This window comes from Populus nigra, chromosome 3 (assembly GCF_951802175.1).
Source record: "Populus nigra chromosome 3, ddPopNigr1.1, whole genome shotgun sequence".
NCBI lineage: Eukaryota > Viridiplantae > Streptophyta > Magnoliopsida > Malpighiales > Salicaceae > Populus > Populus nigra.
Genome location: NC_084854.1, coordinates 18,693,229 through 18,765,317, shown reverse-complemented (window position 1 = coordinate 18,765,317; position 72,089 = coordinate 18,693,229). Strand labels below are relative to the sequence as shown.

The 72,089-nt window shown below is 29.8% G+C and overlaps 3 protein-coding genes across 5 annotated transcripts in view; all 3 read right to left on the bottom strand.

Annotated features, from left to right (window-relative positions):
* LOC133689132 (regulatory-associated protein of TOR 1) overlaps positions 1-3,795 on the bottom strand; it is a 12,749-nt gene extending 8,954 nt beyond the window's left edge. For both annotated transcript variants that reach the window (XM_062108892.1, XM_062108893.1), the window contains exons 1-5: positions 3,060-3,795; positions 1,296-1,398; positions 542-624; positions 310-468; positions 82-198 (exon numbers count right to left, since the gene is read on the bottom strand). In XM_062108892.1, the coding sequence (XP_061964876.1) occupies positions 82-198; positions 310-468; positions 542-624; positions 1,296-1,398; positions 3,060-3,416 (819 nt within the window). In that variant the 5' untranslated portion in view covers positions 3,417-3,795. The remainder of the gene's footprint in view (positions 1-81; positions 199-309; positions 469-541; positions 625-1,295; positions 1,399-3,059) is intronic.
* A 29,711-nt stretch (positions 3,796-33,506) lies between these two features.
* LOC133688980 (alanine--glyoxylate aminotransferase 2 homolog 3, mitochondrial) lies at positions 33,507-39,514 on the bottom strand. Its single transcript, XM_062108663.1, has 9 exons — positions 39,109-39,514; positions 38,654-38,884; positions 38,380-38,550; positions 37,654-37,797; positions 37,380-37,559; positions 36,854-37,079; positions 36,340-36,453; positions 36,172-36,258; positions 33,507-33,678 (listed from the first exon to the last, which is right to left on the bottom strand). The coding sequence occupies exons 1-9, from the start codon at positions 39,343-39,345 to the stop codon at positions 33,635-33,637; spliced, it is 1,434 nt and encodes a 477-aa protein (XP_061964647.1). The 5' UTR covers positions 39,346-39,514; the 3' UTR covers positions 33,507-33,634.
* A 16,971-nt stretch (positions 39,515-56,485) lies between these two features.
* Positions 56,486-58,111, bottom strand: LOC133689050 (transcription factor SCREAM2-like). Of its 2 annotated transcripts, none has more exons than XM_062108763.1 (4): positions 57,908-58,111; positions 57,584-57,703; positions 57,279-57,452; positions 56,486-56,703 (listed from the first exon to the last, which is right to left on the bottom strand). In XM_062108763.1, the coding sequence occupies exons 1-4, from the start codon at positions 57,974-57,976 to the stop codon at positions 56,629-56,631; spliced, it is 438 nt and encodes a 145-aa protein (XP_061964747.1). In that variant the 5' UTR covers positions 57,977-58,111; the 3' UTR covers positions 56,486-56,628. The 2 variants fall into 2 exon arrangements, with proteins under 2 accessions (XP_061964747.1, XP_061964746.1); XM_062108762.1 differs by having other exon boundaries at positions 57,279-57,455; positions 57,908-58,109.
* Between the last annotated feature and the right edge of the window lie 13,978 nt (positions 58,112-72,089).

The following is a 72,089-nucleotide window of genomic DNA, read 5'->3' as shown; positions in this document are numbered from 1 at the left end:
TCAAATTGTGAGATCAAATTTTATGAAACAGCAGTCAATGGTACATAGAAAGAAACTTATAGTGACACAATTGCTGAATACCTCCAGAAATGCATTGACTACCATCCCAGCAGCAGAGCAATCAAAAACATAGATTGACGGTGTTCTCAGCCAGGAATCAAGATCACTGACTGGCAAGGGAATGTATTGTGTATAACTCTACACCAGTGATGAAGAAAATTTTTAGCATGTTAAATATAAAAATGTCTAGAAAGATTACTGTAGCAGTGAAATAAAACAACTCATCAACTAAAGGAGTAAAAGTAAAACCTTATTGAATAGCCAGATTTCACCGTTAGCAGTTGGCTTTGGAACACCATGTCCATTGTAATGAAACAAAACTCTCTCAGACTTGGCATATTTTCGGCATGTATTACAAAGTTTCTTCACTTCATCAACAGTAGGATCAAGTTGAACCTTGTAGCGAGCCTGTTAATAGATGAACAACGTAAATATAAATGGAACTATAATTCAAAGAAAGAAGTGTCAAGAATTCCCTCACCTTAGGTTGCCACCTTTCATACTGAATGCTTAAGTTTTTTCCAATTGTTTCAAGAGCTTTTTGAGGTGCCATTGAAAGTGGATCTGCCAAGAAAAAAGAAAATTAGAACCTCAAAAGGGAGGATTTAAATTCATGAATAAAAGGAGATTGTTCTTAGCATTTCTTGATTATGTTTCACTTATTTGCCATGGAGATAAAATGATGGGAAAGTAAATTGGATTTAAATTGTGTAGTTGAAAAATTGCAGTAAGCTCCGAGATTCTAGTACATTGCTTCCTTCCATACAACCAACAACGCATTACAACTATATGAATCCAACTGTAGTAGAGACAAGTTAAGCACCACACAACAGTTTCTTAAAAAGCTAACTGGTCAAAAGAGCCCCTGGACTTTGGTTAAACCCAACTTAACCCCTACCTTTTGTTTTTCTGATTTTGGTCCCTCGAACTATTAGGTCAAAGCATTTGGCCACCTTCGTTAAAAACAGATGGCTGTAATTACCGCCTCCATGATCAACTGCTTTGACTTGATAGTTTGAGGGACCAAAATCGAAAAAAGGAAAAGCCAGGGATCAAGTTGGATTTGACAAAAAGTTTGAGGGTCTTTTGACCAATTGGCCTTCTAAAAAAAGGTTTATAAACCACACAATTCTAATATTAAAACAAAAGCTTAAGTGAAAGCAGCATACAGAGCATGAGTAGAGAGAAGGCAAATATTTAAAACTAATAGGAGAGATCAGCAGCTCAAAGTGCACCTGTCCAGCACTCCATTCTGGCACAAGGGGATATCTTTATTACATCCGGAGGATCAACACTGATGTTTAAACACAAAACTAGAGCTACATATCCAGTCTTCATCTGCACAAAAAGTTGGGAGCTAAATCAAACACAAGTACATGTGAAGATATAACTTGTAAGCATCTAGAACAAAAATTTACCGTGGTGGCACAACATGGAGATGATAAGAAATATAGCCAGGTACAAAAAACATGATGTCCTAAATATTACCATCCTAGCCATTATCAATTAAAGAAAAATATTCCATACAAAGAAAAAAACTTCTTTTGTGAACAATGCAAGTGGAGGCAATGGCATCCCACAACATGCAACTGCTAAATGCATGCAGTTTTTCTCCTAGTTAATAACTCGTTCAATATGTTTCTTTCAAGAAGCTATTTTCGGATATGATTTACTCTTTTTGCTACATCATTTTCTTCTAATCCATCCAAGCAATAAAATCAGTACCCAATTCCTAATACACGTGTTTCATTCACAAGATCTAGTGGCATTTGCCAAAATCTATGGCAATCCTATGAAAAGAGGCGGTCAGCCCTGTGGGAGCCCTAAAGCAACAAAACCAATTAGGAAATTCATTGTACACTATCATCCCATCTTACAGCAATGCTAAGCTTAAATTGATGCCTTTGGGGAATTTTCAATGTTTCCCAAAGAAAGGAATAGCACCCCAAAAATTTGGTACTTTTTGAGCTCAAAAGCACCAATTCCAAACACACATTTAATATTATTAGATGTTTGCTAGGCCATAGCAGCAGATAGAGTTAAGAACTAGAGAAGCAAGCTCAAGGCAAAATAAAAATAAAAAGAGAAATCAAAACTGTTCATCAAAAGACTGCTAAGACGAATCAAGGATCTTCAGGAGCTCTGTAGACATCCCAGCAGACAGTCAGCTATGCAGGGCACAACCAACCAACAGTCACATGGTCAATATGATAACCCTCATTGTAGTAGTATTGAAATCTCTTTACTATTTTGAAAGTTAATGAATTTTTCATCTAAAGTAAAATGTCAAGAAGAAGCAAAAAAGATACTGGCATTTCAATTTCCTCAGCTCACTTTGTTTCGGAAATTTCACAAAGCATAGAACACTCATCAAAGGTCAGACGAGCTGTTACTTTTACTGACATTAGGATTTCTAAACCCAAATTTTCCTTGTATAATTGTTAAGCTAATATGATGTCAAGTAATTGATGGCATACACTTTCTACCAATAAAGCAAAACCCTAATTAGTACTTCTCTATCAACTGTAATTCATTTCCAGGGATGCCATGTTAAATGTCACAGGTTTAAAAGACAACCTCTATGAAACATTTACGGAAAATGTCAAGTGCCACAATTTATATTTATTGAATCAAAACCTCTTCAAACCACCCCACCCACCAAGAAACCACAGTTTCCAGTGATCACATAACAGCCAATTGCCAGTGTGATACAACAATTCCTCCGAGTAGCAACACTACTGTAAAACTTCCCCACCCAAACAATAATTTCATCTCACCTCAACAGTTCCATTATCTATTCATCTAACTATTTTCTTAAAAGTGTTTTTCATTTAATAACTACACAACAACCATAAAAGATCAAATTTTCTTCATAATCATAAATCCACCAGAATGAATAGCTGACAAAAAAAACCCTAGAAAAAACTATAACTCATTCACATTCAATCAAACACTAAAACATAAAAAATAACACAAAACATCAAAACTCAGTATCTTACTCGGTCCTTGGGCCGCCATTTCGAAACGAGTCCACTATCAGACGGACCGGTAGGCACAGAAGCTTCAAATGCCTCGTGTCTAAGCTCACACAAAACAACAGTCTGCGGCAAATACGCCGTACTAGTAGTGGTTGTGGCGGTGGTGCTTGCCGTGGCATTGCCTCCGCCGTAATTACTAGTGCTAGCAGTATCAGAATCTCTATCTCTATTATTATTACTATTATTATTGTCATCTCTTCTGGCTACATCAGTAGCATCATCTTCGTGACTTGACGGATAATGATCATAATGGTTCGATACAAAAGCAACTGGAGATTGTGAGGAGAATCTTGACGCCATTAAATCTCCCAATGCCATCCAAATCCCTAAACACGACAATAATATTTACAAGTTTTTTTCTAGAAATGGATATCTGGTTTCGAAACCCTAGCTCCTGGAAGTGATAAAACGGTGTCGTTTTTCGAATCACGAGAGAGGGGGGGTTTATTGTGGTCGTGTGTAAGGGTATCTACAGAGGGAGGGGAGGGGGTTAATCAACGAAACCGCTGAACCAGCGGCGCATGGAGATGCGTAAGAGAGAAGAGAGAGAATCCAGCTCGGTGATGTGGTGGTGGTTGTGGTGGTGGGGGGACAGTGTGGAGGCGCAGCGAGAGAGGGAGAAAGAGAAATAAAGTGGGGAGAGAGAGAGAGAGATGATGAGGGAGAATAGGATTGCTGTTCTTGTCTTTCCCTGTGTCTTTTTTAATTTAAAATTATAATATAATTTTGTTTTTGTTAGGTTATTTTGATTTTGTTTTAATACAGTACACTACAGAGTAATTAATTACAACATCCTTTTGTTGAGGATATTTAATAATAAAATAACGGTTTTAAAATTGTTATAATTACAGCATCTTTTCTTTTCTTTTCTTTTCTAATGACTATAATTGTTCACTTGAGATTATTTAATTACTAACAGACAACGAAAACCATAAATGATATTAAGCATCTCGTGGTATTATACTATTGGTTGATGATTCGGGATTTATTAGAAATATCCAAGTTATATTTTTATACATTTTTTTTATTTTTTAAAAATGATTTCAATATATCAAAGCTGATTCAAGAATTAGTTCTGGAGAGGATTGTGATTTCAGAATAAAAGAGGAATTTAGCAAATAAAAAAATGGAAAGAATCGATTCCAAATTCTTTTCTTTTTTCCCATATTCTCCTCCTTTGGGTTCATAACTGTTATTGATTATTACTCATTATCACTAACGAAATAAACGCTGTGGGTATACAGTTTCACCGTTTATGGCTGGAAAAGTACTTTTCTATCTTTATTATTATTATATTATACTATTCTTTAAAACGTGTGGAAAAATTATTATGATCGTACTATATACATATATATATATATATATATATAGAATGTTTATAACCACACCGCATATATTTAGAAGATTATAAAAGGCATTGTCTTTTTATTTTTATTTCAAAAGATATTAACGCATATTGGGTTAGGTGTGGCTGTCTGATCCAAGTGTTTTATGTCTGGTATGCTGCCAAACCCAAGATACTTTAAATATTTTTTATACTCTTATTATGTTTTTATATTTTTAAAAAAAGATTATTATTCACCCGTTGTAGAACGCGGGCCAATATGCTAATAGTTTCTTATTCCACATTACCTATTGTAGTTTTAGTTGTTTACATTTCATTTATAAAACTTTATTTTTATTGAGTTTAAGCCTCTAGATATTGTTAAATGTTCAATTTGGTCCTTAAAGTTCTTTAAAGAAGTTTGATTTGGTCCCTACAATTTTTAATCTTGAAAGTCCCTATAATTTTAGGTTTTCATGTTTTAATCTTAAAATCTTATTTTCCTAACATTTCAATCCTTGTATGATGTGAAAAGTTCAGCGTGATCCTTGAAGTTTCTGTATAAGTTCAATTTGGTCATAAAGTCTTGATTTTTATATTTTTGGTTTCCATAGTTTTAAGTATCTATGTTTTGGTACTGAAAAATTATTTTTTCTATGTTTATTCCTTGTAAGTTAAGATACGAGAAAGAAAATTATCAAAAAAAAAGGAGGGAAAAACATTTCGGCCGGATACAAAAAACATGTTTTGGTTAAATACAACAATATAAATGAATAAGCAAGTAAGGATTTTGACTAAAAAGTAATATTTTATCATGAATTTAAATTATTAGAATTTTTATGAATATTTATTTTAAATTCCTTAACTTTTTATTAAAAAAATCATGATGTTAATAAAAAGACATCTAAACAAGAAAAAATTGCATAGATAAGAAATGAGGATTTTGACTAGAAAAACTTAATTTTGTTATACATAATTTAAATCTTTTGATTCCTTTTGAATATTTATTTTAATTTTCATAGAATTAAATAAAAAGGGGCTTCGAAAATGATCATGTTACCTTGATTATTTCCTCTATTTCACAATTTATTGCACTTATGTTACTTTTAACTAGCCCACACTTATAGAATATTTGCATTTGCATGTGTATATATTTTTTACTATTTACTAAAAAGATCAACCTTTAAATCTAGTCTTTAATTAGCATTCATAACACTTTTTATGATTTATTGGTTCACTTATTTTTTTTAATTCATTGTATTAAGTGCAAACATCATCCTTTCATTTCTCAATTAATAAATTTTATGATATTAAAAAACGCATCCTTATCACTGATGTTTTCTTCTCTTTATTTGAAATTAACTTCAAATCACGTCTTAATTAACCTTTTTTCTCAGTTGCATCCTAATTAAATTATTGATCAAATTGTTATAATTTGTGAGAGAAAGAACAAATTCAACAAAAGATGACCAAAGTGTAAAACAAAGAGAAACTTCATGGCCAGTTTTCAAATTCATGTGAAAAAAATTCTTTTCGGTTCCCTTATTTTCCTTCATCTACTTGTTCATTCCTTGTAGTTTTTGGAATCGTAATTTTGGTCCAAAATTTCATTTATTTTATTTTTCATTGCCTAAATTTTTTATAATATAGAGAAAGTTATTGAAACAGCAAAGGACAGAGAAAGTTATCAATTGATCATATTCTAGCAACCATAATGGTCAATCTTGGTGTTATGGAATTTCATTTGACGAGAGGATTTCGATGGTGATGGGTTTTTACTATAAACATGATGAAAAAAGTAGATCGTAATTCATTTAGTTATTTTTCAATTAAGTTTTGTTTTTTAAGTGATTTCAGGGTGTGTTTTGGTTGGTAAGTAATTTATGAAGATTTTTATAGTGTTTTTGAGTTGTTTTAAGTTAAAATAACTTGAAAATTAGGTTTTTTGTGTTAAAAAATTTGGACCCCAATATTTCAATCACCAAGGTGACCAGAAAACATTACAATAGACAAGAGGTTGCTTCCCACTATATGCAACCTCTCGCCCTATTCTTAAAAAATAAATAAAAAAGAAGTGGATGATGATGTAAAAATATCATGTATGAGCCTAAGCTTTTAATCAAGGTCAAGTACATTGGTCTAGTCTAGAAGGGCACACCCAAGATGTTTTTTTTTTAATTTAAATTTATTTTTAAAAAAAATAATTAATTTTAAATGTATTAATTTATCAAATTCTAGCCCAGCAAGTCACACCTTTGGATTTTACTAGGCTTTGGTGTTTTTTTTTGTTCTTTTCTTTTTAAATCAATTTTATTCTTAAATCTTTAATTTATTGAGAATTTGGATTTATAATTTTATTTTAATTTCTTTTCTATAAGGTTATCCAAGTCTCATGATCTATGTCACAAGTTTAGTGAATTAACTCAGATCTCTTTTTTTTAATGATTTTTTTTAATCTCATCTTTCAACATTTAGTTGATTGAAAAATAGGCTTCATTGTTAATTCTAATTTGCTTTTTATGAGATTATCTTAGTCTTATGACCTAGGCTGAGGGTTTGGTAAGTTAACCCGGAGATGACTTGAATCATTTTTTTTCCTTTTGTAATTGAGTTTATTTTTAATTTCATCCTGGACATTGAGTTACTTGGGAATTGAGGTTCATAATTTATTTTAATTTGCTTTCTATGAGGTTATCTTAGTTTAATAACGTATGTTTCGAGTTTGGCAGGTTAACCTAGACCGACTTAGGTCTTTTTGTGACTTTTTAATTTTTTTTTTCAATTTCATCATTAAAAATGGGTTTGATTTGAAATTGAGCATTATAATTTATTTCAATTTACTTTTAATGAGGTTATCATGATCTTATAACTCGGGTCATGAATATGATAGGATAGCCCGTGTTGACCCATATTGATTCAATATGTTATTGTCTTAATATTTTTTAAAAAAAGATATTGCCTTTAATTTTTTCTTAAATCAAACTACATTTTTGCCATTTTTCCAGTTTTTGTTTAGATCCACCAAGTCAACTATATCACATCGAGTTAACATCTATATAGTTTAAAAGACAAATTTCTATTAGAAAACATATTAGCAATACCTGGATTGTTATTTATTTAATTTATTTTGCGTTTAAAAAACATTAATTTAACATGCATCGTAACACAAGACAATGGTAGTAATTACTATAACGACAATGTTTATTTAAAGAAAATAACTATTATGGCGATTGAAAAGAAAACATGGCGTAGATGAAAACAACACTAGAAAAACAACAAGCACATGAACACAAAATTACACTGAATAGGGATCATATAAAAACTGTAATTTAAAATTTTACTAATACATATTTTCTCTTTAAGTAGTCTCCCTTTAGGAGGTTTACAACTTCTTAAATAAACTTCTAAACTTACCTAAACCAATAAGGAAACTAAAAAATAAATGAAAAATAATAAAAGTTCTAAACAAACTAGAAAATAACATCCTACATAAATCTAAAAAAATAATATAAGAGTTCTAAACCAAATAGGAAAAAAAATTATAAACTAATTAGGAAAAATGTTGCAAATCCTAAACAATAACTTCTAGCATTATCAGAAAGTCTTATTAATCTTTAACTATGATGGAATTTTAACCCTATAGAAAATAAGGCCTCTAAAACTTCTAGAATTTTATAGTGAAATTGCATCTTAATTTAACAATCGGATAAAAAATTATGTCTATTAACATAAAGCTGCATATTAAAAGAAAAAAAAATCAATGCATTAATCTTCCCATATTGGAAAGAACTCGTCCATAAGTTTAAATTACCTTTACATTGATCCTATGGATATCCAATCAAGACTCTTCAGTCCTTTTATTTTTTCTCTTCAAGTGTATAACAATTGTATACTTCAATTTCAACCTCTTCATGTTAAAACATGTATAGGAAATAATAATTGACAGATTATTTCTCTTTCATTGGCTTCTTAAGTAATAAATTATAAACTTCAAACTTGCTTTAACAATATTTGTTATATCCACATAACCCTTGAACACATATAACTTTATGATAATAGTAAACTTATAATCAAAAGAATCAATATAATTTAAATCAAAAATTTTATTTTGTTGAACATCTTTCATGTTTTCTTTGCACTAACTTATCAATAAGGACAACATCAATGGTATCATCACGACTATTACTGTCATTATTTATGATATCATCACCAAAATAAATCATAAATTGGTGAATAATATCAATTCATATCTATCTTACCATAAACGGGATCACTATAATCTCCACAATACTCATCTCGATTAAAAAGTTGCATCATCTGTTCATATCTTTAAAACGGGTTCTCAGAACTAGCCACGGGTTAGTGATCACTCTTCTCATGATCATTCAATATTCTCTTTCTCATCTTTGTCGATCGATAGGATAATTCTTCAACTTACATCCAGATGTTTATTGTCTCCAATCGATGAGTTAATTTTCTAATTTGTCTTTACATGTATTCTATCACCAGCTCCTGAACGTTTATCTCTTGATGGGGAACTTCCTTATCCCCTCTCATCTAAACACATGCTACTATGCAATTTCTTCTAACTACGATTATTTAGTAGCACACAACAAATAAAATGATTTGGGGTTGCAACACATATCAAACAATAACCTAGGATCGTTAGGCTTTGATACTAATTAACGCAAATAAAACAACACAAGAAAGATAATAAACACAAGAACACAAAATCATACTGAACAAGTATCACATAAAAACTCTAATTCAAAATTTTTTTTTTGGATATTTTTTCTTCGAGTATTCTATCTTTCTAAAAGGTTTACAACTAGTTAAATAAATTAAAAACTTACCTAAATTAGCAAGAAAATCTGAAAATAAAGGAAAAGTAATAAAAATCCTAAAAAACCAGGAAAAATATCCTAAATAAATAAAGAAAAAACAATAAAAGAGTCATAAATCAACTAATAAAAAGAATCATAAACTAACTAGAAAAAATCTTTCAAATCTCAAACAATAACTTCTAAGTATAATTGGAAAAACCTTCTAATCTTACTCTTAGAATCTCCTAACAAAATTTCAGTAGATCCAAACAACAAATAAAAAAATATGTTCGTTAATACAAAACCATATATTAGAAAAAAATATATTGCATGATAACAACATTGTAAAAGAGAAGCCATTGACCAGTCAATGTTGGCATGACAATAGCCAGCTAAGCGATTATACATGCATGCATACAGTAAGGTGTCATTGAAGATACTTTACATTTCAAGTAGCTAGAAATGATGAACACATGGGGAACTGTGCCACCGTTGCTAGCCTGCTAATAGAGTAAATGAGAAATACCAATTTTCAATATTTTGTTCTCAAGAAATTTAAACAAATGAATTTAAAAAGTATAAGCATTGTTATCCTTAATAAACATGTCTTTGATTCAAATTTTTTTTTATTCCTATCGAAGAATTAATACGGATCTTTGATCAGCTTTGATGAATGCCTTTGAATCTTCCATTTCAGAGTGTATGGTATTCACACTTCATATCCCGAGAAAGCAAAACCTTTGTCTTTATGGTGGCTAGAAAAAAGCAGAGATGAATGTTAAAACCGATGCTCCATGAATATAAAATATCATTTCTTATCAGTAATATGTCACCTCTCCTAGTAAATATTCTAGCAATTTAACCCCCAATTCGTTATGGAAAGAATAATATTTTCTAGAAAAAATTGGAAGAAATTAGAAATAAAAATATTCAATTTAAAAAAAAAAATAATTTAATCCGGATTAACCTATTACATATGCGATTCAAGTCATACATGCTATTGAATTTAACAATGTTTTATTTCCAAAATTATTTTTCATTTGATTATACATCAATCAATTGCATGAGGAATTTTTTATATATCGAACAATATATTTTTTTAAAAAAATAATAGGTGTTGCAAGTGGGACTAAAACCTTAGATTTAATTTTTAAAAAAGTTTGAAAACAAAAGTCTAATGAAAAAAAGACCTTTTAAAAGCAAACAAACGATGAAATTTTATGTTTTTTTTAAAAAAAAATTTAAGGGATTAAAAACTTATCAAATTAAAAAAAAAACCACGAGCGTGGGTATACCTATGTGTTTGGCTAAGCTTTTTATTTTGTTAACAACAAAAGGTGGAGGACGCGTCGTTCACCCTTTAATTAAAAAAAATTATAGACAATCCGTTATCTGCGTGTCCATCTTTCAGCGACCAAAGGTCACTAGAAAATTGAGCCATATGTATTTTTTTATTCAAAAATTTATTTTCAACCCATTTTCACCAAAAACATCTAGAAAACATCCTAAACATCATGATAAACCCATACATGGCCTCTAAAAATCCAAAATAAACCCAAAACCAAAAACCTTCCCAAACTCAAATATTGTTTTAGGTAATTTGAAGGTGAAAAAACATTGAAGTGGAACTCTAATCACTAAATGAAACTCGTTGACACCAAGATTAATCATTTTGGTGGCCGAATTCAGTGTCAACAATGATTTTTTCTCTTTACCATTGAATTTCGGTGACTTTCTCTTTTAAATTAATAACTAAAAAAAATAAAACAAATAAAGTTTTGGACTATAATTGACCCTGCTTGAAATTTCAGAAATTAGAGGAAACAAATATTTATAATTCATAATGTAAGAGGACTATAATGAACATTTCATCAAAAATTTTAAAAAGCCAACTATTTTCTTAATTTTTTTATTTTGGTTCCCTGTCTTTTAATTTTACACTTCCATGACAAATGAACTTAAATTTGCCTTCAATTTGGCCCTATAATAGTAACAAAAAAAAATTGGAATGAAAAAAATTTGTGAGGGTAGAGTCTTAGTATAAGGAATAATATTTTCTCCATGTTTTTTATTGTTTTGTTAATGTTAATACTTGATTCTAGCTAGGAAAAAAAGTTATTTCATTTGGTACCAAAAAATTCCTTCATTGCTTAAAGATCTCGTGAAATTTGAATAAATCCTCTTTAGAAAAATTAAAGCAGTACAAGGCTATGCCTTTATAATGTATAGGAAAAAAGAAAAGAAAAGGAAGAAAGATAGGCAAGGAAAAGGAAACAAAGAAGGAGAAGTAAAATGGAAAGGAGAAGCACAAGGAAAACTAATTTCTGCACACGCTAGAAAATCAATACGTTCTCAGACCCCTTTTTTTTTGCTGAAAAGTAGTTTCCTTTTAAAAAATGAATTCCTGAAAAGTGAATTATTTTTCAATATTTGGTAGTGTAATGGAAAATAAGTTGGAAAATATTTTTCAGTGTTTGGTTATGTCATGGAAAATGAGCTGGAAAATAATTTATTAATGTTTTATTTTTTTCAAGTTTATTAAAATAATAAGGAATAAATCTTATAAATTAAAAAGTTGAATGAGAATGAAATAGAAAAAAAATATAATTTCATAAATTATCTCAAATAAAATAAATAATAATCAAAATAATAGAGATCAAATCTAAAAAAAAAAATTGAAAGATGAAGAAATTAAAATAATAATAATAATAATTAACATTTCATAAATTATTTCAAAAAAAAATTAAAAATCAAAAGAATGAGAACCAAATTTGATAGATAAAAAATTTCAATTAAAAAATGATAGGGAAAAGGCAAATAACAATTATAAAAATAAGGACCAAAATTCATATAAAAATTAAATTCTAAAGGATAAAATTGAAAAACAAATATTCAAAACAAAAAATATATATATAGCAATCAAAAGTTTGAGGACCAAATTTGATATAATCAGTAAATAATATGATATTTCTAAATTTTTTACAACTTATGAAAAGTGTTTTCCGTCCAAAATAAAAAGAAAACACTTTCTTGGAAACCAAGCCAAATTTTCCTTTGAATAGAAAGTGTTTTCCGTTGACCAACTTTTCTAATGACAAACAAACACATAAAAGTTTTGAAAGTAGTTTCCCGAAAACTACTTTTCGGGAAACAAACGTAGCTTCAGTATATTTGAGTAATATTCTTTTCGAGTTCACATCGTTTAAAAATCTCTTGAGCATTTGAATAAGAATCAGCGCAATGTCATGGACCGGACGAAACTCTTTTTCAATATGAAAATTAATATTTGAAAGACAGATGTGTTTTTAATGAAACACGAGAAACATAAGAGTTTGATTAAATTTTAATTAATTTCATAATATAATAAAAAATAGATGAAATAACAATAAATAAATTAAAAAAATATTGGCTCGTGCAAAGTTAGATAAACACTCGAAACTCATGGTATAACACATGAGATCGAGATAACCTAATAGAAGAGTGCAATCATCAAAAATCAATTGTAAAAAAGATTTGAAAAAAAAAAGATTTAAGCCAACATGGTCAAATCTTTTGAGCCCATGACCCAAAAGGTTAACAAAATCCCGATCAATAAAATGATGAGGGATGGAATCGAAAAAGAAAGTTCCAATAAAAAAGGAAAAAAAAACAAATAGAAATTAAAAGTATAAAGATCAAATCTGACATTAAAGAAAATGAACTAAAATATTAAGAGATGCGATTGAAAAGATAATTCAATTAAGAGAATAATATATTAAAAAGATAATTTAATTAAGAGAATAATTAAAAAATAACAATCAAAAGAATGAAGATCAAATCTGAAAAGTAAAAAAATCAAAGAAGGATTAAATTGAAAGAAAATTCTAATTCTATGGATAATTTAAAATAAAACAAACAACAACAAAAAAAACCAAATCTGAAAAGAAAAAAAAATCGAAAGGCTGCTTTGAAAATGTGCAAGGGAAGACTCTGAAATCAGGAAAGAGAGAGAAAAAAAAAAAAAAACAGCCACCGGTGCAAAACCCAATATATTTTTGCTACATGCCAGGTTCACTCATAACCAATTTTTTTAGATCAAATAATATTTTATATATGTTGAAATACTAAATTGCCTTTACTAAATTCAATAATTATATATATAAAAAACTAAAATGAAAAGACAAAAACATCTTATAATACCAAAGGTAAATGCATTTTTTATTTATTCAAGAACATTGTGATTATTTCACTATGCAACTAAAATAAAAATAAAAAAAAAAGTTGAAAGTGCCCCTACTTGAAAAAACTATTATACCCCTACCTTTACTTTCAAGGAGAATTGTGTGATATTTATAGGGGTAAAATCATTATTTAACCAATTCGTAGTACCAATAAACATAGAGCAATAGTAAAACATACTACAGTAAAAGAAGAATACCTTTTAGTTTATATTATTTTGAAAATAAAAAAAAAGGTAAAATATTATTTGAGTACATTTATTGTAGTTCGTTTGTTATCGAAATATGCTAAAATGACAAATGAAAATGAAAATATTAATAAAAAATAATGATATTGATTATAAATATTAATTGATTGTCATTATATTACATATGATAAAAATTTCATATATTTACAATAGATTATATAACTAAATAAAAAATGGAGATTGATATAGAACATTAAATAACTCTTAACAACTATCCTAATAGCACTTGTTAGCCAGATCCCTTGAATAAACACCTCTGATATATAAAATTAACATTATTTACTAATTTCTTCAATAATTTCAAGGAGAAACCTATTGATATATATTGATATATTAGCAATTTCTCATCCAATTCTATTGTATAAAAAAATTAATCAATAATATTGAGAAGTATAATTTAACTAGTTAGATTTTAAGTTTGCTTTCCAAAGATCACCAATTCGAGTGTTACAAATCTCAGAGTCATTGAAGGTTTACATGGTCGTTAAATTCAAGATCTCAAGGGATTAGTTGAGGTATATATAAACCGACTCGAAACTCACAGTTAAAAAAAAATCAATCAATTAAAATCTCTAGTTGATTGCATTTCATTAAAATTTACTGTTACGTGTACAACATGTCAGCAATTCCAATATGAATGGATGAATATATATATATATATATATATATATATATATATATATATATATATATATAAAACTATCGTTTATGTGTATGGCATGTGATAGTTTCAATAAGTAACAAAGCTAACGAGTTTCGAATTCAGACACCTAACATCTTTTGTTTGTATTTTATTAATTTAAAATGTTATTTACATCAATTCATGTTGAAATTATCATGTTTTGCGTAAGTGACTGATAATTTTAACGAAAACAATTAACATGAAGATATATTAAAAAAATAGGAACAAATTAAAATATAAGTATTTGATAAATAATGTCAAATATAAATGTATGTTGATAGATTCCCCTTGATTTTTCCCAACTCCTTTTCTATATAAAATGTGAATGTAGCATATTCTTTCCTTAAAAAATAAAAAAAAACTAATGTGGCAATTAATATAGATAAAATGTTTGACTTGGATGTCTTTGGAAGTATGATAGCAGTTGTTTTTTAAAATATTTTTCGTTTGAAATTACATCAAAATAATATTTTTTATTTTTTAAATTTTTTTTTGACATTAGCACATCAAAATTATTTGAAAACACAAAAAAATATTAATTTCAAGCAAGGAAAAAAATAAAATAAATTCAAATTTTTTCAAAAATACTTTTAAAATGCAAAAACAAACAGAGTTTACTAATATATGAGTGTACATGTGAAATGCAGTGATGCAAAGAGAGATGGGGGGACGTTTAGGTTTTTCAATTTGTTTTCGACAGTTTTTTGGAAATGTAGTTGTATTTCTTAAAAGGTTAATTTTTTATGTTTTTAGATTGTTTTGATATATTAATGTCAAAAATAATTTTTAAAAAATAAAAAAAATATTATTTTAATAAATTTTTAAGTAAAAAATACTTTAAATTACAACCATTACTACATTTCTAAATACCCACAACCAAGATATAAAGCTCCTTTTGGCCAAAGTAGATACTGGTCACAACTTCCCCTCCAATGTCATTTTTGTTTGATCAAGCTATCAGTCTCAATTATTTTTTATGAACGGTGAGCACCTCCTAGATATTAGGATAGCGAGCGTTTGGAAATGCGGGTTAACTTGTATTTTTAAAAAATTAAATTTTTTTTAAAATTAATTTTTTTGTATATTTTATATCGTTTGATGTGTTGATCTAAAAAATAATTTTTAAAAATTAAAAAATATTATTTTTATGTATTTTAACATAAAAAATATATTTAAAACTAACCGCAATCACACTTTCAAAGATAAGAGGCCTGTACAACTCCCCATAATGAACATACTAAAAAAATAGATTTTCGATATTATTACTAATACAATAATTAAAAAGAAGATCGAGTGGTTTTCACTGCTATATATTGTTCATGTAGATACAAAATCCTATCAATTTAGTGGGTTTATTTTTACGACTTTCATGGTCATTTACAACAATTTTTGGGGTATTTTTTTAGTCATGAAGTTTATTTGATTTATATTTTGGTTTCTGGCATTATTGTGTACAGGGGGCCAAAATTAAAAAGAGAAAGAATAGAAGAAAAGTTGGCAGCTGTGGTAATGTCGGTCAGATTTCTAAAGAAAAAGGATGTCAAAGAGGTCATCTTGATAAATATATACAGTTGATTAGTGTCCATGATAAATATAGTTGACTGGAGATTCAAAATGAGATCCATTTTTGTTTCAAGACTTTTATTTCATTCTTAAGCCATTTAAAGTTGACTGGAATAGAATTTAGAGTTGAAAACAAATTTATGAATGTCGTAGGAATGAGTTTGAATTCTTTTCTTTATTATTATTAAAATGATGAAAATGGTGTTCTAAAAACCTTTGAGCATTGCCTTTGATTTTCTAGCAATAATTAACTAAAAAACTAAAACATGTGAGGTAAATATTATTGAGCCGATATTGTTCACACACTCACAAAACACTATGGATATATTGTGCTTGTTTTAATAATTTATTTTGGTCATTAAAATTTTATTTTGGACGATTTAATCCTAAATAAAGACCAATTGTTTTTTTTATTATAAATGCAGTAGATAATTGGAGATTATGAACCTTTGTTATTAAGCTTACATGATGTATTTATAACCCTGATAGTATTGAATGAGAGATAAATATCCCTTACCCGATAAGAATATAGTGGGTCCTTGAAAGACTTTTATAGACCTAAAAAGGTGTAAGAAAAATAGAGTTTAAGATGTCAAGTATAACTAAGTATATATACACTAAGTTCTTCCCTAAAATTAGACCTAAAAGAGGTTGGTCACTTCTGTGAACATGCCATGGAAGGATGGTAATTATCTTGAACTTGATTGATTGTCAAGTTCAAACATCTTAGATCTAACATGCGTGTCATACCTATATTATCTTGGGTTTGACATACTATCAAATCTAAACGTATTGGGTTTGCAATTTGTTGATGAGGAGCTACAAGTTGTGGTGGTGGATTTTCTCTCACCTTTTGGTTTGCCAGGACCGTCTGAGTGAAAAATTATATTTGTTTCACCAGTTGTTGAAGAATCATATGTTTGAGAGTTATAATATCTATTGTGGCAGGAAGATCAGTAACTCGTTCCATTCCTAAAGTGTCATGATTATCTACCATCAATAATTGTACATGGGGAAAAATATTTCTATGATTTTTTGTAGAGTTTCCCACAACAGCGCCACTAATGATGTCCTAAAAGTTCAATTAGCCTAGGAATAGGGCTTTCCGGTTAGACAATCGGTTAATCAATTGGTCCTGAAAATCTCCTTCATTCTCCGTAGCCAAGGAAGTCCATAGCTTATATTTGGCTATTGATTGACCAAAGCTGCTCGTGACTAGTACCTGCAAAAAGTCATCTTTAGTGGTGGGGACTTTCTGATATTTAAATAAGTATCTTTTTAGAGAGATAAAATATAAGAATATTCTTGAGAGAGATACTCTGAAAATATAAATGTAGTAAAGCATTGAAGATTATGAACTTTTATTATGAAGCTCTCATGACATATTTATGGCTCATAAAAAGAGGGTCTACAGAGTAATGACCTTGTTAACATTAAATGAAGGATAAATACCTCTTATCTGATAAGAATACGGTAGGTCATTGAAGGACTTTTATACATCTAAAAAGGTATAGAAAAAATAGAGTTTAAGACGTTAAATGTAGTTAAGCCTATATAGACTAAGTTCTTCCCTGAGATTAGACTCAAGAGAGGTCAGTCACTCTCCTGGACATGCCATGGGAGGATGATAATTATCTTGGACTTGGCTAATTGTTAAGTCCAAACATCTTGGGTTGGCATGCATGCCCGACCTATGCTATCTTGGGCTTGGCTAACTGGCAAGTCCAAGCGTATTAGGTCTGGTATGTATGCTAGATCTACGCCACCTTGGACTTGGCTTACTATCAAGTACAAGCGTATTGGGTCTGCCATGCATATTAGACCCACCCCACCTTGGATTTAGCATGTTGTCAAGTCCAAGCGTATTAGACCTAGCATGCGTGTCAAACTCATACATTTACAAACAAATAAATAAAATTGACTCATTAATAAACATATATCCCGACCTTAAGATTAAGTTTATTTAAATAACCAGCAATAAAATAAAAAATAAAAAATAACTATAGGTTTTAAAATAAACCACTTTTTTTTTTATTGTTTTCAATTCATTGCAATTTATTACCATAGTCTTTAGGCTACGTGCCTAACAAAAGATTGGCAATCATGTGAAAGTTTTTTTTTTTCTTCTTGTTTTTTTTTTTAAAAAAGAATGACACAAACCCACTCATATCCTATAACGAGTTGTCTTTCAATTTCCTGAACTCTCTCCTTCTTTAAGTGTATATTAGTTTAATTACCTGTGAGTTTCTATTTCAATAAATCAACATTATTTATCGAATTTTAACTTTGCTTATTAAAAGGATTTTGGTGTATTTCTATCTGCTGTTTTACTTAATTTAGATAGGATGTTCATGACGGTACATAAAAATCAAATTATTTTCACAATAAAATTGAGAACAATACATCTTTGACATAAACAAGATTAATTTTTTCTTCCTTCAAGAAACTATCGAGGCATAATTGTGATGGGCAATCAGTATTTTTCTTATGAATATTTGCCAAAAATCTCTCTAGTTAAAGCTTACTTCTTTATTTATGTATTTCTCTTTATGTATTTATGTGAATAAATATTTTTATTTATTTATAGTTTGTGTTTTTTTTTAATAAAAACCTACCATGCTTTGAAAATCAAGTTTCAATAGAAAAACAAAAAAAATAATATTATTTGATAATTTTTATGCAACTTTATGCCAAAATAAATTAAAGAATAATTAATTTGATAAAATTATATATTTTATTGTCCCTAGATATTCACGAAACTCTATTTTTCTAAAGAGAATTATGCATATAAGAAAAGCTTGTTTTTCTTAATAAAGAAATAAAAAAAATTACGCTTGCATTGAGAAATAAATACCTCAAATAGCATGGAGAAAAAACTTAAATGAGGTTTCATATCTTCAAAGTAGGGAGTTTTATTACAAATTATGGATATTTCATCTACTAATGGTGAAAAAAAAATCAGGAAAATTCCTAAATTATAATCTTGCATTGATTCTTAATATCTTAAAGCACTAGAAGCACTAAAAGAAAACAATGGTCCTTTAAATCATACAATCCTTAAAGAAAAATTAGAAGATCATGACCCTACATCATTAGTTGCATTGTTTTTCATGAAAAAAGATTGTCTTATGTGAAAAACCCTCCTTTGTTTTAGTGCTTCAAGACTTTATTATAGATTTTTATAATAAGCTGGATTTAATATTTCAAATTAAAATAATTCTGTATTACGTCAATTAAATTTTATCAACTAAAATTTGGCCAACAATCACACAAGATTTATTATTCCAAGCATGATCAAAGATTCAGGATTTTAACTAGAATGGATATGCTCAAAAGAAAAAGAAAAAGAAAAAGAAAGCATATGCCATGACATATGTGTCGTGACATCATATTAGGGTCTTAATCAGTGGTGCACACGAAGCCGAAACTCAATGATTAAGCACTTAATTTCAAAACCAAATTCTATATTGACAGCATTTAGCTTGCACAAACCGCCCACGTGTCCATCCCTGTTGATGGTCACATTTCAGATGACCTGCAAAGTTATCCCAAGTTCTACTGAATTGATCACTAGTGATGGTTAGTCCGACAATAACATGTAATAAAACTCTTTATATATATATATATATATATATATATATCTGGAGAAGTGAATCGAAGAGGAGGTTTGAAATTATTAAGCGGGGAAAAGTTTACTTATCATGTCGTGCACAAAATATAGGCTTTGAAAGGACCACATAATTTGGCAAAAAGAAAACGAACACCACTCATTTTCTTGAATAAAAATAATTTGTAGTTAAGTTTTAAGATTTGTTTGTGAGGGTGGTATAAATTATTTTTTAAATATTTTTTAAATGGTAAAATTTTCACTTTCATCTTAAAATAATTTTAAATATAATGCCTGATTTATCAACTCCATCCAAATCCATTCTTGAAAAACTTATCATTTTCAAACCTAAATCAAATTAGAGATGAATAGTAATAGTTGGATCAACCAATATATTAAACTTTGAGTTGACAAAAATAGTCTAAAGGTATTGGTTAATGTTATGTCTTATATGATGAGTTACTAAAGGTGTATTTGACAGTGCGATTAAGACGCTATTTGTCTAAAAAAATTTTAAAATTAATTTTTTAATATTTTTAGATCGTTTTGATACGAATATCAAAAATAAAATTTTAAAAATTAAAATATATTATTTAAATGCATTTCTAAACACAAAACACTTTAGAACACAACCTTTAACACACTCCTAATCAAACCCTAGAAATTCAAATAAGATACAAGGATTGTTTGATGTACTTGTATGCAATAAGGATTTCTTTCAAGAGGAGAGGATAATATGTAAGCCTAACTCATTTATAGCTTATTTTATTTAATTATTCTTTACATCTTATTCTAATTTCTCATTATCCAACCATTAGGATCATAGTTATTAAACCTAGCCTGGCCCAGCGGGTCGACCCGGTGGCTGGACCGGTCCGGGTTTAATAAAAGACCGGTTGTGGCAACAGCCTGGCCAAACCCGGGCGACCCGACGGGTCGACCCGGGACCCGGGCGACCCGGGGCTAACCCGGATGAGACCCGGTTTTTTTTTTTTCAAATGTGGGATTTGAAACCCATTGGTATATATACTCTATGTTCCCAAGAAAAAAGTTTTTTCAATGTGGGATAAAAAAACATTTTGGTTTAAATACTTCAACTTAAAAGGATAACATAATATTTTTTCAATGTGGGATTTGAAGCCCTTTCATATATATACTCCATGTTCCAATGAAAAAATTTATGTTTTTTCGATGTGGGATTTGAAACCCATTAGTATATATACTCTATGTTCCCAAGAAAAAAATCATGTTTTTTCAATGTGGGATAAAAACCTTTTGGTTTAAATACTTTAACTTAAAAGCATAACATAATATCTTTTCAATGTGGGATTTGAAGCCTTTTCATAGATATACTCCATGTTCCCATGAAAAAAGTTATGTTTTTCCGATGTGGGATTTGAAACCCATTAGTAAATATATACTCTATGTTCCCAAGAAAAAAAATCATGTATTTTCAATGTGGGATAAAAAACCTTTTGATTTAAATACTTCAACTTAAAAGGATAACATAATATCTTTTCAATGTGAGATTTGAAGCCCTTTCATATATATACTCTATGTTCCCATGAAAAAAGTTATGTTTTTTCAATGTGAGATAAAAAATATTTTTAGTTTAAATACTTTAATTTAAAAGCTTAACATAATATCTTTTTAATGTGAAATAAAAAACTTTTTAAAATATTCTTTTAAACTTCATAATATATATAATCTATATTTACATGGATTCTTTCATATGAAATATTAAAATTTTAATTTTTTTTAATTTTTCCAGGTTAATCCGGGTTGACCCGAGTTGACCAGAGTTGACCCATAAAACCCGAGATCCGGCCCCTTAACCGGGTCAATCCCCAGACCGGGTTTAATAACTATGATTAAGTGACGTGGAACGACACATATAAACAAAAAATACACGTTTTTTTGGATAAGATAATTGAAGGCGAAACGGTGTCCAAAATGGTCTAGGGAAAGCTGGCAACAGCTTAAAGTTGGTCAACAATTGAAAGCTGTAAACGAAGGTGACCAAAATGCACAATTCTAGAAGCATGAGGTGATTGATGTGTTTTGAATTTCAAGCTACGGACCAAAGTCTTCCATGGATCTGGTTCGTTAGACCGAACCAACCCTCTCATTTTGATTTCTTACACCAGCCAATAATAAACAGTGAAATTCACATCGTCGAATAATTAAAACTACTTTCGTCAACTAGAGTATAACAATATTTGATATTAGATTAACACAAAACTTGATAAATCTGGCTGTTACTTATTGGGGTTCAAGATCTTGCTTGTAACTGCTTCTCTAAATAATTATTACACAATATCGGAAATTCATCTACTTTTACCCCTCTCTCTCCCTCAACGGTAGTTTTAGCTTTTGTAATTTTAATTTTAATTTAAAAATTTATTTTTATTTATTTTTTATCTTCAAATTTAAAAGAAAAGAGAAAAATTTACCGGAAAACAATGAAATTAAAAGAAATAATCACTTAGCCACCTTTCAATAATAAAAATATACAGACAAATATTTTAATATTGAATTGATGTTCAATTTTATAAGTATTTATTTTTATTATCATATAAATAAATAATAAATAAATAAAAATAAAGTTATTAAACCTAGTAGAGTTTGTTGTTACTCAGTTTTGACCCCATAAAAAATCAAAAAGAAAGAAGAAAAAAATAGAAAAATAAATCTAAAATACAATATGTATATAGGAATAAACCCTAGAGATTGTATAAGTTAGTGGTGAATAACCAAAATAACAAGTGAAAAAATTAGAGGATCAAAATATTTAAGATTGACAAAACTAGTAACTCAATTTTGGTTGACAAATGGGCTATTTTTAAGGGAGTTTTTAGAAATGTGGTAATAATTGTTTTTTAAAGTATTTTTTCACGTAGAGATGTTTTAAAATAATATTTTTTTATTTTTAAAAATTAATTTTTACATTAACATATCAAAACGATAAAAAATATCAAAAAAAATATTAATTTAAAATAAAAAAATAAAAATAAAAACAAAAATATTTTCCAAACACAAAAATAAATAGATTTTAAATATCCAATGCACCACCAACTTATCTCAAATATAATATTTTTACTTGGCAGTGGCCAGTGGGTCAGGGTTCACATTACATTGGATTTCCATTAGCCACGGCTAGCCACAATTAGCCAAGCAAAGCGTAGCGTTCGGAATAACAGGGGTTGTGGGCAATTTCAAAATCAGACAAGTGGCTCCAACTTCACTTTCATTGTAGAACTCCCAGCACCCCTTGAGAGCCCTGTCTCCCTTTTCTCCAAAAACAAAAAGACAACCATCCTCGTCTCGCTCCTTTTCAAGCGATTAACATATGCAGAATGGTTGACCCTGAAGTCTCAAATACTACTATAAAGTATCCACAACTTTATCACCTTCTTTTCTCTCCATTGCTTTCTGTGCATTTTACACTATGAAAAGAAAACAAGTGTCACCAAGAACCAAGCACATGTCCAACCAGAGGATCATAATGCGTCCTTACAAGTGTTCTTATCCATCTTTTGAGGGCCCGCATGAATAAATAAAAAGAAATTTTCAAAAAAAAATACAAACAAATTGAAAGAACAAAAAATATATATAAGAGAGAAGCGTACACCAAATTGTCAAAGAGATTTTAGTTACCTCTCACTCCCCTCAAGTAAAGAAGCAAGCCATTTTTTTTTATTAATCTTTTGTCATTATTGTTGATGTAAAACTCCAGAGTTTTTTCCTTTATGTTTGTATAATTTGTCAAATGGTGCCTTGACATGATCGGTCTAGAAAGGAATCAAGTGATGTTGTGAATGGTCTGTAGAGTTATCATACGCTTTAGTTTTGTTTCTAATTTTTTTTTTCTCTTTTGGTCATCGAAGGCCAATTCTGTGCCCTCTCACACCTGATGCAAGGACCATGGTGAGCTGGGAATGCAGTGCTATATACGTCATGTCTTTGCTATTTTCTTTCTCTTACTTTGAGTGCTTGCTTGTTTTTCATTTGAGGCTGGTATCATTAATTAATTTGTTTTCTTTACAGATGTGATATTAGATTCTTGGATGCAAATCTTTTGTGTTAAATGCAAATGAAGTCAAGACGTGGGCAGAAGACATGACATTCACTCTGAATCTGCTCGCTATTTTTCAAGTGTCATTTAGGTAATGATTTGCTGTTGGGTTTTCATAGGTCTGCCGTCTCTAATTTCTTTTTACTGTGTGGCTATTCTTAATAAAAAATCAAAATGATTGCTTGATTTGTCAGCCTAGAAAACCTGGACAAATCATTTGCTCAGCTGGGTGGATGCTGTTTCCTGTACTAAGAGACAAAAAAAGCGCAACCTTTTAGTTTCGGTTCCCAGACCACAGATTGCATTGTTTTTCCCTGACAGTGTCATGTTTTTTTTTTCTTTAGTGATTGGTACCGACATGATTGATCCGTCGCAGTGCCAGTTTCTCCTCGAGGTGTTTAGGTTTATTGGCGAGGGTGTCCTGTGCATGTTGCACTTCTGATCTACTGCTGAAAACACGCCCTTTTCTCTTCTTTAACTCATTCAGCTTTTTTTTTTTTTCTTAGAATCAAGAATTTTTTATCGTTCAATTTCGAGGAAATGGAGGATTTACAAGTTAATAAAAATTACGTTAATCGTAGAATAAAGAGCATGGGAGTGTAGTTTTTACTAATAACATGAATAAAGAAGCTGAGAGAGGACAACCTCCCCATCTCCTGAAAACAAAAAATATCAGTACTTGGCACAATATGGATGGGGTATGAAATAGAGGGACTTACTTTTTGATCTTGACATCTTGGAAGCTTCCAGTAAATTTCCAAGCAACAGGAAATGCCAGCAACAAAACCCCACAGAGATCTTTGCAAAGATAATATAGAGTGGGACAAGAAATCTTTGAGAATTACAAAACTCCAATAAAAATATGCTTTTGAATCCGATTTATATTCAATGCAATATGGATATCTTTGCAATATGTATCTTAATTTACATTTATTTATTAATTTTTCACTTTAATCTTTAATTAGAGTTAACAACTATTTTTTTATTTTTTTATTGATGCATGTAATTCTTGATTTATTTAATTAAATATGTGTATTAATATTTTGATTTATAATTATTCTTTTAATTTTAATAAATACATTCAAAATAATTATATATTTATTTTTCCACCATAAAAAAAATCAGTTCGGTCCAACGCGCAGTTGGAGTCACCAATGCCAGTAATTTTGTATTGCATGTTTGAGCATTCTAAGCTCTAACCTATCACAAAGCATGCACCCTGTGGCTTTGATTTGAGAAAATTTGATGGATGTGATAGATGTCTACATTGCAAGGTCTGGGGGAAGAAGAAAAAGGTCTTAATTTGTCTCTGATAATATGTGATGCGATTGCATAGGTCATCCATTGCGTAAATTATCTCATAAAATTATATTTTTAATTTATCTTAGGATCATTTAGCCGATTAATAAATTTAACAAAGAGTAATAATATGCTAGCTTCCATTATTATTTTAAAAACTAATACTGAATAATAAATTTATATATATAAAAAAACATAAACCATATTAATTTTTTAAATTCATAGTTCAGGTTATTAAACTGAAAATACTATATATAAGAAAATCACAATAATCAAACATTAAAAAGATAAAATATAAAATAAAAATAATAATTAAAAAAGAGAATAAAAAATAAAATAAAAAATAACTATAAATTTTCAATTTTTAAATTAAATTGAAAAGAAAAATAATAACTTTATACCTACTTCTACCGACTTTGGACTTTATGTCTACCCTTTTCTTATATCATAATTTCTTTATCAAATTAAAATTCTTTTATTTGCAAAATAGAAAACTCTGCAAAGTAGTGCCATTTATACACATGGCACTATTACTTAATGTTTTCATTTTCTTACCTTAAATGCAGCATCTGCAAACGGTGCTGGTGAACCAGTGGTTAAAACTTGAACTTGAACATTCTAATTCCAAGAGCTCTCAACTATGAAATTCTTAATAATTGGATCGCCGCTAGCTTCTTTGTTGGTAGATAAACAAGAGTATTATCAGATTCATGAATCTCATTTAAGGTCCTAAATCCATGAATGTAGTGTAACCCTTGCTATAATAAAAGTAAGGATTTCTTTTTTTTATTTATTTAAAAAAAAAACAAATTGCACCTCTGCTTTACAGCAGATTGTCGGTTCTCTCAGCCAGGCTGATTTCTTCAAATTGCCCCAGACTACAGCACGCACCTCTGCTTTACAGCAGGTGATGGGCTCATATCTGTTCTGCTTAACAGCAATGATGATCTACCATATCTACCTACCGTTCTCGCATCACAACTCATAAGGCTGTTGCGGGAAGTTGCTGTCTCGTGCTGTTTCTGTACTCTGTAGTATCCAACCGATGATGAGGTTGAGTTTCTTTAAGGATTACACATGTTCAAATCACTTGACAGCAACGTGGTCACCCTGTGGACATATAAAGGTAGTGCTGGACCTACCTAATCTAAACATTGCAGGCTCAAGTCCAGCTTGAAGGAAGAGTTACACAGTCCAAAAACTGTAATATTCAGCGGAGTAGCGGGCAGCATCTTCTTCTCCCCGACGATTAGAGAGTTTTTCTAGTCCTCTTGGTTACTGATGTGATACTTGGTTCACCGCCGGAGCATTGAAGAGTCTAAAACGAAACAAAACAAGGGGTCTTGGTGATCTGGTAGGCCTTGGCTTTGATAATCATGCAATTGACCCTTTGCCTTTTCTTTTCTTTTGTCCTTCAACCCCTTTTCTTAAAGCAGAATCCTTTTGCATTGTGTAGTTGCAAACAATGGAACCCGAATCACATGTTCAATAATGGTTTCTGAAGGTTCCTTGCGAGCAAAATCCTGTTGCTTAGAAAACGTTTCAGGCTCCGTAGGCTTTTAAACTTACTAGAGAAAATGATAAGAAACTACAAAGAGAAAGATTTGAGAAATTAAGAATCCGTGATATTCATAAATCAAAATATATTGATGCAGAGATTAAAGAAGAGACTCGCTGAATGAGTTTGGAGTGAGAGAGAGCACTTGTGCTGCTTTTGGCCCAAAAGAATACCATGGAACTCGCTTATGTTCATGCTTAATTAGCCATCCCCATTAACCCAAATATTATACATGATTTTTATATTATATACTTATTACATTCAAATCAAGGCAAATCTCTTCTAAATGGCTCCGAGTATTAATAATAATAATATTAATATTTTTTTTCAATAAATTTATCAAAACAACTAAACCCTAGATCACCACCAAATATGAGGATTGCACGTTAATATATCCGAAAAATTTAGAGAATGCCTCATTCATCTTTTTTGGTCGGTGGTGGGATTAGAAAAATAATAACCAATATAACCCGCTTGCAAGTGTTTTGTTATTTAATAATTTTGAATCACTACTTCTTGACTTGAATAAGAAAAATGGAATAAAGTTGCAATTCTTAACGTCCCAAGTATTTCATAACTTTTTTTTTTAATTTTTTTTAATTATTATGTAAATAGAAAAGAGATCCGTATATTAAATAATTTCTCGTTTAAACCACAAGGCCGAAGGTGGCCGCTGGCCCATTAGCTTGTATGTTATGGCCTTATAAGCATTACAATTGGACTAGCTGAAGAGCTCATCTAGCGTTTCATTAGTCAAAACGGCCCATCCAGGCCTTCTTTATATATATATATATATATATATATATATATATATATATATATATATATATATAAACCAGCTGCCTCTTCTTTAGTTGCCAACTAAGAGATTCTTACAGATGGAGAAAATTAATTGAAGAAATTGTATTAAGAAAAATAATTGAAAATTAGAAATAAAAATGAGGCGATGATTTCAGGCGGGGATCCAATGGAGGAAATTATTTTCCTTAGAGCTACATTGAGGATGGATAAGTAGTTGAGGGGTTAAAATTTGAGGTTTTCCCATTATTAATGAGAAGTGTCGACATTTTCAGCAAAGAGCCCCCACAAATAGATGTACGAAAACAAAGCAAGCTGCCACCATTTTCTATGGAATGAGCACATAATGTTCTCATCCATAGAGCTGGAAGACAATTACGGAACCACCCCTGATTCCTCAAGAAAACTCCACCCACTACCATTTCTTTCTCTATACATACCATCTGCGTTCTTTAGCTTGCGCCTAACGTTCAAAAACGTGATTGTGTGATCAGTGGCGAAGTAAATAATATTTGTAAATTAAGTGGGCAATTTTTTTCATTCGCAAGCAAAAAGAAAGTTATGAAAAGCAATTAATGCATTCTTATTTAGACCTGCTTTTCAGATAGAAATTAAAGGGAAAAGTTGAAAAAACTAAGGAGGAAAACTCACACATTTTCATTTCAACCTATATAAAAAGATATTAAAAAATACAATTAAAAATCATAAAAAAAATAATTTGAAGAAAAAAAAATTAAAATTTTTCAAAGTGCTTTTTAAACTACAAAACAAACACACTTGTAATCACTATCATATATATTTTTTTTCTTTTTTGGGCTGTGGGATGTTTTATGTCTACAAAATGATCAAAATTAGGGATTAATTTAATATTTTGTCAATTACATAGTGAATACATGTAGAATGCTCTTTATATATATATATATATATATATATATATATATATATATATATATATGTGGTTGTTGGTATTGGTGGTCAGTTTTCTTATATCAATATTAAATCTTATAGATCCAAAGCAAGTAGGTTACCGATTAATGAGTCTATAAAATATTTCTTTCTTATGAACTTCTCATATATTCATTTTCAAAATGATAATACGAGAGAGAGAACCTATGCACCGCATAAGCCAACAGTTCCTGGGATGTATAATGTTTTTGACTAGTAGCTGTGCAGCAGCGCCAGCCTTTTGGTAAGAAAAACACTAGAAGAAGGGTATTTCAGTAACCACAGGCTCTACAATCATGGCAGCTGCTTCAACACGTTAGGTTAGACATTGCCAAGATCGCACAGAGCAAGCAGATAGATGAGGAGAAACGCCAAGATTTGAGGATACAATGTCAGCATTGATGGGAGTAATGCTAAGGAAAAGCATTAGCTTTTTTCAAAAAGTTTCCTTTTGCTTGATGGACGCGTTCTCGCTCTGGGTGTCAGCCTTCCGATATAATTCTAGCTTACACTCTCAGCATCCTACTGCTGCAATTTTCCGCAGGTACTCCCTTCTGTCATCATTGGCTGCTCTACGTGATCGTTAGTCCTCTACAATATATCTATCTTTTTTGTGAAATTGTCCATTTTTAATTTAAGTTTATGTTGTTACATTAATTAATCGCTGTTTTTTTATTTTATTTTATTATTGTAATCATCTTCAAAATGGATGAATAATAATTACGAATTTTAACTTGCCTCTTCAGAATGTTTGTGAACAAACATTTTCATCAATTACCACAAGCGTGAACTGATTAAATTATCAAGCTAATATATTTGTCAAGTTCTAAACAGATATCGTGTGCATATTCAAGTCGAGTTTGAGAAACAAAATTCGATTTTAGTAATGTTATGGCAAACTGTAATTAAAAACTATGGTGAGAAATACAGGAAAACGCATGCAAATATGATATTTATTCTGCTTTAGATTTGAGAGGATTAATAGAAATGGATATTATATATACTTGACTAAGTTTGCAATAATCGGTTGTGGAAGGTTAAGTGTTTTTTTCATTCTTATATTTAACTTTTATTTTGTAAAGTAAATAAAATATTTATCTCGATTTGCATAAATATGCAAGATTCTTGCTATAAATCTTGATTTATGTTGTAATAAAAGTATTCAAATACATTTTATCCAGTTTTACTTTGTGTTTTTGTCTTAAGAGTAGTCACAACATATTTCCGGTTTCGTTCTCTGATAAATTTAAATGAATATACCATATACTTTCTTGATCCACTTTTGTTTTTTGTTTTAAATTATTTTCATATTTTCAACGGTTCAATAACACGTATGTTATTAGCATTAGTCTTTCCTAGATTTGGTTTCTACCTGAGAAACAGGACCATATATTTTCATTTGAGAATAAGAAGGAATAATAATTAAAAAAGCCAAATAGTTTGATAACATGTAAGTTTTAGAGACAACGTTATCGATGGAATTTACTCGACGGTAAAATCTATTCATGAATATACCAATAAAAAACTTTTATTGGTATATACCGGATATTATGAAGGGTATTACAGTTGGATTCAAGAAGGCAAATCGTAAAATGACATGATAATTTTACCGGCATAATTGCTGAGGGCGTTACCATCAAAATAATTTTGTCGGTCAATCCATCGATAATATTTAATTTATAATTTAGTGTTCAACCCTCCTCTCCCTCTCCCCCTCCTCCATTTCTATTTCTTTTTTGTGCATTTTTTTCTACAACAAATAGTCAACCTCCCCCCCTAAACCTTCAACAACAAATTCAGCCACTATAATACTTGATTTGTCAACATCATTTAAATCTTATTGAGGATTCTCTACTTTAAGTAAGTAAATCTATCTTTTTTTTTTAATTTGAACATAGTTTTAAAATGTTAATTTAATTTTTTTTGTATATTTTTGTGGTATATGTATTTTGTTTGAGTGTTTACTTGTTTTATAGTTTTTTCTTCAACAAATTTGTTGTAAGGATTTATGATTTGTACATGTTAGGGTTTATTTTAGATTTTGTAAAATTATATTTGTTTATAAATTGATGAAATTTATGTCAAATTTTTGACTTATGTGTTTTGTGATGAAATAAATAATGGCTTATTTAACATGTCTGTTTTATATTTTACTAATTTTATTGTCGAGTTGTAATTTCTGGAAAATGTGTATAAATTTAATTTTATGTAGATAATTGATAATGAATTAAGAGAACTATTAAAATAGATTGAACAAGCTTGAGCTAAACTAATATTTTTGTAAATTTATTTAGTTAGCGTAGTTAATTAATAAATATTGTTATCATTATTTTATATAAGTTTGATATAAGTAATTGATGATCATTTATGGATGTATCGAGATTCACCCTAAAGATTACATATAATAGATTATTATAATAGAGTTTAGAGTTTTATTAATTACGCAATATCTAATCCAAAAAATATTAGTGGAGATAATATTAAATATTCATGCAAGACGTGTAAAAATAAAAAAAAATTAATCTAGATGTTGTAACGATATATTTTTTATAAAAAAATACTTGTATTAATATGCACACGAAAAAATAATAATCAACCAGTTATAATCACTGGTTGCAATCTCAGCAATCTCAACCCCGAGGCTCACCATCAATAATAGGAGGCAAAACCAATAACTTTATTTTCCTCATCATAAAATGAAAAATTCTAGCAGACCTTGATTCATTTATTTTTAAATTAGAATACAAGAAGAAGTCTTAGGAAGCCCCTTCTCAAATGTATAATTCAAAAAATGAAGAAGTTTAAGCTTAAGACAATGAAAACTCTGAATACAAACCAATTCTCATGAGTCGACTATATATATGGATATAACTAAAATTAGAATAATAATAAAGGTTATAGCCATATATTTCCATAAGAAAATAATATTAAAGGTTATAGCCAATATTTATGTCCATAATGATGTCATGAACAACTTGTAGATGGCTTCAATAATTCAACAAAAAAAGATAAATATCAATAATGATGTCGTGAAATCTTTAATTATTCAATAAAATGGTGAATAAATTCAAGACCATTTCAATTCCGTATAGTCCGGAACAATAATTCAAGAAATAAATAAATAAATAAATAAATAAATAAATTCAAGGTCATCTCAAGTTTGCACAGTTCGAGCTTTTCACGTGTAAAAATGTATTAAGTGTAAGTACGAAGATAGAACCAATTTCTTTGATTGTATTAGTTTCCCTTTTAACTTTCAATTTAATAAAACAATGTCACGTTTTCTCCAATACCAATTAATAATCTCTCTCATCTCTCTTTGACTCACTAGTGATAATAAGTCTAAAGTTGTCAATTCCGTTCTGTTTTGTCTGGAATGGCCGAAACGTTCCATATCAATTCAAAAAACGGAACAAAACGGAATAAATTTCATCTCATTTTAAATCTCGGTCCGTTCTGGATTTTTCGGCTCAATTCCACCCGAAACGTTCCTATTTCATTCCACATGTTCCATTCCACTCTTGAAAAGCCATTGAATCAAATTGAACCTTGTTCAATTTAATTAATTAAACCACCCAATTATAAAAAGTTTCTTTTCATTACAATTTTCAATAACAATAATATTAATAATAATATTGAAAATTATTATTACTATTTTCATTAACAATGATATTAATTTTTTAAAATTAAATTTATCACTAATATATATGGTTTATATTCATGTTTATACTTTGTAGGAATTTGAGCAAAACAAAGGATGCTTTAGATTCCATTAGCCTTAATAACATTAACCTAACTTTATATTTAAAATATTTGTGTTAAAACATTTTACTTTCATAATATTTTGATATTTTATTTAAGTTGAATTACTTTAAGTTAAAGATCTATTTAATCTTGACTATTTAGAAATATTTTAAATTTTAAAATTATATTTGTTTGGCATTGTGTTTGTATTGCATAATTTATAATTAATTTATCTTGAATTTGAATTATGTTTGTTGAATATATATATATATATATATATATATATATATATATATATATATTCAACAAACATAATTTAAATTCAAGATATATGAACAGTACAACCCCGAAACGGCACACCGAAACACTCCGAAACTGAAACATTCCATTCCAATTGAAAAAACAAAACACCTACCAAAACGAAATTGACAACCTTGAATAAGTCAGAACTCACATAAGATCTGGAACAGTATTTGACATTGTGTTTCAAAAGCGTGTTAAAAAAAATTTAATTTTTTTTATTTTTGCTTTAAATTAATATATATATATATATATATATATATATATATATATATTATGTTTTTAGATCATTTTGATATGCTGATATTAAAAATAATTTTTAAAAATTAAAAAAATATATTATTTTAATATATTTTAAAATAAAAAATATTTTTAAAAGCAACTATTTCTTACACTTCTAAACACCCTTAAAAGTCTTCTAGCATGAGTAATGGTTAGTCATTAGTAGCAAGAATTATTCATCATACACCAGTTGAAATTGGTAAGCGAATTCATGTTTGTTGGTTCGATGTTTGTAGTAGTAAATTAGCGTGTTGATGATTATATATGATATTAGATATACCTTTCTGATAATGATTCAAATCAAATTCAATCTTATTTTATCATGTCTAGATTCTTTTGATCATGATATTATCCAAGATTTTAATATTTTAACAGAGAAGAATATCAAATCACTTCAATATAACAACTTCAAAAACTAGAATATTCCTAAAAAATCAAAGAAAAATATTTATCTAATTAATAGATAATTTAGATTGATAAATAAATTACTCAATTGAAACTACTAACCAAACTTTACTAGTTAACCCTCATGTAAAAGTTATTCAACCCATCTAACCAGATCAAATCAAAAGAAGTAAAGAAAGATATAAATTTGTTTGATGACATTCTATTAAATTTAAAAGAGGATAAATGAGGTAATTTAATTAAGGAAGAAAAAAAAAGAAGTAAAAAAAGGATTAGGAATTCACATAGAAAATCCATTTAGATTTTATTTCGGCGTGGCATTAAAGTCTTGCTCTTGCATCCATTTTGACATTGATACCGAACACAACGATACATAGCGTAGCCATACATAATATATACAGTTCAATTTGAGAGGGGGAGAGATTGATATATCCCATCTATTCATAAGATTACCAGAGATTATTTAAGTAAAAACCCGAGGAGAAGTTTTCGAGAGACAACGAGTTGTTGACTCGTCGTTTTCTGATGCCCTAGCAAGTTATTCAAAGTAGAAACGTACGTATTTATGTATTTATAATTTTTCATATCACAATATTTAGCATGAGCGGACCAGTTTGTGAATGATCAACACACATCTTTATTTACATTAAAGTAAATTTGCTGACTTCACATCTTTGATATGGAGTAATCCATCGCATCCACGAGGAAGTCTGCAACCAAAAGGGTGCACAAGACGATAAGAACAGCACCCAAGCTGGTAGTATATGATAGCAATGGAATTAAACAAATCATATTCTTGAAATTACATTGGCGTACGCTATGTTGCAGGGTGAATATTTTTTTTAAAATATTAAAAAAATAAACAATATTTTAATTGTATCATAAAACTTGAGTTAAGGAATCTTCAAGATGACAAATAATTTTTTTTTTAAATTGAAACAATAACAAATTGGATTGATCATAATCCCTTAATGACATGTGTCATGAATTATATTAATTTTAATAATTTTTTAAACTATATTTTTTATTATATGATAAAAATATATGCTTACAAAATTGAATACCAACTTAAAATTAAATATTTATTTAAGACAATGATAACCCTATAAAAAGCAATAAAAAATAAATAATGCAATTTATTTCCAAACCAATCTAACATTAGGACAAAATTAAAAAAAATAAAAATCAAAGGACAAAAAATAATAATTAAATCATATCCATTAGTAGGTAAACTCATCAAACTTGTGAATCAAGTTATCTGAACTAGCACGTCGAACCAGTTTATCTCAATACTATTATTACTACTATTGTTATTGTTGTTGTCGTTATTATTATTAGCCTTACTAGCATTATTACTATCCATTATCATAACTATTATCATTACTGCTATAAATATTATTATAATTATAATTATTATTATTATTATCACTATTATAACTATTATCATTACTATTAATAACATTAATATTATTATTATTGCTATTATTATTATTATTATTTTTACCATTATCGATAATAATATTATTATTATTTTAATTATTATTGATTTTATTAGCACTATTATTTATATTATTACCATAATTACTTATTGATATCACAACTACCTTAATAAATCATCATCATCATTATTATTACTATTACCGTCACTATTATTATTTTAATAAATTATTATTATCACCACTATTATCACAATTATTGTTGTTGTTGTTATTATTATTATTATTATTATTCAACTAATATTATCATTAGTAAATATTATCATTATCATTAAAACTACCATTACTATTAGTAGTAGTATTACCACTACTATAATAATAATAATAATAATAATAATAATTATCACCATTATTACATTATAATAAATTATTATTAATTACCAATATTATTATTATTATTGTTATTGTTGTTATTGCAACTACTAGAATTACCATTATTAGTTTTATTATTATTATTATTATTATTATTATTATTATTGAAATAACAAAAACTATAAACTTATTTGAATGATAAAATTAAAAACCACAAGAACTTTGACAAAAATAAAAAAATAAGAAATCAAAAGAAAAATGACCAAACTGAAATAAATATTATTACTTTTTTTTATAAACTATTTTTTCATTATATAATAAAAATATATGGTCATGGAATTTATTTTCCTATATATCCAATATTGAAGGATAAAATTAAGAAAAAAAACTATTAAAAACATACTAAAAAAGGATAAATAATAACTATGTAAAAAAGGATAAATAATAATTAAAAAATCACAAAGAAGTAAAATACAAACTTAAAAATTATTTCAAAAAAATATAAAAAAATTTCAAAATTAAAAAAAAATCAAAACTATAAAGAAAGAAAGAAACAAAAGAATGAGGCCAAGCCTAGCGCAAACGAGACTGCACGTGGCGCGACCCTTTTTTTAAAACAAAACCCCAACTTAATTAAAAAAACAATGCGTTGTCTGCCTTATTATATGACACGTCTAGTATTCTCAGATTCTGGCCACTATGGTGGTTGAAAAATTAAGGTGTTTGATTTTTTCCCTCTAAAAACTTATTTTCCACCAATTTTCCACCCAAAACACCTTAATAAACTTGTGAAACCAATCTTAAAGCTCCAAAAGTGCAAACAACTTGTCCAAAACCAAGAATCAACCCGGAAACTAATTTTTTTTTTGATCTCATATCTGGAATTTTTAGGCACTTTCAAGGTATAAAAAAAAACACCCAAGTCAAACTCCTCTCATCGTATGAAACCATTTGGAAAAAAAATATAAACATTTCCTCTCTTTCCTCTCACCCACTAAGAACTAAAAAATAATGAAAATAAAATATAATACAAAATAATTTTTTACAAACTTCAAAGGACTGGTTAGCTAATAGCAAAAAAAATTTCTAGGGATAGAAATGTACTTCACAAATAAATTTGCATACGCCACCTATGTTATCTGTGTTTTGCATTTCAGTTACCTGGTTTTCAATCTAACTCTCACCTCTAAAAAAACATGAAATTAGATTCTAATTTGGACTAAAAAAACTAAATTGTGTAAAAAAAATTGGATGATGAAATTAAAATTTTTAAAAATAACATTACTGTAATTCACAGTAAAATATAAGAGTGAAAACAGTAAATTCGTGTACAGTAAAAACGCAAGAAAAGAAAAATTGCTTTAACAATTAACATTAGCAAAAAACATATTGTACCTGCATCTTCTTTAGTAAAGCATAGTGGAGGTGTAATTCTGAAAACATTTCCATAGAATCCGCCTTTCCCAATCAAGACTCCCAATTCTAAGAAGACAAAAAAGGCCTATTAACTACTAGAAGTTAGCTCAGAGGATAGCTGGACAATAGGATGAGACGAGTACATACCTTTCATCTGCTCCATCACATGCAGAGTCTCAGCCTTGGCTGGAGTTTTCTGCTGGCGGTCAGTTACAAGTTCAACACCGAGCATCAATCCTTTTCCCCTCACATCCCCAATAACTGCAGACAATCGTGGAAATAAGCAAACCATTGAGAACAATAAAACGAGTAAATACCACCAGGCGAGATTTTTTTTATAAAAAAAACTATATTGCTTAACTGCTGGTGTTGATATTAAACGTTAAAGAAAGTTCAATGTAGTTAAACATGAAGGTATTTAATCATGTGGCTATGTTACTTCACAATTGCACTTCAGAGTTCAGGGGTACAGTAGGGGTGCAATTTAACTTAATTAGGAAAAAACACACTCCTGGGACGTATTTTCTCAACTAAGTTCAGGCCGTGGTTAAATGATCATTATGGCGTTTGATACAAGCACAAAATAAAGTAAATTGAAATTTCTTATGTTTGGGAGAATGAACAAATATATAAGGTGAAAGAACCGAGTGAGACAACTTACTTTCATATTTATCCTTGAGGTCAGTTAGTCTCTTTTTGAGATAGGACCCCACAACTAGTGCATTTTCCTGAAGATTTTCTTTCTCCATCACTTTTAAAACTGCCAGACCTGCAGCGGTACACAAAGGATTTCCTCCAAATGTGTTGAAGTAACTCCGACGAGTCAAGACTTCTGCAATTTCAGGGGTGGTCACCACAGCACCAAGAGGAATGCCATTCCCAATTCCCTGCACTTGTCAATGAGGAAATATAAGTTGACACTTAAAAAACCATCTTCTTAAGCATGGAAAATTAGGCATACCGAGGAATATACGAGGCAAATCTGGACGCATCTAGTGAGACTTGTCTAATGTTTTGCCTTTATAATTGTAGAGACAAATAACATGCAAATCTGGCGTGAAAGAGGAGCATCTAAGACCAGGAATTGAAGATACGATAATCCAAACTCAATTGTCCAAGTAGGAGGCTTATATTTTTGTTACTGCTTCACAATGAAATGCCTGAACCAAATAGAGGAGAGGACTAACCTTTGCCATTGTCACAATGTCAGGAACAACACCCTGGGTCTCAAATCCCCAGAAATGATTCCCTGTGCGTCCAAACCCAGCCTGAACCTCATCAGAAATACAAAGGCCTCCTGCTTTTCTAACGCTTCCATAAGCAGCAGGCAAGTAACCTGGAGCCAATTCTATAATTCCTCCCACTCCCTACCACAGAAAATATTTATGATAAGCACACATATGGTGCCTCATAAACGATAACAAGTTGTTAATCAATAAAAATCAGAGTATTGATGATCACCTGGATAGCTTCAGATATAAATCCCGCAACATGGCCAGTAGTTCCAAAGTCGATAATTTCTTGGACATCTTTTGCGTACTTTTCTCCATCTGAACCAAATACTCCTCTATATGGATCTGGATTCAAGGCATGATGGACTCCACTCTATTGCCAAAATGGAATTTTACAATTACAATTTGTGGTGACCAGATTTACTTTCGATCTCATGAGTGCATCATGAATAGTGACTTTGTTCAATATTATCTAAAAAACAGCTATCCAAAACATTCAATTGAAGGAGCTGATACGTTTCTACATGATCTGCTCATGGACATGTATCATTCTTGATTCGTTCACAAAGCAAATTGATGGTCCAGTCCTTTCTATACACGTGAAGAAATTTTTCTCTATTTAAAGTTTTTCAAGCCAAGGGTGAAGCATGGCAATCATTGATTTGGACAGTTGAACAAATTGTGGTTTAAGTTCATCCCAGTAATCACACAGTGAAAGCGAACATTACAACATTGCAATTAAACACCATCTTTCCAATCTTCCCTCCTATACTTTTAATATCAACCTAGGCTAGTCCCAGATAGGACAATGGTCCCAAAATTCTAAAGAAAGTGGACTCATGGATGACATAAGTGGATTTTATTGATAACATTAAAAAAAAAAAGATATTATATCACCTGACCAGACCATAAATTAAAGAAGAAGAAGAAGAAGAAGAAGAGAAGAAGATAGTACCTGAATAACATTAAATTTCCAGACTGACTGTGCAGTAGCACCCATGGTGGCAGCTGCATTCCCATGGTACGCATTCCTCAACGATATTATATCTTGACATCCTGTATACAATCTTGCTATCATCATCGCCAATTCATTCGCTTCCGTCCCGGAATTCGTAAAAAACACCACCTATACATCGAAACCAGTTTAATATATCTGCTAAACTTATTTCGACAGCAAAATAAATTCGCATTGAAACAGAAACAAAACCCCTTAATCATATATTATTTACTTTAAGATTTCCGGGCATTTTGGAAGCCAAGGCCTCGGCGAAATCAGTAATGGCATGATTGAGATAAAGAACAGTGGAGTGTTGTATACGGTTGATCTGTTTGACGATTGCATCAACCACATCAGGATGACAATGGCCGCAACACACCGTAGCAATACCTCCAAAACCATCAAGGTATCTACGGCCGTTCTCATCGAATAAATACTGCATCTTTCCATCAACCACGTTCAACTGCCAACAATTTTACAGAACATTCCATCAAAATCAACCAATCAATAAATTTCTTCATACCAAAAAACAAAAATGAAAAAAGAAACCCATGCGGGCCACCAGCCGAGCATATGATTCATGTTTCAACTGGCACAAGCTTGTTCCACCCAGACCCGTCAACAAAAAAGGAAGAAAGAAAGAAAAGAACGAGAGAGATGATAAGGTGAGTTGCAGTGCAGACTCACGGGTTTACTGAAGAAGTGAAATAAAGAAGGGCTGAGATACTCTTTGCGCTTAGCCAAGATTTCTTCGGCGGAAGGACCGGTGTAAGGAGGAGGAGAGTAATCGAATGGGGGTAGTTTGGGAACAGGGATTTCATTCTCAGGAAGAGGGGTTTGTTTTTGGGCATGTTGAGAGAAGCAGCGGGGGGAACGTAGAGAATTTGTTGACGACAATACCCTTTTGGTGATAAATCTCTTCATCTTTCTAAGCTGCTTCAAATTATCTTATGTTGGTTTGTAGTAATGAAAAGAGCGAAAAAACCTTTCCTTGTCTATCTCTCTCTGCTTTTGTGCTGCTTTTCCTGATAGATTCCTGAAATGAAGGCCTTTTTTTTTTTTGGGCTGGTGGTGGAGAGGGGAGAGAGAGAGAGAGAGTAATGGGGGATATTAAGAGGAAGGGAGGGGGGGGGGGATATATATATATAGGAGGAGGGGAGTTCTAAAATCAATAATTTCGAAGCTAATGCATGGCGCTATGGATATTAGAGAGCATTACTGACGATATTTGTTCTAAATGTGTTTTTACCCGTGTGTAGAGTCTATCTAATTAAGTTCATCAGGTCAAGAGGATATTTAATCACTCGCAGTATGAAATTAGTCGGCCGTTATGTTATTATTTCAACAATATTTAGTCTTTTGATTACTCATTGTATTGAATTAAATTTGAGAATTCATATATATATCCATACTTTCATCCATATTTGCTGATATATATGGAAGGAGCCTAAGTACTCATTGTATCAACTCTTGTTTTTAGTTAGGTTTCTTTCGTCCTTCTGCATCTTTTTTCTTGCTGGGCTTTGCTTATTTAATTAGCAATAAAACTGGTTTCTCTTCAATGATTTTTAAACCTTTAATTCTAGCAAAACTGGCCTATATAATGTTCATTCTGATCGATGAAAGTGCTGGCATTTTCCATTTTTATACCATTTGATGTATAGAGACGTGATCATGACTCTAATCAACATTTTCCATTTTTAAACACAAGTCTCAAACCAAAAACAACTTGACAACTACGTACTTATCTTAATATCGGTTGCTTAACAGATTCAGACAAGGCTTAAAGTAAATAGAGGGCGTTAGATAAAACTATGAACAAGGCATTTTAAAATATTAAAGATATATATATATTATTTTTTATATATGTCTGGCAAGTTGGGTCTTGAATAATTTTCATTTTGTAGTTAGAATCTTTTGTTAGTGTGAGTAATTTTTATTTTATAAAATATAATTGACAAATACAGCCTATTTATTCTTTTTTTTTTTTTTTGTGTGTGTTAAGTGAAGGCATTGAGCCGTTGTACAATTAATTCTTACTTTAAGCTAGCCGGCTCTGGACTAATTAACAAGCTAATAACAGTACTGCTTAGTTACCGAGTCAAATAATGGTTTAAAGGGCTAAACTTTGAAAGCGGTCTCCACTAAAAATTTTAATGGCTCGACTTGAATGATGGGAAACAGAAGTTTAAGAATGTCGTTATACTCCATTGCCAATAAAGAGTAATTTATACAGATTTAGAGTTCAACCCCATGTATCTGGCAAGAAATCAGGGATATAATCAGAGCTAAATGTAGGGTTTGATGTATGTAACCATGATCCTGAACCAATACACTTCTAGCGATCATAATTCATACATATTGGGGGCATGATATATAGGGCTATTAAACTTTATCCATGCTGGTTAAATATTAGCCATATGTGGTCAGGAACTATAAACAATGCAATGTAATTTAAGTTTGTGGTCACCATGCAATATAGAAACAGTGTAATTTGATTATTACTACAATATTTTTTGAGAATATAATGATGAAATTATGATCTAAGAGCTATAGGACAAGGTGGCTTTCAACATCCCATGTTAAATCAGATGATGACGTCTCATCTATCTTGTATGTTTTGCCTTGTAGGATTTCCACATCCCTCTCGTTTGTGTTAATTTGTCGCATTTGAAGTCCTAAGAAATTAGAGTTTCTTATTGGGAACCCAGTTTGAGTACACTCTTCCCATCAGCAGGGCAACGATTTGAACGAGAACGTGCAACATCTTCTTGAAAGCTACATGCATAAATGGAGACACAGACTGATGTGAAATGGTAACAATACAGTCCACTATGGACGATATAATGTAAGCCACCTATGTCAAGAACATATGCTGAAAAGAAAAATATTCCAATGACGTCTTCCTCGGTCGTAAGATAGCCCATTTCGACAGTAGTTTGAAGTTGGTGCAGAACTTTTTTTTTTTTTTTTAACCCGGGGTGTCCGGGCCTGCTTATGTTCATCACAACTAATTCCCGGACTCACTGAATACCCTGTAAGCCCAGTAGGCAGGTAAAACACTGCAAGCGTAATAGGTATGCATGCTGAGATTCAAACCTAGGTAACAAATATAAAATTTTTTTACCTATACCGCTGAGCTACAAGTCTCGGTGTAGTTGGTGTATAACTTTACTTTGAGGTGAAGTTGGTATGAGTTTAGAAAAAAAAAAGGAATGAATTATTACGTAAATAAGTATAATAAGAGGATTTTTAATTGGTTTTTAAGCTGTCTTTTGTGATAATCGCATAAACGATAAATTGTTAGTGGAAAATAGAAAATATAATTAAATAATTAATAATCATTGATGATTTAGGAATGACAAACTATTGCTGTCTATTAATTTGAAGACAAGAAAGGAGGAGGGAGGAAAAAAAAAAGGCTTGAAGATTAAATTTTACCTTCTATTTGTTTTTGGTAAAATTAGATGCAGAACCATGTTATCTTGTGGCTATGTTGCGGGGTTGATTTTTTTATGTAAAAAATAATGTTTAGGTGTCGCAAATATATTTTAAAAAAGAAAGAAAAATTTGTGACTAGTGTTATAGATTCAATCGAGTCAAATAAGTTGGTTTTATTTTAATTAAATAGTAAAAAAATAAACAACAACGATCATGATAACTTGAAAAAAAAACTTTTTTTCAAAAAACTAAATTCCTAGCCAATTAAATACGGAAGAAAAAAATTGGATAAAAAACCCAACCCAAGTCAACTGCCCTATAAATTGGTCTCCACTATAAATTTTAATGGAAGGGTGAAATTGAAAAGAAAATTAATTTACTAAAAGTATACAAAAATCAAAAGAATAAGGACCAAATTAAAAAAAAATAACATATCAAAAATTTGGATTGAATGATGAAATTGAAAACAAATCAAAATTTTATAAGAGATAAGGAATAAAAATTAGAAATAAAAAAGAATGAGGAATCCAAGCTAAAATATCTATAAATAAGAGAAAAATTTTAAAATTTTGAATGGCTAGTAAAATTTTCTAAAGGAGGAGAGACAAATGAGGGGAAAAAGAAAGCATTGCAAACCACGCAACAACAAATTCCATGTGCTGTCTCATGAGAAAAAAGACATCACGATGATTCTAATGACATGATAAAAGAGAATTTTTTATCGTTGGGAGATGCCGCACATGCCATCGAAATACTAGGGGTGCCTCCCATATACTGATGTGTGAGTTGCACACACTTTTTAATTTTTTTATTTATTAAAATATCAAATTATCCCTCATCAAACTTTATTATACCTAAAAAACTAAGTAGAAAATACAAAAAAGTTTTTAGATGCTACTTTTAAAAATCTTGTTTATTGTGCTTTAGAAAAAAAGAAAATGTTAAGTTGTCTTGATCAATATGAAAATAATTGATAGGTCATGTAAAAAGATCAAATTATTCTTAATAACCTTAATAGACAGTTCAATAATTTTTATGGGAAGAGAAAAATCATTATTACATGGTTTTAATGAACAATAATTTCTTTCTAGATGAATAATGTTTTTCCAAATTTGAAAAATATAAATTTTAACTTTTAACTCCCGTTAATCAGTACAAGACCAGAATGGATTGGTTGGCAATTGATGTGGTCGGAAGCTATCCACCTTACAAAATCCAATGCGATAATAAGAGAGCATCTTATCTTCCTAACTCAATGATGCCTTGCATACGTGGATTGAATAATATTGTAGGCTTTCCATAGCTTATCTTGATTTGATTTGTGATACGTTAAACATTATCAATATATTCATGGATGAGTGTGGTGCCGTATTATTGCAAAACTTTCATTTTAAAATTTGACATAAACTAAAAGAGGAGGGGAATAAATTTTTTATTTTTAAATATGAATTCTATACTAAATTCTTGATTAAATTTTCAAACTCTTTGAATAATTGATCAATTTCATTGTAATTTATACTTCTCGTTTGCGTCTTGTTATAGGCATAGGATAAGAGTGATAAATTGAATATAACTTTGGTTCTTCAAGGCAAGGTTCTTGTTGGGTCAAGTTGTAAACTTTTTTTTAAACATCAAATTAGCAATCTAAAGGACAATTTTGCATTAAAAATGGATAAAAAAAGAGAGAAAAAAAACAAAAAAATACCGAGAGAGAGGGAGAGAATAATAATAATAAAAAACCCCTTCCCTTGCTAGTACACCATTGTCTTTGCCACTAATACCTACCACAACAACTTCTTGTCTAAAACCAACACTAAGGTAAGCCTCAACCCTTTCCATTCTTTCCTTTTCTTTCTTGTTAGGTTTTGAAAAGTTACTATTCAAAATGCAAAATAATAAACATGTATGTTTTTATGCAAGGTCACTATTCATTCATATAATTTAATTTTATTTTATTTTCAATTGCTTCATGTTAATGATATTTTTATTACGTAAAACCATGCTTTCATCTTTTTGTATATATAGGTGCACATATTTGTTTTCATAAAACAAAAGAACGAAAACAATGTTGACAAGATTGTTAAGCTATAGTCCTATTTTGTTTTTATTATACTTGGCTTTTAACAGTTAGGCCGGCGTGTCTTCTAATTTTTAGAGACCGATATAGATCTAGCACAATATTTTCAACCTCAAAACGAGTTCAAAAATGAATCAATAAATTTTCATCAATTTAACATCATGTTTTGATTAAACTTGGATTTTAACGGTTAGGTCAGTGTATCTCCTAGTTTTAAGGACTTATGTAGACCTGGCACAATGTTTTAAACCAACAACTAGGCCAATAATAAGTTAACGAGTCTCCTCAAAGTAGAGACAAATATGAGTTGAACGTAATATTCTGTTCAACTCTTATTTTTATAGAAAATAATAATAATATTAAAAACAATTCAAGAAATATAAATAAAAAAATCTAACTAAAAAATTGTTAGGTTTTAGAAAGTTACTATTCAAAATACAAAGTGATGAACATATAACTATTCATGAATGGTCACTATTCATTCATGCATTTTTATTTTATTTTTAATTGCTTCATGTTAATGTTATTTTTATTTCATAAAACTATGCTTTCATATTTATATATATAAAGATGAAAGCAAGCGCGCGCGCGCGCACGCACACACACAGATATATATATATATATATATATATATATATATATATATATATATAGGTGCTTGTAAATATTTATTTTCGAAAACAAAGAACAAAAACTATGTTGATAAGATTGTTAAGTTATAATTGTGTTTTTTTAATAAGCTTGAGTTTTAACAGTTAGGTCGATGTGTCTCCTAGTTTTTAGAGATTGATGTAGATCTAACATGACATTTTCAATCTCATAATAGGTTAAAAAATGAATCAACAAATTTTCTTCAATTTACCATCACATTTTGATTAAACTTGGATTTTAACGATTAGGCCGGTGTGTCTCATAGTTTTAAGGACTGATATAGGCCTAGCATGATGTTTTAAACTGAAAACTAGGTCTATAATAAGTCAATAAGTCTCCTTAAAGTAGAGACAAATGTGGGTTGAACATAGTATTCTGCTAAACTCTTATTTTTATAATAATAATAATAATAATAATAATAATAATAATAATAATAACACAATTCAATAAAAAAATAAAAAAACAAATTAACTAAAAAATAACGTCGAGATATGAGACTCCTGATTTAAAGCACGACGCTAACTAGACAAACACCTATCAACAATATATAACATGCAAATAAACTCAAAAAATAATTTGAATATTTAATAAAATGCGTAAAATAAACTTAGGCGAAAAACATAGTTTAGGTTACCTTTCCTTAGAAAGGATTGAATAAAGGTTATTTTTATCATTCGTTATGCATAACCACCCCCTTGCCTACATCTATAAAACCAATACATATTTTAGAATTCTTAGTCTCCTTAAAGAACTAGGTTGTAACTCCATTCTCTATATTCCCTTTCATTTTGAAGGTCCTATTTACGTTGGATGTAACAAACATCTACAATACCTAAGTTTTCATGTCAAACTTATAATTAACATTTTCTTGGTAGACTTAATTATGTAATCATTTGTATTTAAAATTAGAATGTTTTCAACAAAAGGATACAATAATATAACTTTTATCTATGTTTTTCACAAAAATACATTTATCAACTTCATTAATTTTAAACTTATTTGACAATATAATCGTGTCAAAATTTTCATAACATTATTTAGGTACTTGTTTTAAACCATATACTGACTTAACAAGTTTAAAGACTTTCTTTTCTTATCCATTTACAACAAACTACTCTGGTTGTTCTACATAAACCTATTCATCTAGGTCCCCATTCAAGAAAGTTGTTTTTACATTCATTTGATGTATTTCAAGCTTATTAATAATTAAAATGACTATTAATATTCATATAAAAGTTATTCTTTACATAGATGGACATGTGTCAAAATAGTCCATACCTTCATATTGAATGAATCTTTTAACAAGTCTTGTTTTATGTTTGTCAATAGTTCCATCAACTTTCATTTGTTTTTTGAAAATTCACTTATGACTTAATGGTTACTTTTGGGATAATTTTCATTTATGTTTTTGCATATTGAATTTAATGTCACTATGGATCGTCTCCTTCCATAAAAAGCTTAATGACATGATATAGCTCCAAAGTTTATTTTCAAATAAGTATGTTAGAAAATCAAAAGCAAACATTTGATGACTATTTTTTTTTTGGCTCAAATTCATAATTTTGTCAAATGATGGTGACTAGAGCTATAACTTCAATCGTTCTTTTAAGTGAAAAAATATCTTATGTTTTTTTTTTTAAAATGGGAATACATCTTTAAAGTCTATAATATTCATTGATTTTGTTATTGTATTAGGATCACTATTCGTAACACTTTATTTTTGTAAGAAATTGATATGCATTACTATTGAAAGCATATACAATAAAAATATAATCTATATTTTTAAGTTCTATTTTGACTTTTTTAGGTTCATGCACTACAACTTTTACCATACACCCCTATACTCTGAGGACTTTATAGAAAAGTCTTTTACCTTTCTACAATTCATATGGTGTTTTCTCTAACATTTTATAACGTACTTTGTTGAATATACAATTGGCAGTCAAAATTATATCCCTCTATTAGTTCTAAAATGCTTCTAAACTTATCAATATGATATTCATCATTTTTTTTAGTGTTTGGTTTTTTTATTTAGCAATGTCATTTTTTTTAGAAGAATAAGGAGTAATAGTTTATTGGATAATACCACTTTGAAAACAAAGTTTACCAAATTGTGCTTCGTACTCTCTAGCCTTATCACTTCTTATTACCTTTATCTTTTTATTAAGTTGATTTTCAACTTCATTCTTGTAATATTTAAAAATCTCAAGAGCATCATCTTTGAATATAATCAAATATGTATAGCAATATATTATGCAATCATTTACAATAATAATGTAAACTTTTTTATACCTCTAGTTTTCATAAATTTTAAAATATCAATATTTAAGTGAATTAAGTTTAGAGGTTCACTACTTCTTTTAATTGTTTGAAAAGAAGTTTTTGTGAATTTTGATTCTACACAAACCTCACTTATATTTTTCTCAAAAAATATACTTGGTAATAATTTAAGTTTAACATGTCTTAACCTTTGTATAGAATTATAATTAACATGTCACATATAACAAGACTCAAGCAAGTAAGAAGAAGATGTATTATTATTATTATTCATCTTATTTTTTGTTATAATGGTCTTTACATTCATTTTGAAGAGGTCATCATAAAGATACCATTTTCTTACAAACATTTTATTTTTAATGATTAAAAATTTGCCACTTTCAAAGACCATCTTAAGATTATTTTTGCTCAACAATGAGTATGACACAAAGTTTTTTCAAATGTTAGCAACATGAAGAACACTAATAAGGGTGAGAAGCTTTGCGAAAGTCATATTGAGTATGCCCTTCTTAATGCCCACTACCTTAGAGGTTGATGAATTTTCCATGTATAAATGTTTATCATCCACTTCTTTATATATGAAAACTATCTTGCCTCTAACAAACAACACTTAAGACTAATTATTTTGCTTGCGATTCTTTTATCATGAGAATTCATGACCATATTTACAATATTTTTTTCTACTTATAAAGATACAAAAAAAAGTTATTTTATACAAGTTGATATGATAGTAGAAAGAGTATGCATTCCTCTTTGACACAATTGATTTATAGTTGAAATCGATTTGTGCAAAAAATCTTGTTCGTGTTTGCTTGCTAAAAGAATTTATTTTATCAACAAGATTAATAAGCATAAAAATCTCATTATTTAATCATGTAAACATGAACATCTTATAGAGCCAAACCTAAATTGTAAACACCAATATAACACATTTCATGTGCTAAAAGGGTATAATTATTCAAAAAAAAATTGATGAACTAAACACACACAAACATATATAAATGTAGTATGTATATATCAAAACATAAGTTTTTTAAGTCCATAATAACTATGCGTAATATTAAATTTGATTCAAGTTCTTGGTTCATAACTACATTTAAGCTTTATGAATTGATCATGATTAAGCAAAACTTAATTGAATTTATAACATTTTAATCTAACATATTTCATTCATTTGGTAGGCTATATATGATTTTTATATGAAATATTTATTGTGAACATCATAACTTTTTTGTGCACTTTTTTCTTTCTACTCTCTTTATAGTTTTAAGAGTATCTTGAGATTTTCTTTTACTATCTTGGCCAATGTTAGTATTTTTTATCCTTTTTTCAATATTTTTTTAATAATCTCATATTGAGGCATTATGCCTTTATATCTGGTCTTTTTTATTTTGTAATATAGTTTATCTATTTTTCTTACCCTCTTAGATCTTTCTTTAAAGTTTATAGTGTTTTGGTTTTCTTTTACTCCTATAGAGTTAGTGGAAGTTCATTCAATGTATCTCAATAGATTGAAGACAATTTTATAGACAACAATGTTTAACAAGAGGTAATAATATCTATAAGATTTAGAACTAATGATTATCATTAGACCTATGATTAATCTATAACTCTTTTCTCTTATGACATCTAATTATTTTACTCCATTTGTTTCTTTTTTAGTATGATCACCCATTTATTTGTTTTGGATGTTATTTGGGGCTGTAAAACCCATTTTGTATTACTAATTTATTAATGAATTTTTTATTAATTTTTTTGTTTTAAGAATTTTTTTTAGGTATATATATAGGACTAGCCCATGAGCATAAAATCACATATATTTTTCCAAACTTTATTCATCTTTGACTATGTAAAGAAAAGATTATGGGATAAAATATTAGAATAATTACAAAACAAAACTTTTATAGTTTAATCGTATTTCACTTTCTCTATATACTTTGAAAATATATGTCTTACATTCTCAGTTAAACATAAAATTTTAAAAGGATAAAAGATAAAATTGCTCGCGCATATAATATATGAGAAACATCAAATCACATTAACATGTAACACACTTTTTCTTGTCCTGCTTTGTCTCTCCTAAAAGTTATAATATCTCTTTATGGATGATAGAAATCCGACCCCTAAAAACTATAAATTGTTTAATTGATTTGGAAAAAAACTTAATGGTAACAAAATCAACCCTGAAATGTATTTGTTGAACCCATACATTTTGCTGAGCCAAAAAAGCTTTGATTCATTTGTCAATTTCTATGTTAGATAAGAAGGATTCAACTGCATTAATAGTTTTGGCTAGATAACAAGCTTTATCAAGAGACCAACAATGTAAACTCCTGGCTTAAAAAAAGAATAAAATAATAACATTATAAATTTTTAACTAGTTGCAATTCAAAGACTATAATAATGTTTGGTAAGGGGTTCTAGATATATTCTAGCAATTTCATGCAATTTGAATAAAATTTGAAGTAGAAATCATGAATTTTAGGTTAGGGTTTATTGAAAAATTTGGGGGAAATGCAAACTAACTATGAATTGATCAAATTGGATTAAGTTAGATTGTATTGGGTATTAAATTTAGTGGAATTGATGAAGAAAAACATAGGGTCCTTAAGAACCCAAGTGGCTGGCCATAAAAGGATTTAGGTTCATAATGTATAATTGTATGTTATTAAGTGAAATTGTTGTAAATTAATGTATTTCTATGTAGGCAAATGATTTTTGAAAGAATTGAATTATAGTTTGAATTTCTATTAAAATGCTTGTTGTTAAAAAATAAAAAGTGAAAGGAACTTGGTTTTCTTAGGAATTCTCTTTTGATTTCTTAGTTATGTGAGGTAACAAACTTATTTAATTAAGTTGTTATACTTTGTTTTGTGTCTTCTTGAATGATTTAGTTGCTAGAGTCATATGAGAAATGTTCAAAGTTGATTATAATGAATCATTTGAAATTAGTTAGTTTAAAATGTTAGATAAATATCTAGAAATATTTGGTAACAAATATAAGAAGAAAGTTTGATATGCCTGTTGTTACAAGAGAGTCTCTAGAAGTTATGCAACAATAGGAAGACATTTTAAAATCTTCGACCGCATGTAGGTGTCTAACACAACATTTTTTTTTTGTAAGATTGTTGTTATAATATTCATGATATGTTATGTTATTTTTATATTAAATTTGTAATGTATACCAAGGAAGAAAGTAATTTCTCAGTTATGGGATTAATGCGTAGTAAAAGATGATGGAATAAGTCCTGATAATGGGATTAATACTGGTAAGGGGTAGTGAAATTGGTCTTGGTGATGAGATTAATGCCCAGTAAAAGGGAAAAAAAATTAGTTCCTAATGATGGGAATGAAATCCGGTTATAGACATAAGGAATTAGCCCTTCTGGTATTGGCATTAATGTTCGATACAAATAAATGAAAATTGAATTCCTGGATGGGGGAGTTTTTCGGGTAATAGGTAAAGAATTTAGATTTTTTTATAAGAGGAAATAATGCTTGAATTTAGGCGAACAAGGAATTACCTGGTGTTGAGTAGTAATTGAAAAGAGCTCAATATGAATATTTTTAGTTTAGGCACATTAGAAATGATGATAAATAAGAACTATTAACACAAAAAATAATCATGTAAATTAAAGATGGATTATGTGAATGATAATCGAATAAGACTTTATGATGAGTTCCATTCAAATATACCACTTTGATTATCTTAATTGTTTAAGTAATAAATTGTTGCAATACTTAATTTATCACTTGTATATTAATAACATGTACTTCTTACTCTCGGTAGCATAATAGATATCTAGGAATCTTTTATTAATTTTGTAAAGGATTGTAATAGTTATCCTTTCATAACTAAATGTCAATTTCCTTTAAATTATGTAATTATAAATCCAGCTTATTTGTGCTAGTGTATAATGATGTATTTATGCCATTTTATCATAGCTTAGACTAATATTACTAGATAACTTATAGTTATAGATTTTTTATTTGAATCTTGAATATTATAATTGAATGCATGATATTATATTAAAATGAATTGCAATGATTGTGATGAGTTGTGTTGCGAAATGGCGAGTCTAGTATGGTTGGACAATGATTGGGTTGTATGTGTAATGAATATATTGAAGTTGTCGCACGTCCTCGCGCGGCGTTGGTGATGATTTTCGTTCGCTCAATGGTTCATGGGAGTCGCCACCTAGTATTTGGTTCAGGATCACTAGGAAACCCGGGTGTACTGGTCTTGTTAGAGATTCACGGGTAAGGAACTGGTTATGGCTAGGGAAGGTATTAGCACCCCTAGCGCACCCTACCTGAGGTAAGTTGCTTTGCGACTTGATGCGGTTTAAAGGTTTTGCAATTGTCTTACGTATAAGTACATGATTATAGATAATAAGAGAAAACAAAACATTTTTTTTTATATTTTTGAAATATTAGCCCAGTTCTCGTGACTTTAATAAACTTGTTATTAAAGCTGAAAATAAATTCTAAGACATATATTTTTTTTTGAAATTTTCTATGTTGTATGAAACTAAGATGTGATTTTCTTTTCTTTGAGAGACTTGGCCTTATGTATGAAAATAAAACATTTTTTTTTTGTTTTTCTTGATATATATATATATATATATATATATATATATATATATATATATATATATATATATATATATATGCAACATTTCATAGAAAACCGAATATTTTAATATCATATTTGTATTTTTACAATATAAAAATACAAACCATAAAATAAATACGATAGAAAACCACCAATCTCATTTTTTTTTGGGTTGGGTCCAGCGCAGCCCATGTGGCTGGGTTGGACCCACCAGACACAACCAGGTCACTGGCTTGGGCCAGTGACCTAGCTGGGCAAACAAGAGGCATGTATGAGCTTGCTCACACGTAAATGCTCAGTTACTGTTCAAGTGAATTATAATTCACTTGAACAGTAAAATGCAAATAGAATTGCATGCACAGAGACGAGGAGAACAAACCTGGAGGCGGAAACGAAGTCAAAGACGATGGTAATGGCGTGCTCTGAACTACGCTTCTGATTTTTCTTCTCTGCGTGTTGCTGGGTTTTGTTTTTGTCCTCTCTAGTTTTCTTGCTTCTTTGTTCGCTTGTTCTTGGTTCTTTGCTTTCTTGATTTCTCTATGTCTCTCCTCTGTATTTTACTTTCCGTCTCCCTCTTTCTCTACTGGTTCTTTCACTTTGGCCCTCTAGGTTCTAACTGCCTTTTCTTTCTCATCTACTCTTTTTTATTATGTTTTTTTTTCTAGTTCTTCTCCTATTTCCCTTTAGCTCCCCTGTTCTCTGTCTTTTTTTCTTCAACTTCCCGCCTCCTCGTGTTCGGTCCCTCGTCTGGCTTTTAAAGCCAGAGGATGCATGTGTTTTCCCTGATAACAAAGACATTCGGGACCGTTATTGTAGGAGTAATGGTAACGATCATCGATGGTAACGGCATGCAGAGGGATAACAGCCATGAACGTTCCCCATAACTAAAGCAATCTACTGCTTTTGCTGCTGAAACGGTTCCATTACCTCTACTGCTGAAACGGCTTCTGAAGAAGGTAATGAATAATGTTTCTGAAACGGCACTATTTTCCAATTCAAATGGATATTTTCAATTTAGTCATTGGAGTTTTGCAATTTTGTAATCAAATCCCCAAGTAAATTGTAATTAGATCCTTTGATTTTAGTGCTATTTACAAGACAATCTTTGGTTTTTTATTTATGCAATTTGACCCTCAATTGATCAATAAACTTTTAATTTTTTCAATTTAACCTCTGATTTGATCAATTTCAACCCCTCTGATTACGCGCCTTTTCCAGTTTGGTCCTTGGTTTCGGATTGTTTCAATCAATCCCCTAATTGGCCATCAAACTTCAATAATTATGCAATTAAACCCCTGATGTGACCAAATCATCTCTTTAAAATTATAATTTGACCCTAAAACTTTAATTTCTTCCAATAAAAACCTAAATTGACTTAAAAATGAACTTTTCTTGCTATCAAACCCTCCATAAATTCAATTAAACCTTAGATAAAATTTAATTGAGTCTGTAAACATCTGATTTTGGATATTTTTTTTGAAATTGAATTTTCTTTGTCAACAGGGTTCTCATCAGTCAACGATATATTGTCAAATTTCAATCTTTATATTTTTGAACCTTCTCAACCAATTTTTAACCATTATATGGGCACTACGACATGTTTTCCCATTGATACATATTTATTTTCTTGTTAATTTTTTTTTTATTTTTGTTTTGTATTTTCATCTTTTTCATGTGAGGATCTAAAAATGGATAAGAACAGAAATGTTACAAGTATTTGTCGATAACTTGAAATTTGTTGGTATAGGAAAAACTTTGTTGAAAATTTTAGTTAATTCCTGAAGAGCTAAGCTTATAAAAAATTCACCCCAAAAATAAAAATTGTTTACAAGAAATAAAGCAAACTTTTGAGGTTATTACAAGCATCATAGGAATCTTCGGCATTTAGATCATTGTTGTGGAGGGTGTCACGGTCGCGGTCTTTTGCTAGGCAACTGCAGGCAATTGTGAAAAATTTGGTTGTGCCGTGAGGGAATGAAGTTGTGGGCACTAATGGAATTGCGGTGGCTGTTTATACAATGAATAGGATCTTGCTTCTTTTAATGTGGGCACTTGTGGTTGCGATTCCATGCCAGGAAAGAGGGTTGCAGGTGCTTTTTTTTTTATTTTTATTTTTTATTCCTAGGCATTTTCCATGGGCACTGTTGGTGGTGTTGTTGCTCGAGAGGATTTTGGAGTTGTCATGGAAAAGGGTCGGGAGAAATGCTTGTAGGTTATTGACAGAACTTCATCAGATGGATATGTGTGCGAGGGTTATGAGCGAATTGACGGATTGGGTTCAGTTTCCGTTTATCAGAGGAAAAGGAAGGTGTTCATAGGATTGTTAGGCGGACTGAAGGGCTTAATTCTCTGGGAAGGCCTCATCATGAGTGATGGGCCATTTTTGTTTTGAGAAATGAAAATATGAAGTGTGGGTGATTATTTTTTATTTGATTTAGTTTTTATTTATAAAAATAAGCAAATTAAATTTAAAAAATGCTGAATTAAAATTGGTTTAAACCGACCGGTTTTGGTTCAATTATTTTAGAACAAAAACTGAAACCCAATCGACTGGTTTCGTTTCGCTTAGATTTCAATTCGGTTAGTTTGTATTAAAAACCAAAAACTATATTGTTTTTTGGGGTTTTTTTTGTAATTTTGAATGGATTTTTTTCGGTTTGACTTAGTTTTTTTTCAGTTTCACTTAGTTTTTTTCGGTTTTCAGTTTGATTTGGTTCTTTTTTTCAATATTATAATCTGTTTAATCATTTTTTTTTCACAATTTAATTTTTAAAATTATTATTTTTAATTTTCTTGATTTAATCAATTTTTTCAGTTTCCAAAAAAAATAAAAATTCTGACCTTAGGCATGGTTCGAAAATCAATAAAAGCTTTTGATTCAATGGATGGTGCTATTATGAAGCAGTCTAACCAATCATCGGAATATGTTGAAACTATTTAACTGTAGGTTTATGTTTCCCTTATAAAGTTATTTTGGGTTTTATCTAACGAAGATTTCTGGTGTTACAAGTTAATAATATCTTCAGGTACACTCAGGTTTTATTGAATTGTTTTTTGCAGATGTAATCTGGAAAGTGTCTGAGTTCAAGAAGGATCATCATGCTTACATTTCTTTTGTATTTTATATATATATATATATATATATATATATATATATATATTGTACATAAAGTATTTGATATGAAATATATAGTTGTAATGTTAGTTTGATGTTAAAGTAGCAATAATAATATTGTAATGACTCTTTGACCATTAAAATAAATATAATGATAAATCTGTAAATAATAATGAGCAAGGTTGATGATGTAAATTGTTATTTATCATGTAAATATCGTAGTATAATTTTTTTTTAACTATAATGAAAAAGTATAAGCACAATAAGTCCATATGAGGTTTTTAATAATTATACTAGCCATTTTAATTTAATTTAATACTCTATTATAAATCATAGCCTTTTGTTTTGGGCCTGGGTGTATAATAGATTCTATTTCAAGGATCCCAATCTGACTGCCTGTTATGGACTTTGCGATTGTATTTCAAGAAGTAATTGAGAAACTTTGGGCATGAGACTACCAAATAACTCACAAACTTTGCGGCGTGAATCACCATGTACATTTTTTAAAAACCTTTTTCCAAGGGGAAAGTAGATAAATTTTCGATAAATTCTATGATATAGACTAATATGTTTATTTTTTTTTAATTAAAAATGCTTTATTGAATTTCCTATAATATCCTAATTAACAATTTATTTAAAACTTTGCTATTTATCTTTGACTTAAAAAAAACAAATTCTCAAGAAGTTACTAACTTTTTTAATTATATTGTTTATTTTCTTCAATATATTTTAAAAAAGATTTCATTTTATAGAAATAGGGTTATAAAGAGAATAATTCTCTTCCATTTGCAAAAATTTTCATGCTATTAGAAGGTTTAGAATTCTAGAACAAACTCTTGAAATGTGCTCATTAATTATCGTGAATTGTTAAGGAAGAAAATAAATAAAGATTGAATGACCCATTGTTTGAGTTAAAACCCTAGGGTTTTTTAATTTGACATTTGACAAAGTTTCAATTTAGTCATTGTTCTTCTAATTATGGCACATGCACTAGTAATTAACACAAAAATTTTTTTAATTGTATAAAATTTAACCCCCACCAAACTTAAATATCGGCCCTTAATTAAATTGGTTGCATTTTTTTATTTTGATCATTGGTTATAGATTTATGTATTTGGTTAATTTCAACCCTTATATTTACGCGTTTTTTCTAGTTTGATTCTTGATTTTGGATTTATTCAATTAAATCTATTTTTTTTTTATCAATCTTCAATATTTATGCAATTCAACCCCAAGACTTTAATTTCTTCCGGTTAAAGTCTAAATTAATTTTTAAAAATTAATTTTACTTGCAATTAACCTCTAAATAAATTCAAATACACCTTGAAAAATTATAATTGAGTCCTTAAACATTTCATTTTGAATTTTAAATTTTCCTCTTCAAATTAAATTTTCTTTGTTAATAAGACTTTCATCAGTAAAAAATACAATGTAAATTATTTTTTAATCTTGTATATTTGATCTTTCTTGGCCAGCCTCGATAATTTTCTAGGCGTTCTAGTATACTCTTCTCACTAATATATCTTTTTTATTTTTTTCTAATATTTTTTTTGATTTGTTTTATATTCTCTTTACAATAATGTTAAGTTCATAGTGGTTGAAGGCTGAAGCATTAAGCGGAATCGTCTCTGGGATTAGTTGTGTTGAATTTTTAACTGCTTAATATAAATAATTTCTTTCTTCCTCCTCTGAAGAAAAAAAACCTTTCATATTATTATAGAATCTCAATCTAGAATACTGAATACGAATGACAAACTGTTGATCCAAGCAGAATGATTTGCCAAAGATGTTCCTTAATTGATTGAAACCTATCAGACGAATTCTATGCATTTTAAGTTCAAATATATGTATAGATCATTGGAGGTAAAACTTGCTTAAATACCGAAAATTAATAGCCAAAAGCCCATTACTGCCCACATTCACTAACTAGTAATTTGGAATTTGGAATTCATTTTACAAATCCCGATTTCGCAGTAGCGCAATGAAAGACAGGGGAGCAAAAGATTTGGGTCATTCTCGCTCACTAGCCAGCTACCTCCCTCCATTCCAGTTATGGATTGCTTGTAGCACTGCTTGTTTCACGACTTGAGCATCATGACCTTGGTTCTGTAAAATGAAAAATATTTGATGCAAAAATTTAGTAAAGTAATAAATACTTCTATCAAATATAGATGGATGAATTGTTTTTTTATTTATTTATTTTTGGTAAGCAGAGATTCATTGATAAAACTCTTGAGAAGGATAAAAAAATTAGGGACGCCCACGATACACCCCTCTAAAGACTTCTCTACTCTGGCTAAAAGATAATAGATTGCAACCATTCCAAGCCACTGCTACAAACCAAAAATAGACATAGAAGCATGGATTGTGCCTACAATCCTAATTAGCATCGTTTGTTTCTCATGAAATTGCTCAATGGATAACTATTGTATTCCAATGCTGTCCACCCATTATTGTGTACTGTAGAAAGTCCAAAACATGTGGTTCAAACGTTGTTTCTAAGTTGCACAAGCGAGATCAATTTTGTTTGGTTGCTGTTTATTAATTTTGAGAATGATGCTTGAGACATAAAGTATATAATACCAGCGCATTTAACAAGTAAATGTAAATATTATACTTGCAAAACAAGAAATTGTTTAGTTGATAAAATTAGAACACTGATAAAGAATGCAATTTCTTACTTGGTCTCCACCAATTGCTTCCAGTAGGAAGTTGTCTTCGCAAGAAACCCTAGCATCAAGCACATCAAGGCCTAGTTCATCAAAGGCTTCAAGTATGGAGACAAGTAAACCAGGGCAATTCTTTCCTGAAAATACATTAATAAGGAAACCCTTTTCTAGTGTTTCCACCGTAACCTGCTGAAGTATATATGAAAAGAAATATTAAGTGGAAAAGTAAATGAAGACTTCCACAAAGTGTATAAGAATTGAAAATATAAGAAATTTAAGAACAAAAAAAGGGGGAATTGTAGTGAATATACTCGCACCGCAGATAATGAATTTTGAGGGGTTGAAGATGTTCCAATCTCATGGTTTAGTCTATCCACCTTTTTCTTCAACTCTCCTATATATTTTGATGCATCTACTATGATTGACGTTTTGTTCATCTATCAAAACCACCAATTAATTGTAACAAAGTGTAAAAAAAAACCCAAAGATTGCACGATTGTAAGATTACTAATTTATGGTTCACAAAGAAGATCGGAACTATATATATATATATATAATTTAAAAAAGGAGAGGAAGAGGAGGAGGAAGAGGAAATTAAGAACTGAAACTAATTAAAGCTTGAAGGGGGTACACGCGTTTACAGCATTAGAATTGGTAGCGGCACGTAGCTTCTCGTAAAGAGCTGCCTTCTTTTTCTTCTTGGAAGACATTCTTCTTTTCCGCCTTCTACCTTGATTAGCTACCTCTCCCTTGCTTATTTTTTCACTGCAAGCTTTTGAGGATTTTATAACCAGAAGATGACCTCTCCAACTCTATCATTTGCTTGTTCGTTTCCTGCATGGATCCTCCCGTTTCCTCAAATGAAATCATAATTCTGTAGTAAATTTACAATTTTAACCATCTTTTTTCTTGTTTTTTATATAAAAAAATAGTTTCAAATATTAATCTCAAATATACACCTACCTTTATTTGTCTTTGTGTGTGTGTGTGTATAAAGATTGAATCTGAGATCTCTTTAAAAAACCATATGAATGGTATTATTTTCAAATTCGAAATCATATAGTTACCGAGAATATTATAGTATCACCATCGGTGATTATATAAATTGGTTCATCAACAATTATCCAATTTATATATCTTGGAACTATAGTACGTTTTTATTAGTTTTGAACTATTCAACGGAAAAAAACACCTCCTTAATTTTCACATAATTCCCTCAATTCCAGGGTGGTGAATCATATTTAATCTCATATTAGTTTCAAGCTATTAGGGATATGTTATGCACCCTCTCAAATTCTTCGATTAAGAATTGCAGAGACTCTCGTAATTTAAGAATGGTAATATTCAAACCCCTTTTTTTAAAAAAATAAGATCTAAACTCTAGGAATTAAATTGTTAAATAAAACTTCACACATTACTATTTTATACTAAACTTCTCCCATGAGACTCGTAATTTAAATTGTGAGCAGTATATAAATATATCTATTTGCATGAAACTACACGTGCCCTGGATCATGTGATATTATTATATATAGAGTTGAGGATCACCACTTATAAATAATGTGGTGATTTACCATCATCATTTTGCAGATTGATAGTCCATATCAGCTAAAAGAGGCTCCTGTACATATCAAATTAGATTGAGAAATAATGAATAATGAAAGAAGAAGAAACAGAATGTAGCTTGGGTGTGTATGGGTATATTTTGGAATTACCTGGGAGAGGGACAAATGGATGACGGCGAGAGGGGGAGAGAGAATGTGAGAGATGTAAATAAAACTTCCCCCGTGAGAAGGGTTTGGAGGGATTGACAGCTAAACATCCTTTGACGCTTCCTTCACTGCTTTCAATGTCTCTCTCCCCTCTTACTCCATGATCCGATCACGAGTAGATTCCTTTCCAGCTCTCTACGCGTAAAATCATCTTTTCTCTTCTTGCAGCAAATGCCTAGTTCCCTTCTGATCCACGTGACCATGCCTACCTCCTAGCTAGCACTGTTCTTCCCATAAAAATGGGTGCCCTAGTGCCTGCATGGCTGCATCACTATCATGTGAGAACCTGTTAATTAGCTAGATTAACCAAATTAATGATCAAATACTTCTTCCTTAGGGGAAAAAAAAAAAAAAACAACCCTAGTGACAGTGGCAGCTTTCGAAACGAGTACAGACACGCATCTTTTAGTTAAATCATTTTTATGCACCGCATGTTTGTAAGATTAGATTTAATTATTTGATCTCATTTTGAAATTTAAAAAAGTTTAAATATGGATAAGATAAGTGTGGCTCCATTTTTCAAGAATATTTTTCATATCCTCGTGAGCTATGTACGAAAGATCTCAGTGCTAAAATACTTGGCATGGATTTAAAAAATGACATCAAATATTTTTATTACTACCAGAATTAAAAATAAAATTAAGAAGGCCAAGGATTATTTGATGATGCTCCTGAATGAATATGTACTAAATTTTAAAAAACAAACTATTATGTAAATTGTTCATCATACAATTCTGTTTATTTTTGCGTTTCTAAAATACTTTTTAAAAAAATTGATTTTTTATTTTTTTTCTTTGCTTCAAATTAATATTTTTTGGTGTTTTCAAATCATTTTGATGCGCTAATGTCAAAAATAATTTTTTTAAAATAAAAAACATTATTTTAATATTTTTACAAGTATAAAACACTTTAAAAAAGAATTGCAACCACACTTTCTAACACCCTTGTCTTATATCCTAGGTCTAAGGCCATAGATGAAGTTGTATGGAACTTTTATGGCCATTTAATTAATAACCCAATATGTATTATGGTCATGTTATATATTTTATGGTATTCACTGTGTGTGAGAGTTAGTTACACCTGAATTTATGGTTGATAGTTTTATAAATTCATTCTATTCCTTTATAATCATTTTTTTCTTTTTCACATAATTGAAATACATAAAATATTATGTCTATGTATGATTAATTCTTGATATAAAATTGCTGATAATTCTTTTAACCCGAGTGATTCTAACACATTGCTACTCTCAAAATGTTGGCAAGGGTGAAAATGAAATAGATCACCAACCCTGAGCAACAACTACTATTTGTACAGATCTCTAGTTACATGACAAGAGTGTTTCTCTTATGCATACATGACATGTACGTAAATATAATGCGTGCGCGCGCACACTTATATGTCCTAACAAATAGTGAATAAATATACTCGTATTGAGAGATTTAGCATGTCAATCCCAAAACACTAATGATGTCCCTATTCCACACAAACAAATCACTATGTACCCACCAATACACATGAGTGGCCATTAATCATTACAACAAAACAATGAATCAAATACATACACAACCTATTCCACCATTGCCTCTTGCCCTGGTTCTAATTTTGCACTTCATAGCCTTTTAGGTCGCTAGTTAGGATCGATAGTCTTCTTAACTATAATTTGCTTCATTTCCATTTGTTTTGAAACAATATATAATCTTGTTAACTTGCTACAATTTTGTCCTTCAATCTCTACCATGTTTTGTTTATACTTTTTATAATGTTTTGTTAGTCTATCAAGTGGTTGATTGATAAGTATGGTTAGTCATATTCTTGTTAGTTATGTTTGTAAGTACTTTCGTAGTTGTTATTAATATCATTATGATCCTTGCTTCATTTCCCATCCATATATACCAATTAGAAAGGCTTACTTAAGTTTCATTACAGTGAATGTTTAGGGTCACAGAGAGATTATCTTCCTGTTATTTTGTCAAATTGAATCATCAACATAGTGAAACTCCACAACAAAGACTTTCCATACAAGTGAATAATTGGTGTTCATCTTGCAAACATGTTAGATGGTTCTACTGCTACATGAGTATGTGACATCCTGAATTAAGAGATAACTATTAGTTCAAGACTAATCAGCAAAAGATGCTCTTCTTCCTTGACCAAATATGTAATGATCAAGTACTAAAAGACTGTTGTCATTCTAAGCTTTGATTAATTTATCATCAATTCATCCTTTTCCATTAAAACTTCCATAAATCCCTCCATTAGTTAGGTCAAGCACCAGAAGATTCAATAATTTAATAGTTGGACAACACCAGTAGTGGAATTCTAAGTGATCTATATCATTCATTTGAGGGTGACTTGGCTTTTAAGACCTGTCTGATCTCATAAACAAATTATTATGTAAGAAAATTATATGAATTGCTTGAAAAAAATTAATAGAGCCTATGACATAAATATCCATACACTACATATTCTAACAGTTATAAAAAAAATCATCAGAATCCAAATATTTAAGCGGATGGATAAAGCTCTATAATGATTTTATATATCTTTAATATACACTGAAAGTTATTTAAGTGTTTTTTAGAATTTATTTGAATTTGATACTCTTTTTAATTAAGTGTCTTTTCATAAGGTGGTGAGTTGTCTTCAATCCATTCTTTTTTTGTAATACCTTTTTAACTATATATTAATTGAAATAAAATTAGAGATAGTCTGGTTTTTTTTAAAAAATACTACGAGAGTTTTAATAGAATTAATCATCATGTATAATGAAAGGATTAAGCTGTAATTTATTGAAGGAAAACAATTACGTACCTAATAGCTAACCAAGTGAAGTGTGCAAGAGATGATTCCTTTTGCGTTGTGATATTCTCTTTCACATATTTATTAATATTTGTTTTTAATTTGCAGCTGACCATATATTCTAGAGAATTCATGTTTTTTTGCATCTTACTATTACATGTTAAAGACCTTGATTTGACTGACTACCCTTGTTGTGATATCCAGTATAGAAATTACATTTTTGTTCTTCTTCCTGAGGGATTACGGTATAACAATCATCAAGAACATGAATCAATTTCCTTTTCTTTTTTTTTTGTTTAGGGGAGAGAGGGGGAATCAAATATTTGATGTTGATTAAAAATTATAAAATTATATGGAACTTTAGTTTGGTAAACCATTTCCCTAGTGATTTTGTTTAATTACTGTCCATATTAGAGAATATGTAAGAGAAAATGATTAAAATGTCCAATCACACAACATCTAGCTTCAAATATCTCATGACAAAACCTATTATTCTAGAGAAACTTATCTTGTAAATAAGATTCCAATGCCTTTTGAAAACATGAAAACAAAGCAATAAATTGGTAGCTGGGCAATCATATCCAAGCCTTGAGAAGATAAGTCTGCAGTCTAACTCAACAAGGATTTTCATTGGATTGGGTGAAACGTTTATCCCATTTTAAGGTTGATGTCGCCTATATAACCATTAATCTAGGCATTGCATAGTATTATGGAAAGTGTGTCTTCTATGATAATTATATTGTATATGTATATGCTTTATATAGCTTATGTGTAGTGCATTTCACTATTATTATTATTATACATAATCCTAAATATATAAATACAAAAGATGATTCCTATTATTGTTAGCATCCATTATTATTCACACAAACTTATCTCTCAATTATCTTAATTTGGTATCAGAGCCTCCCATATGTTCTTTCTCAAATTGAACTTTACAAATAATTAAACCATGGACTTCAATATCACTGCACCAATTCCTCCCTCCTTTTCCACTGCATCGACAACAATCTCTATTTTATTTTTTGGTGCCTTTTCTGTTGTTGTCGTTGGCCATGTTTCTGGTGTTGTCTCTTTGCCTTTCATGGCTGTAACTTTAGTTTCTCATGGGACTGCTATCATTTCTCTTTCAAATACTCAACAAGTAATCTCTTTAAAGCTGTCAAACACCATTTTTCTTTACTGTAGAATGCAAATGAAGTTTATTTACTAAGCCATGGAATGCATTCCTTTGTTGATGGTTCATTCCCATACCCCCTTCTCATATTTCCTCTGTTGACATATGTCTACCCATTATCAATCATTCTTTTTTGTCATAGAAGTAACAAGACCACTTAATCATAAGGGATATTTTATCCTCTCATTCTATTAAAAACTTTGAGGACTTTGTTACCAGCCTCTTTACTAAAGCAAAACCCATACCATGCATTAACCTTTACAACCATCTTCTTATACATGAGTTTCTTTATAAAGGTTATTTTCAACCTATTATGATTACCCCATTGCTATTGACGCCAACACAACCTCTTTTAGCCTTTTTTTTGCAATTTCAGTTAGGTTCTCAAAGTAACAATTACACAAAATAATGGTTGTAGAGGCCAATTTCATGAAGGTTAGAGAACCAATAATAATAATAATAATAATAATAATAATAATAATAATAATAATAATAATAATAATAATAATAATAATGGCTATGGTTTATGTCAGAATTTTGGAAGTAATAGCTATGGTTTAAACTAAAATTTTAAGCAGCAAGGTAATCATTTTGGTGGTTCAAATCATTGGTCTAATAACCGGTCAATAAAATGTTAGTTATGATACAATTTTAGGCATTTAACACAATAATTTTTATAATTAACAACTCACAATTTGCAAGCTAATGCTAATTTGGTATTTAATATTGCTATTGTGGCCATTCATGTTACTTGGTTTCCTAATACAAGTACAAATCATCATATGACACCTAACATTGTGAGTATAACGGGCTCAAAACCTTATCTTGATAATGATCAATTGTATGTTGGAGATGGTAAGGGTCTTGTTATCTCACATATTGCTCATTCTAAAACTTAAGCTCTAAAATGCACTTTTACCTTATCCAATATATTATATGTTCCTCACATTAAAAAACCTCTATTATCTATTCAAAAGTTTTTTCTTGAAAATAATGTGTTTTTTGAGTTTCATCCTTTTGTGTTTTATGTTAAGAAACTAATAACCAATGAGGTACTTATTTTTTATGGAAGTAAAAATGGTCTTTATGTTATATATAAGTCCTCTATAATAACTTTTCCTTAAGCTTTTTTATCTCCATGTCTTTATACTTTTATTGATATCTGACATCATCAGCTTAGGCACCCTGGTTTGTAAAGTTTAGGTTTTTTAGTGAAAAAAGGTTTCTATACATCAAAACAATTTAATTTTAATTATCTAGGATGCCTTTTAGGAAAATCATCACATCTATCATTAGGACCTACAAGTCATAAAACTTTTTCTCTTCTTAAATTGATATTTAGTGATGTTTGGGGACCTTTTCATATGTTATTATATGATGGATTTGTTATTTTTATGGACGCTTATATGAATTATATTTGGTTTTTTTCTTGGGTTAGTAAATCTGATGTTTTCAATAGTTTTCACTTATTTCAAGCTCAAGTTGAGTGATAGTTCTCTTTAAAAATTCAATCTATTCAAATAGACTAGGATGGTGGATATTGGAAACTAAATAAATATTTTAAAACTATTAGTATTCACCATCACTTTATTTTTCCACGTACTTATGAAAAGAATGGCATGGTTGAACGTCAATATAGATATTTTATTGAAATTGATCTCACATTTCTTGGTCAAGGTAAAGCTCCTTTAAAAATTTAGAGTTATATGTTTGAAACTTCTGTTTATTTGATTAATCACATGCCAACGCTTGTTCTCAATTACAAAACACTATTTACATATCTTTTGAAGCCAACACCTGATTATTGTTTTTTTTGTACTTTCAGGTATTTCTGCTTTCTGTTTATCTTCTATATAATACTCATAAGATAGATATTCACTTTTCTCCCTATTTCTTTTTGGGATATAACACCTCTCATTTAGGTTATTAGTGTTTTGATGTACTTTCTAAAAGTATTTACATTGTTCATCATATTTGATTTAATGAAAATGTTTTTTTTACAATTTTGAACAAAAATTGGCTCTTTTAACACCAACACCTAGTACACTACTGTCCACTCCAACACCCCAACCCCTTTTTGTCTCCAAACACTGTTGCACCTACTAACCTTATTCTGCCGATTTCCTTGAGAAATAACCCTAATGCTTTGTCTCCACATGTATATCCCTCTGTTACTTGTTATCCAAGTACAGGTTCTATATCTTCACCTTCGCATATCTCTTATGTTTCACTTGTATTGTCTTAGTCTATTTTAGTCTTGGGTTCCTTACCAATAAGTCCTACTTATTGGCCTAGTTTAAATTGGGATTCCTTACTGACAGGTTTTTTTTATTATTTTACCACCTAGTTTAAATTTGGTTGTTGAATTATCTAAGTTATCTATTCAACAGGTCTTGGCTAATGATCCCTCCTTCCCTACTCAAATTTTCCATAATCATTCTATGATTGTTTGCCCACGAAAACAACAAATATGATTGTCTCTTTTATCTTATGGGTTCTTTTTTTACCTAACCAGAAACCATTTACTTTTCAGGATGCCAACTGATACTTAACATGACATCACTTCATGTAAGAAGAAATTCAGGCCCTCCACTGTAATGGTACATGTACTTTAGTACCTTTTTCACTCATCCATGAATGTGGGTGGCAGTCGTTAGGTTTATAAAATTAAAAGGCAAGTATATGGTAATGTTGGAAGATACAAAACATGGATGGTTACTAGAGGATTCACTCAGCATGATATGATTGACTCTTTGGAAACTTTTAGTCTTGTGATTAAGCATACAACAATTTAGCTAGTCCTCCTTATTGTTGTTTCTTACAGTTGGCAAATCTATCAGTTGGATGTCCATAATGCCTTCTTAAATGGTATTTTTTAGAAAGAAGAGAACATAAAACTATCATCTAGTTTCGTTCATTCTAATTTTTCTTCTCATGTGTGTTGTTTTTATAAATCATTATATGATCTAAAACAAGCTCCTCGAGCATAATACAAATGGTTAAGTGACTTTTTACTCTCTATTAGTGTTTAGGCATCCAAGAAAGATATTTCTATCTTTATTCTCTCCTTTTATGGAGTTTTCTTTTATTTACTTGTGTATATTGATGATATTTTGTTAACTACGAGTAACTCAGTTTTGCTTAAACAATTGGTTACTTTATTGAGCATAGAGTTTAATCTTTGGAACTTAGGATTTGTTCATTACTTCTTGGGCATTAAGGTGAAGCCTACTTATATAGGTATTTTACTTGATCAACAAAATTATGCCTTTCATATTCTCTAACAAGCAAGTTTTTCTTCTTATAAACTGGTTGATACTTCATCTCTCTCATATAAGTTGGCCATCATGTCTAGTGCTTTATACTTTTATTCCACCTGAAATAGTTATATGGTTGGGGCTCTACAATATTTTATATTTATTAGGCCTGATATATGCTATGTTGTAAATAAAATGTGTTAGTTTATGCATGCTCCCATTGAGGTTTATCGAGCGGTTGTTAAATTCATTTTAGGTTTTTTTCAGGCTATGACTTTATACAGCTTACACATTACTCAAGGTTCATCCTAGTCCCTTCATGGCTTCACCAATGCTGATAGAGCTAGTAATGTTGATGACCATAAATCTACTGGTGGTTATTTTTGGTATCTAGGTAATACTCTTGTTTCATGAAAATTTAGGAAGCAACATACTATTGCTAACACTACCAGAAAATTGTCCAATAAAAACAAAAATATTGATGGAAAAATACCATTGGTAAATTACAGTGACATTTAGCAATGGAATATAACGTCACTATTTTTGTCGGTGAATACTAAGAGAATTACAAGTGAAAATCAAGGAATGAAAAGAAATTTGGGCAGATATTCCCTTGTTATTTCAATCGGAAAACATGACATGTCAATATTAAAGACAGAATTACTGATAAAATATAATAATTGCTAATATCTATCGATGAATAATATATAAGTTATAATATGCTATATCCCCTCTCCCCTTTTCTCATTTCTTTTTCTTCTTCCTCTATTTTTTTTTCCCTTTAGAAAATAGCACCCTTTCCTCCCATATAAATACAAAGCATTACTGTATTCATACAAACCTATCTCTCAAGTATCTTAACTCACAGTATGGTTTGGTTTATTAATTATGATCATAATTTGGACATACTAGTGGTGGTTTAATTACATGAACGACTTGGACACTGACTGCTCAATAAATTCCAGAAATTAATTTGAACATATTGTAAAACCACCTTTTTATTTTTCAGAAAATGGATGCATGCATGCATACTTTTCTAAGTTTTGAATGATAGCAATTTGGTCCAATAATTGTCATCAATTTGAAATTAAGAAGATGCATGATATACAGGCCTCGCCTAATTACAGGACCTTTGTCCAAGACTTTTATTCCGGTACGTACTTGATAATATTAATTATACACAGGATCGAATGAGTCATCGGGGGATGTCAATTTCAGATTTTACACAGGCATGGACAAAACTCTGACCTGTATCTATGATTAAAAAAGTGACTTTCCATATTCTTAAAGTGCCTAGGGTTTCCCATCAACTGCCTTTTTTGATTAAACTGAGAGCACTTTGTAGTTTTCAATAACCAAGGAAAACCACAGAAACGAGCCTCACTATCTCTTGACAGCTAAAATATATTTGTCTACATTGAAGTTCAGAATCTATAATTAACACTCGAAAGGTCTATAGGGAAAAAAACATGTCCAGGAATTGTAATCATTACAGAGAGCGAATAAAAAACCTTCAATTTCTTGTCTTCATATCAGTGTTTAGAAACACAATGATGAAATTAATTAGTCAGATATGAGATGAAAAAAGAGAATCAAACAAGTAAAATAAAAGCTGAGCAGAAAGACAGAAATTATTACAAGTAATTGAAACTTTTGCTTAATTATTACCTTTTGCATGCATCTTACGTATCTAGAGCTACCTAGCTAGGTAGCCAGCATAGAAGATTTTGGAATTTTTTAAAAAAATAGCACAATTAACGAAAGAAATTGCAAACTACTGTAGTTTAGAAAAAAGCTAGTGAAATAGCAGACTTTAATTAGTTTCATCTTTAGCTTTGTAACCAAAAGAGCTGTACTGATCAATTTTCGCTGACAACACACAAATTTCATTATCTGTTCCTGGTAATCATAATATGGTCTGTAAGGCAAGCAGATTTTTCTGTAAACTGTCAAGACCTACATGTATCGTGGGTATCTTTTGAGTGTACGACAAATTGACAACTGATAGTTCAAGTGATAACTCTAGGGGCCGGGTCCTGGCAAACAAACATGCCGCCTCTCTGTTGTGACATGGGATTTATGACTTTAAGGTTCACGGGGCAAGAAATGGATTTAAATTACTATTTGGTAGTCCTGGAAAGGTATTTAAAAACCTCCTTTCAAGTTGCAGGCTACAGCATCAAATATCTGATGATTGAATAATATATATATTATTGAAAATAAAGCATGTTTTTGTAAAATTCAAATTCAATAGAGTAGTATTTCAATAGATGAACGATTTAATTAAAAAAATTAAAAGTCTTAAGAGTATAAACCACTTTATAATCTTAAAATATGGGTTATAAGAAAGTGATAGAATAATGAATTCATATAGAATAAAAAAAAAATAGAAAAGTAATATATAAAGTTCAATTAAGTTTTCAAATGTATTATTTAGTATTTTGGTAAAGGTTGTTTTTCAAAGTATTTTTTGTTTTAACATATAACTAAATAATTTTTTTATTTTTTTAAAATTTATTTTTAATATTAATATATCAAAATAATAAAAAAAACACAAAAGAAAAACTAATTTAAAAATAATAATTTTTTCTCAAAAATATTTCTAAATCACAAACCGTTCGTACTATGTCCTCACATGGGGTATGGAATGCAGCCCCTAAAAAAAACTACAGATGTGTAAACATCCAGACTGCAAGATAGCAGCAATCGTAAAATCCCTCCATTATCAAGCATCAGATGTAGGGTCTCCAGATAGCTACTAGACAGCTAAGCTGATTACTTGGTACTTTGAACTAAGTTGCCTAATCCCCCAAAAATTAGGAGAGAAAGGGAAGGAAAGCCTTTTCTTTTCTTTTCTTTTCTTTTTCTACGAGAAATACAAGGGAAGAAGGTGACAGAATTCTTAAAGATACGATGCCACATTGTAATACTATGAATTTGAAGCTGGTACGTACATTAGCCATCAAACTGCAGATGAAACGATGGGCTGGGTACCCACCACTGATTATAATTATTTTGCAACAATGGGAAGGTTGCTTTTGGAGTCTTTTGGCATTTCTGTTGGAACATTTTGGAAAGTTGGAGAGTTACGAAAGGTTTTTCAATGTTCCAATGATGACATAAACTAAACGAAATTAGCTGCGTTTCCCATGAAAATTGGATGCCTTGGTCAAATTAAATAGTGCTAGCTAGCTAGTACTGCAATGCCTTTCCCTTTCATCTTTTATCTTTCTTGTTCTAGACAGTCTGGCTCTTCTACGCTTTCCTTCGGTCATAGGGCACCTCATCTATGTATATCTCTTTCTGAAATGACGTGGTTTTGTATTAGCTTTCATTTATAATTATAATTTATGATAATATATACTCTCAAATGGCATGTGGCATTAAGCCTCTTTATAATAATCTTAAACCAAAGCAAGAGCCTAACATATATTGTGAAGGAGGAAATTTGGTCAATAATCTATCAATATTTATCTTTATTTGTTTTTCTTTTTTCTTTGCTCTTCTAGATAGATAAAGAGACACAGAGAGAGAGAGAGAGAGAGTTTACCGAAACAAAGATAATTTCTTGAAAAATCTATCATTATCTTCATGCTATGCTCTGATTGCTATGCATGAAATTTTTTTTCCATATACAACACTAACTCTTTTCACTCTCTACCTCTTTATAATAACGAATATTTAGTTACGAAGGGCACTTCAATAAGCTAATTTTTTCCATTCCATGCTCATTCTTTACATTCAATGATTTATGCAAAGAATAAATATCGTAGATTACAAAGGGTTGGGGGTTAAGGTTGTAAGATTTCCCCTACATTTAGGAACTTTGCTAATTGCATAAAAAAAAAAAACAGTACCAAAAAGGCCGGCAAGAACTCCTTTTTCCCGGTTTGTCTTGATTCCCGATTGATGAACAAGAAGGAAAATGGAACTGTTGATTTTGTGACTCGCCCCCAAGGATTGTCCACAATGATTCATAACATCGTGAATGATATTAACCAGTTGTAATGAGACTTTGTGAAATAGAAGATTAGAACATGTGATTATCAAAAAAAAGAAGATTAGAACATGTGAAACGAGGAGTTGGTACTCTTGGAATGCATCATTTCAGTGTTAGATATGATTGGAAGAAGATGCCATATCACCCCTCTATATGAAGTACCCTGGCTAGTAATGCTGCTAGGATTAGAAGAAAAGCTTTGATGTACCATAGGAAAGGGAGGAGGCCTTTCCTCTTCTTGCCACCAGTTGATGAACAATCTGTCGATCGATCAAAGGTCTACAAAAAAATCCACTTTGAAGATTAAAAACAAAGGCTAATTAATAAGAGAAAAAAACATGTCACTATGAAGGAGAGAGACAATTAAGGTTCATCCTCATTCTTTAAAACCATCCTTTTTACCAAAAATATAGATTTTATAAGATGCCTTGTTCAGGTTTTCCTGATTTTTAATGAAAACGTACATGCATTAATTCATTTTAGTAAGTTTATATAATTTAATATCTTGCGAGACGTCTATATATCTTTCCTAACCGCCACATACATGAGCAAATAACAATAATAGGCCTTTCGAGCATCAATTAGATCTAGATAGCTTAGATATTCACACTTGGTTTGCCAAAAAAATGGTGTTCAAGTGTTATTCATTATGATCTGCAAGCTGAAGGGATAGACTATTTTTAAAATTATGTTTTAATTTTATAAGTTGTCTTTCAAATAATTAATTTCTCGATTTCGACATCTCTCAACCAAGATTGCATGTCAATTTACTGCTTTTAAAGTTTTCAAGATTCTTAAAAGAAGCAAAACTTTTCTTTATAACTTTACCATGCAAAGCCAAAAAAAAAAAAAATTTCCAATATATTTTCATCTCTCAACGAAATTTTCCACCTGTCATAACCTAAATTTTTATTCTTTTTACTTTTAATTTTATCTTATTTTACTTTTTTTTATAAAAATTATTAAAAAATGATGATGAAAAAAATTAATAAAATGAAAAAATAAAATGAATGAAGAATAAATTGAAATTTTGGTCAAGATAACATAAATTAAAAGTTTGAAGACTTAATTAAACTTTGGGTTAGTTTAATTAATCAAATCAAGGGCTTAATTGAAGAATTGATAAGTTTGGAAACTTAATTGAATTAAAATTAGTTTAATTAATGAAATCAGGGGCTTAATTGAAGAATTGATAAATTTGGGTATTTAATTGAATTGGAATTAGTTTAATTAATGAAATCAAGAGATTAATTGAAGAAATACCAAAGTTTGGGGCCGATTTGGATCACAATTGTTAGAAATTAAAATCCAAGGACCAAAGTGAAAAAAACAGGGGCACTATATGGAGCTTAATTGATTTTTCCAAGGGTAATTTTGAAAGAATTAAAAGTTGAAGAGCTAATTAAGGACTGAATTGATTAAATTAGAAACTAAGGACTGTTTTGTAAAAGACACTGAAATACAAGGGTCCAATTGCTAAATGTCAGATTGAAAACAGCCATTTGAATTGAGAAAATGGCCCCGTTTCGAAGCTACTGTTCATCATCTTCTTCATTAGTCCAGGAAAAACCGTTTCAGCGAGAAGAGGTAATCGGCCCTGTCATGGGCACGTCTCAGCTGCTCATTAAATCCAAATGCCGTTACTATTAGTCATACAACAAAGCACGCATGGTATTCTCTGGCTTTATAGAGAAAGACCACAAAAGGGGGAGAGAGCGAAAAGAGGGAGAACACGAAAAAAAAACCAGTAGAGAGAGAAGGGGACGATTAGAGAGAAGAAACGAGACAGAAACAGGGGAAGAGAAAAAAAATACG

Excerpts from the sequence above, each read along its gene's own strand:
- LOC133688980 (XM_062108663.1), bottom strand. The coding sequence starts at position 39,345 with ATGAAGAGATTTATCACCAAAAGGGTATTGTCGTCAACAAATTCTCTA. Across the intron at positions 37,560-37,653 it reads TTATATCTGAAGCTATCCAG|GGAGTGGGAGGAATTATAGA; the intron begins GTGATCATCAAT and ends TTTCTGTGGTAG. Across the intron at positions 36,259-36,339 it reads TGTGATGGAGCAGATGAAAG|AATTGGGAGTCTTGATTGGG; the intron begins GTATGTACTCGT and ends TTGTCTTCTTAG.
- LOC133689050 (XM_062108762.1), bottom strand. The coding sequence starts at position 57,976 with ATGTCTTCCAAGAAGAAAAAGAAGGCAGCTCTTTACGAGAAGCTACGT. Across the intron at positions 57,704-57,907 it reads CCGCTACCAATTCTAATGCT|ATGAACAAAACGTCAATCAT; the intron begins GTAAACGCGTGT and ends TGGTTTTGATAG. Across the intron at positions 57,456-57,583 it reads CTCAAAATTCATTATCTGCG|CAGGTTACGGTGGAAACACT; the intron begins GTGCGAGTATAT and ends TATATACTTCAG.